Source organism: Candoia aspera, chromosome 4, assembly GCF_035149785.1.
Source record: "Candoia aspera isolate rCanAsp1 chromosome 4, rCanAsp1.hap2, whole genome shotgun sequence".
Classification (NCBI taxonomy): Eukaryota; Metazoa; Chordata; class Lepidosauria; order Squamata; family Boidae; genus Candoia; species Candoia aspera.
Genome location: NC_086156.1, coordinates 43,905,841 through 43,977,929, shown reverse-complemented (window position 1 = coordinate 43,977,929; position 72,089 = coordinate 43,905,841). Strand labels below are relative to the sequence as shown.

At 38.2% G+C, this 72,089-nt stretch overlaps 1 protein-coding gene and 1 pseudogene across 1 annotated transcript; both read left to right on the top strand.

Annotated features, from left to right (window-relative positions):
• The first annotated feature begins 29,331 nt into the window (after window positions 1–29,331).
• Window positions 29,332–29,483, top strand: LOC134498124 (U4 spliceosomal RNA; annotated as a pseudogene).
• Window positions 29,484–48,022: 18,539 nt separating this feature from the next.
• Window positions 48,023–70,444, top strand: SNRK (SNF related kinase). Its single transcript, XM_063303945.1, has 7 exons — window positions 48,023–48,341; window positions 52,908–53,053; window positions 54,633–55,321; window positions 60,913–61,054; window positions 62,232–62,444; window positions 65,441–65,575; window positions 67,835–70,444. The coding sequence occupies exons 3-7, from the start codon at window positions 54,733–54,735 to the stop codon at window positions 69,048–69,050; spliced, it is 2,295 nt and encodes a 764-aa protein (XP_063160015.1). The 5' UTR covers window positions 48,023–48,341; window positions 52,908–53,053; window positions 54,633–54,732; the 3' UTR covers window positions 69,051–70,444.
• Window positions 70,445–72,089: the final 1,645 nt, after the last annotated feature.

Sequence of the window (72,089 nt, the reverse complement as noted above, 5' to 3'; positions counted from 1 at the left end):
ATCATGATGTTCTCTGCATTTCACAATCAACCAAAATAAAGACCACTATAGGTGATTTTCAAACTACTCTGTGAGAATTGGTGGGGGGGAGGAAAGTTTGCCCCATCAGCCAGATATGATCTGTGAAACATGGAGACCCCAAACTCCAACCTGTCTGGGTAAATAAGTTATACAAAGAAGGATGTTATACAAAGAAGGATGGAAGATAACTCGGGGCCCCGAGTGTGGTAATGGTCCTGTTTCTTGGTTGTATTAACATCTTACATTGTTTACTTGGCAGCCATGTATATTTATTTTGTATTATAACCGTTTTAATTGTTTAATTGTTTTATGGTTTTTATCGTTGTAAGCTGCCCAGAGTCACTTGCTGAGATGTGTGGCTATAGAAATTGAATGAATAAACAAACAAATAAATAAAACAGTTGCCCTTCTGGTATTGCAAGCAAAACGGTAGTTCAGGCAAGAAGAAATAAGGGAAATCACTTTATCCCTCCTCTTTCATAGATTGCTCTTCTCCACATTGGAGTTGGCTTTTACTGAATGGAAAAAAGAGCTCCTTTATCAACTCAGATGTAGGAAGGAATTGGCAATGGTTTTCCTTCCCCAAAGTCTTGATCCTTTACGTTATCTAACCTGCTGGAGTACAGGAAGAAAACAATCTACTGTAGCTTTGGGATATAATATCTTACCCTGCTAAAGCTAAACACTTTTATAGCTGCAAATCTAAATAGGCTTGCTTAATCTGTGGAAAATACTTCTGAGCAAATGTACATAACGTTAGGCTGAACATCCCTTTGAAAATTTTATATGCCAGTTAATCTTCACATTAAAATGGATTCCGGGGTGGTTCCCAGCCATGGCAAGTTAAGCAGGCGCTTAATATCTTACCCACTGAAAGCAATGATATTTAAAGAGCCTTCCATAATTTCCGCACTATTATTGGGGATACTGATTTTTCTGAAGAAAGCAGAACTGTGCATGCAATGGAAATAAAGGAATCTTTTTTTTAATGGTGTATGTATGTGTGTTTATTAAAGTGTGTTTCACATTGGGTCCATAATCTTTTCCTTACTTTTGGGCAACAAAACATATATTTTTCTAATGAGCCCACTTAATACAGTAGGACCTAAAATCAGTAGTATAACTCTAAGAGAGATCCAGAAAATGTATCTAGAATTCTTTCTTCTGTGATTCTGTTTCCTGGGAAATGATTTTTTCCCCCTTTGTTGGGTTTCAAGGGTACTTCAGAGGAACAACAAGCTGGTTTACACCTTACTCATTTCTTTTACTCTGCTTTTGTTGCATAATAAATTCTTCAGGGCAAGGTCTGCCACCAATCCAATTAACTAAATTAACTTACATTTAATTGATAAAATCACTTTCCTTCTTATTAACAATCCTGATTTGCAAACTTGCATGGGCCTTATATATTTATACAAGAAATATAGGAAATTATCTTATGCCAAGTCAGATCATTGATGCACCTAGCTCATCTTCCACCCTAGTGGGAGGCAGCCTAAGGTCCTCCAGTATTTTGGATTATAATTCCCATAATCCTTTCTCACTGACTATGCTAGCCAGGTCCAGTGGGAATTGAAGTCCAAAACATTTAGAGAGCCCCAGGTGGCCTATCTCTTGTCCATACTGATTGGCAATGGCTCTCCAGGATTTCTCAGCATTGCCTGGAGATGCTGGAAAACTGCATGCAAAACATCTGTATTTCCACTGAGTTATAGATCTTCCCAAAGGGAAAGGGAACAAAGCAGGTCATTTCATGTAATCAAAATGTGTGTGGCAGTTTTGTGCTCAAGCCAAAATCGAAAGCCTCTATGTCAGGCCTGTTTGAATTTTTCCAATTCTGTTTTCATCTTCTAGTAAAGTCATCACAGCAGGCATGTCAAATCTTGCAACAGATGAATGCAAGAAACTGCACGTCCTTACCAGCATGTTATTGTCATTACACAATGCATTGTTATTGGCACATTCCTTGAATGTATGCAAGTCTGTTTGTTTTGGGCAGTTGTTTCCAGAGCTTTATATTATTATAATAAAGACTTTAGGAGGGAGTATAGCAAAATGGATATACGTTGATTCAAACCATGATTAAAATCTTTATCTTTGAAGATGGTCTTGCACAGCTGTGTTATTTAGTAACCTGTTCCTAAGAGCAGTTCTGAGTCATGATTCCTCCAATCCCTGCCACAACTGCCACAAAACAGATCATTATATAATTATGTAACAGCAGCTACACAAATGGAGGCCATCTGGCAAATCTGGTAAACTAATGTACAGCTTTCTTAGGTTTCTCTGGGCTCTGCAATAAAAATATCTAGCAATATCACAAAAATTGCAGAATTTTTTAAGAACCTACTAACTATTTTGCCAGCATATTTTTCCAAAGTAGTCAAAACCAGCCTATGAGAAGTCCATAAGCAAAACTTATAGCAACTTCCGATTAATGTTCTCCAGTGTCCAATATTCAGAGATGCACTATCTTTGATCTTGGAGATATCAAATAACCACAACGACTAGTAATTGTTAAAGGTGTACTGCCCATGGTTTTGTCTAATTTCCTTTTAAAACCTTTCAGACTTGGTGGGCATCACTTTATCATGAGGAAGCAAATTCCACTCATTCAATATGTGCTGTATGAAAAAGTATTTCCATCTGGGTTTCCTGAATACCCCACCATTTACCTTAATTTGATAATTCTAAGTTGCAGTATAATGGGGGTTCCATTCTCTCTAGACCAAAGGCATTCTCCATCTTTGGGGGGCAAAGAGTGAGCATGGGTGGAACAAGCTGTGGGGAATCCAAAGTTGATGAAGACATCCATTTTTCATTCTTATACACACATTTTTTTTGACACGCTCTTTTCTCTCTATCAAGCAGAAGGGAGAAAGAGCTGTTACCAGAACTTGGAAATTTATTCTTGCATAATTGCATTTAATATATTTCAGTATTAGGCAGACGGCTACATGAAATTAGCATGAGAAATGCTGAGAATTCTTTGTTTGTTTGTTTTACAGACCTTACAGCTGTTCCAGTTAGAACTGATGCTGAGTGGCTTACCATTCCCCCTTTGTAGCTCAATTCATAACAAAATAAAATACAATCAACACATCAAAACCGTAAAATCACAATACAAGATGGTGGGGATAGCTGCAATCCAACTCCCAATTAAAACAATTTACATTACTGAAGGGACAAACATTTCATTCAACCTCTTAGGGCTTGTTTGGACAGTCTTTATACACTTTCGCAGTGCCACCAGGGAAGGGGCCATTTGAAAATCCGCGGGTGAGGGTGCTGTTCCAAAGGAGGGGACAGTGATAGAGAAGTTTGCTTCTGTAACCTCTGCAGATGGCACTGCCTGTAGAGGGCATAGGGAATGGACTTGAAGGAAAGGAGGAAGAGCAACTATTAAGGCAACAGCCAGATAAGAGGGGCTGGAGCCCGGGCCAAGAAAATAACTTGAGAGAACATCTCAGAGAAGCCCCTCCCTAGCTCACAGGAAGATAAAGGGAGGAGGGAAGAAGCACATTCAGACTTCTAAGATTCTGTTACTAAAGCTATTACAATAAAATTAGCCCTGACCTATATGGCATTGGTTTTTTAGTCTGGTTTACCTTGTTGGGCTGACATCAATCATGCAATGAGTGTGCTTTTCAAAGTGGAGTTTGCAACTCCATCCTATGAAGTAAGATAGGTTTCCAGGCCACTTTTGTTGGATATTTCTGAAGTAGACTTGCCCTTATTTGTATGATACTCATATCCTTCAGCCTGAACATATGAGAATCTAGATTTATGGCTTGCATTTAGGATAAGAATGAATCCCTTTCCAGAACTTCCCTTAATAATCTCCTGAACATAGCCACATTTTGACACAGGGGAACACCATGCTCCAGAGTAGGCAGAAACAGCAAATCAGCTCCAGTGCCCAAGTACATTTTTAAACAGTGAGGAACCAGGAATGGTCACTTGTTTTCAAAAACAAATAAATAAATAAATTTTAAAAATGAACAATAGACTAAACAATTAAACCAATCTGAAATCTAAGACTCTGAGGACACTTTTGTCAATTTGGTTTTCTTTCTTCCTTTATTACATTTATGTCTTGCCACACTAGACTCTTGGCAGTCCTTCCTGGGACCGCATCATGTTCAAGTCTTTATTTTTGGTCAGTAGCTTAATAACAAAGGCAAACTTTTACCAGACAGCGATATTTCTAGGGGCTGGCATTTTCAGAACGATATCTTAGTCCTTTGCAGTAGAAACCTTAGGGTACTTTTAAGATGAAGTAAGTTTTTTGCATCTGGTGGATCCCAGATGCAAGGGGGAAGAGGGAAATAAATTGGCTAATTCAAACTTACTGTCAGCACTAGACCATTTGAGCATTCACACAATGACAGTCAGGAGCCCAGGATCCTTTAACTGTTTATGAAGCGAAATGACTAGGACAGAGATAAAGCTGCGAATGGAGAATTCCCACTAAAACACACCTTTAAAACCACATTTCCTTGATTGCCTTCCTTTCCCACGAAAGTATGTCGCCTCCCTTTCCCATCCAGGTGGTGTTACTGGTGTATCTCTACTGACTGGCCTTGATGTGAACCATCATAAATCTGTAGCCATAATAATGCAATTCACACATCAACTCAACACCCCCTCCCGTCCGGCGACAGAGAGTCTACCCCAATGATAAGGAAGTGATGGAAGATGCTCCGATAAGGGGTTCTGTGAACCCTTTGATCGGAGGAATCTGATACTTACCATGGATGATCTGATCATATGTTCTCTAAGTATTTCTTACATCTAGTGTTAAGCTAAGCCATCAGAGATATCACCCTAGTACAGTTGCTGGCTGGGGAATTCTGGGAGTTGAAGTCCACACATCTTAAAGTTGCTGAGGTTGAGAAACATTGCCCTGGTAGATGTATTCATGTAAATGTTGGTCTGGTTTTATCTGGCATAGTCTTTGTTCAATATATTTTTTTAAATGTATGCTATCCTTTTAAACAGAGTCATTCCAGGTTATATTGTTCATATGTTCAAATCTATAAAAATGTTTAAACATCCAGTTATCAACAAAACACTAAAATGAAAAAGCAATGTATAAATAAGAAACACAAAAAACATACTGTAAAACAATAACTACATAAAAGCAACCTCCCAACCCCAAATCAAAAACCCAGTGTCAAAAGATGTGGGAACACCTTTGAAATCTTAATGTGAGGTACAAAGTTTTAAACATCCATATTAAATAGTTCAATAAAAAAACCATTTTTATAGACAAAGGCAATCTATTGGGAATTACTTTGTGGATACAATAAAAAAGAAAAAAATGGAGACCATATGTAAACAAAACAATCTTTAGTTAGAGGATTCTTCAAGGTGCTTCACTGCTGGGTTACATTTTAAGTGAATGCTAATTCCCACCCTTTTAAATACAATTTTCCAGGATTTTACAATGAAAACAACAAAATTAATCACGTTGCAGCATTTTAAATGTCCCAGGAGAACTGGACAATTAGATATTAATTCTGAAAGACTGATGTTTAATCTGTTCAATTTCCTCAAAACTTGTAGCCCCAATAAGTTGTCTAAATGTGTGTGGTCATCAGAGGTAAGTGGCAATTTGTTTACGGTTCCTCCAATTCAAACTAGACAGATATTGATTTCTATAATCAGTGGGGATGTAATATCATTTTTGGTTTATTTTTATAGGAAGTTGCACCTCTCACTTATGCTGACTATAATCCAATAATGGTAAGATTACACAGAGGAATCTTTAGACTGAAAAGGTCAAGACTTAATAATTTATCATTGCTACAAGAGGATATGAAACTGAAATGTCAATTCAAATTTAAAAACATCTTCCAAACGAATCTAACTCCTGAGATTTCTTTATTTTCAGTTTGGGATTCAAGTGAAGCATTTATGAGAAGACTGTTTATTTCTTTAGCATCAAATGAAAATCACACAAAAAGAAACATACGTATTGATGAATGAAATGTAACAGCTAGAATTAAGCCACAAACAGAATCCACTTTTGGATTTAGAACAAAAGATGAAAACTATCCATAAACAACCAAACTTAATGGAAGCAAAGGACATCTATAAGAAGTTGAAATTTGCTAATCAAAAGTATTTTGAAAAAGGCAATAAAACAAAAGAAGAAATATAAAAACTGAAATTGAATAAATCTCCTGGACCAGACAGATTCTCTGCAATATATTATAACACATTTTCAGGAAATTTTGATAACTCAGGTAATGAATGAGAGTCAACAATGCCAAGCATTTCCTTAAGGTTTAATTTCTTTGATTCATAAAGAGGGGAACAACCCAACTCATCCAGAGTCATATAGACTTCTTGTTATTTAATATAGATTATAAACTCTTTTCTGCAATACTTGCAAAAAAGCTAAATGGCCTTCTAACTGAATTGATACATTCTGATCAGACTGGATTTGTTCTGAAGAGATATGAAAAAATTTAATGAGCATCTAATTCATCATACCAGAGAACTGTATTTACAGATATACTAACCTTTATGCTCCCTACACCCATCTAATGCTCCTACCCCTCCTTTTAGATTTTTTTCCTTTTCTTTTAGACTTCTGTGGTTTATATATTCAGCTTTTTATATTAGACTTTAATGTGTTTTCTATGCTTTTAACTGACTGTACCCCATCCTCCTTATGCTGGTCTTTGACCATAATAAAGATTTGTTTGTTGTCTGAAGAGATATGTGAGGGATAATGTTTTGAATGGTATTGATTATATAATCTAGAAAAGAGAGAAATCAGCCATGATTTTCTTAGATGTGGAGAAAGCCTTTGATAAATTGCAATGGCCTTTCATATTTACAACTCTGTAAAAGAATGAACTGTGCTATGAATTTGCTAACATGAATACAAAGTATCTACAACAAATGAATAGCTTACATAATTGTAAAAGAACTTTTATCACAAAAATGTACTATAATGAAGGGAAAAGGACAAGGTTGTCAACTCCCTCCTTTATTGCTATTGGCATTAGAACCACTGGTGAAAATATATGACTAAATTAATAGAATTTTAGGAATCAAACATTCAAATCAACAGTATAAATTAAAATTATTGTATATGTAGATGATATTTACGTACAGATATTTGCCCAGAAGAATCTTTAGAATGGATAAAGAATGGAATATATACAAGAATTTATTGTAAACTGGCCAGAGTCCCTCCTTAGAGGGGAGATGGGCAGTGATAAAAATTTGACAAATAAATAAACAAACAAATAAATAAAATTTAGTTTATTATCAGGATATTGGATTAATAAAAACAAGACCCAAATAAACTGAAAATGAATGAAATATATACAGCAAATTAGTTTATTATCAGGATTTTGGATTAATAAAAACAAGACCCAAATGATGACATAAAACTTACCATGAAATCAAACAAATGAATCAAAGAACAAATAAATCCAGAGTTGCCACTTAAGGGCATAAATGACCAGACTCAATTTTTCATATTTTGGGCACATTATAAGAAAAGCCAGCTCCCTTGAGAAGTCCATAATGCTGGGAAAAGTGGAAGGAAAGAGAAGAAGAGGACAACCAGCAGCAAGGTAGATTTCAGAAATGATGGGTGCGCTATTGGAAGACCTGAACGGACAGGTTGGAGACCAATCTTTCTGGAGAAAATCTGTCTATGGTTGCTAAGAGTTGACACAGACTTGATGGTACATAACTGAAATAAAAGACCCAGGTAAAGTTCAAGATTTTACAAGACTCAAAAGAAAGAGGTAGACTAGCAACACCAAATTTTAAGTTATGTTACCAAGCTAGTTGTTTAACTTGGATAACAGATTATAACACAGCTGGATTGCTCCTACGGAAGAAGCAGGACTTCCAGAGGATTGCATAAATACCTTTGGTCTGGTATAAATAGAAAAAAAAAATCTATAAGGGATCATTCAATAATAAGAAGTATCTTAAAAGTATGGAACAAACACAGAAAAAGAATTGGTCTAGATCCATCACCTCTTGCCTCAATTTTAAATATTTATTTTCATGAAGGAGACTATACAAAGAAATTTGATCAGTGGAGGAATTATTTGTATAGACCACAAAACTTAATTATTAAGATGACAAGGTTCTTCAAGGTTCTTTTTTCTGAATGGCCAGAATAACCTTACAGTCCAAAAGGAATTCCAAAATGGAAAACCTGGAGATCTGACTGAATTTGAAAAATGTAACTACACAAAATTAATATAATTTATTGGGGTTTGTCTATAAATCGTTGGCAAAGTAAGATTTAGTAAGTGATCAAGTCAAAGACTGTATGGTTAAATGGATAAAGAATTTAAATTGAACAATCAGTATGCAGCCATGGGAATGTCAATGGAAGAAAAATATTAAATTTATGGTCAATATTACACTCAGAGATAATTGGTATAAAATATTCCACCAATAGTATATTGCAATTTTAGATTGCTAAAATTGATTGTCTAAAAATTGTTGGAAATGCAATAATCAAGTTGGATCATTTTTCATATAAGGTGGCAATATTATAAAGGCCAACAATTCTGGAAAATGATTTATAATGGCATGAAACAAATTTTAAAGGCAGATTTTTCCTTCTAGGCTGTCATTTTTAATTAAATATTACTAAACCTTATATCCCCACAAAGTATACTGAATTGGCTTTGTACATGGTAACAGCTTTTTTTTTTCTTTATGCTTATCATTGGAAATGATGAACAATTCCTACTGTACAAGTATGGCAAACCAAGTTAAGGGAGTATGCTTCAATGTCATAATTAACTTCATACCTGCAAAACAGGTCTGATATAGAATTTAACACAATGTCAAAGCCATTGCATTAAATTTGTATGGCATCCAAAGTTTGAGCTTTCCTTTATGTAAGGTAGTAATTTTATTACGATTTGCTAAATTTGTTAAACTTCATAGATCAGGCAATAATTATGAAAATTTCTTCACCTCAGCTCGTAATTTATAATTTGAATATATAAATTGTAGTTGTTAATTATTGCATAACCCAGTTGAAATACTGACTTATGTTAGCATTGACATAATATTTCAAATTGATAAAAGTTACTCCAACATGCAGATTTATGTAATATTTTTGTTTTTTTAAAGCTAATTTTACAATGTTTGTAAATCTCCTTTTATCTAAATTCAGTTCTTTCCATTCTTTTCTTGTTTTTTCTTTGATCGTATTTACAAAATTAATAAATTAATAAATTTTAAAAAAGAAAGACAAGACACTGCAGGTATATTCATATGTCACCTTTAATCTGTTCCTGTTGCTGATGCTGGCTGGACTCTAAATCAGTTTAATAGAATATTGTCCAGATTGGGATGCTTCAGGAACAGCTTCCAGGTATTCTGTGTACGCTGGATACACACACAGACACACAGTTAATATGCATATGTACAAAATATGCATATATGCAGGCAGAACAACCAGCTTTAAAATAAAATTTCTTTTTTTGCATTTTCCCAATTTTGGCTCAATAATCTCTGTTGCAGCAATTGTTACAGGGGTCCTACAGTAACACAGTGGTTGTAACTGTCTTTTGGCTCACACAGGGTCTGCTGGTCTGAAAACTGTGTTTTTTAATTATTATTTTTCTTTCCCCAAGCTACCCAGCTTGTTGTGCTTTTTTAAACAAGTTCATTCTTCTTCCTATCATTTGAGGTAGAAGGGTTTCACCTCAGCTCCCAAGCAGCCAAAATATGTAAGTACTGCTAGGCTAAGAGAGAGAGAGAAAAAAAAGAAAGCTACAGCATTTCAATGATGCCTCAGTGAATTGATTAAAAAAAAAACTCAGTGGAAAAAGTGAGTAGCTCCAGGAAATAAAAATAGTAATTAAAGAAAGTTTCTGCTGGGTTTTAAACCAGTGGTCCTCTGTATGTCAGGGAAATGTTATGACTGCTACGCTATTGAGAGACCCCTGCAACAGCAGCTACAGCTGGGATTATTGACTGAAATCTGAATAAATGCAAACCAGGGTTTTTCTTAATGGCTCTGGAAAGCAGTAACCATCAACACAAGTTACAGGATGCTCCTGCCACAGCATGCAGCAGGCAATTAAAGTGCAGAGATTTGCCTAGAAGAAAGTTAAGGAGCAGCAGATATATTGGAACACAATGCTTGAACTATCACAAGGTGGAAAAAAAACTACTTTGAATTTGGAGCCAGTAAACATGGGTGGAGCATTCACAGAGAGCTAGGCTGAGTAGGGAATGATGGTATCTGATCCTGCCAGGAACATCTGCGGGGGAGGGGCATCTCAAAGCCAAGGTGGCAGGCATGACTGTATGACTGAAGCCCCACCCCTTTGTGCATGTGACATCAATGCAAAAGTATAGGGGCTTTGATCCTGCAGTCACACCCAGCATCTTGGCCTTTGGCCTCCACCCTGAAGCCATTAGTGGACAGCTAGGACCACTGAATGGAGCAGAGCTTAACACAGCAAAAGATGCACACAGAAAAAGAATATTATCTTAAATAGCATTAAGGAGCATGTTAGAGAAATATAGGTTATTAATCTTACACACTTAGCCCACCCAAGCATAAAGAATCACACACTTAGACAAAGTAGGTTCAAAAGTAAGTAAAAAGAGTCTTACTGATTTATTTGGTCCAGTTACATCCATTTCAGAAGAAAAGTTGAGTATTCTGGTTCTTCTTTCTTTTCCCTAAACTTGATTTACTCTTGGCCCTCATTGCTGCTAAGAGCTGCATACAGAAAGGGGCAAAGTCCTTCCCTAGGCCCACCACATGGCCCAAGATGAGACAGCAGCATGCTGCATGCTGCTTCTCCGATGGAGGAAGGAGGAAGAGGAAGTGAGGAATGTGGGAGGGGCAACAAATAGCTTCCTCCAGAAGCACATGGAGAATTTGCATCCTAAAAGAACTTATCCACATGCTAATGAGGCATGCTGATTTGCTGATACCTTCAACACACCCAAGGACACTTCTGCTTCACATGCTCCCAAAGATTATTGGTGGCCTGCAGTCACAATGGGGCAACTTTGCAGTGCAGATAAGCACTATGCTAAGCATGTTAAAACTCCAGTGACTGTTATCTTTGGATGTTTTTAAAGCATTGGATGGATGCAATGCAAATTTCTTTAAAGTATTTTACTGGAAATGGGTTTTGGACATAATTTTGTTATAATCAACTACTTGTACTCACTGGCATAAAGAATAATTAGCATTAATGGAATGGATATAAATAATATTTTCCAATAAAGAGGGATACTTAGAAAGTTTTAGTACAGAATATTTGGAGAAGTAAGAATACTCCAGGTCTTAATATAAAAGCAAAAGATCATGCAATAAACCTGTTTGCTGATAATACACTTATTTTTCTACAAAACTTTAACAGAGATACCTCAATAATTTGGAATGAACAAATTTTGGACAGCAGCCGGACTAGAAGTCACTTTTGATAAAACTGTCTGCTGTGTTAATCAACATGGATAAAGAGTTGCAAAAATGTCCCCAAGAGTCTACTAGACTTTACAACACCCAGATAGATTTAGATATTTTGGTGCAATTTTATTACAAAGGATTGTCACCTATTAAAGAAGTAATTATCACCCTCTCTATTGAAAGTTTTGTGTCATGGCAACACCTTTCTTTATCACTGCTTGGCAGAACAGCTGCAATTAGAATGATTATTCTTCCTGAAAAAGTATTTCTTTTTCAAGCATTTCCAATTTCCTAAACTATAATGTTTTTTAAAAAGAACAAATACAATGATTAAAAATACAATATATAAACAATAAAAACATAATAGCAAATGGATTAATGAAAAAGCTTCACTAATGCAACTGTGAAGCAGTTGATAAATCTAAAATTAATATATTATTATGTTGAAAGGCCCAAGGGAATAAGATGTCTTTGCCTGGCATCGAAGACAAAGAAGATGGCAGGCTGTATCTTTGTTCAGAGACACAACCTTGTAAAACAGAGGGGAAGACTGCGTTCATCACATTGTAGCTGAGCCATACTTTGTGCTAAATCATTTATGTTAACCATGGCTTGTTAAACACACAAAGTGACTGGTTCACACATAATGCTATGGCATAAAATAAAACCACATTGGCTGTGTTATGCTTCAGTATCTCACGCAGATCCACAACATCAGCTCACATGAGTAAACTAGGTGAGCATATTGTGTGAAATTGGCTGATTTCATACATCCTCTTCAGCCCAAACTTGACAAAACACATTACAGTATCATTTAGTGTGAATGTGTGAACCCAGCCAGTATACTATAGAACAATGAAATGTGTTATTAACTTTGATTATAACAATGGCTATGCTGTGTCACATAAATGCTTATGGCAGAAGTTAACATGCCATTGTTTTTCACACCTTCACCAGCTAAACAGATATTATAATAGGAACCACCCCTCACCTACAATTTTATTATACAGACCTGCAGAATATCTACTCCTCCCCATCATCTATGAAATACATAGGCTCAGAGATAAAATTAACAGGTTGTATCCTAATCTTGGGCCATTTCTTTCTGCCTTCATTCCCAGGCATATAGAGGGTTAGAACCTAAAAGGTAGAACCTCCAGTGACTGAAAAAATGGTAAAACAGTGCATCCCTAGAGGGTTTTGTTTTGTTTTGAAGCTCATAAAAAGCAAGAAGCTGAGGGAAAGAAAAAGTAATTAAAAATTGTGTTGGGTTTTGAACTAGTGATCTTCTATTTGCAAAAAAAAATTACAGCCATTGTGCTATTCATGTAAAAATTACATTCACTGTGCTACCTTTAAAACATAGTCAAATAGACTCGGTTGAAGAAGTGTTCCTTCCTCTGCAAAGCATCCAGTGAATTATTGGGGTCAGCCAACAAACTGAAATGCACTATCCCAGACAAAAGCACTCAAGGTGACATAGCATGGAAACATGGAGCAGAAAAACACACCTTGAGACTGCTCTGATAGTGAGTGGAGTATAAATAGAGAGTAGCATCATCTGTTTCTGCCTTCCAGATACAGTTGTCTACCTGTTCTGGTAACTGTTCATGGCAACTGGACATGCTAGATAAGCTCTAAACCTGGATCAACCCACTGATTGTCTAAAATGGGTAGTAATTTTCTTTTTAATTTTGACTGTTTGAAAAACTGGAAACTTTTCTTAGGGTTGTATGTTTATAATGACGTTACTGTCTGTGACTCACAGAAAGGGATATATTATTTTTGTAATGTATAAATACCATAGCTAAGTTGGTCATGATGTATGTTCTTAATACATATTCATTTATGCCATTGTCTTTTCCAATAGGAAATTATCCACATGTCTGAGACAGAGGATGATGTTAGGGATTTGGCCACCTTAATCACTGAGTGGCCCAACTGATGAATGGCTAGAATCTTAATGGCTGTAGATGTTTTCATGATAGCTAGGAATCTCTGTATCCCTTAGAAGATAACAACCAACGAAGTCTGGAAAGATAGTATTTCCCAGAAGTCAAGGAAGCAGCAGAGAAAAAGTTTGAACCAGTTTTGTATATAATTTGAGATACTTTTGAGCTGTGTTGGCTTATAGTAAAGGCTCTTGCCAAGATCTTATAAGTAGCTCAACAACCGACTTGCTAGGTATATGTTTGTAATTAAAGGAAAATATCCTCAATCTGCAACATTTTCATGCTTCAAAGTAATAAAACCTTGAAGCACTACCCCATGGCTTTTCACTGCACTGGGAAGCAAAATATACATACAATTTGAATAACCAAGCCATTGTGTATATGAAATAATACATGGGTATTTGGTAGAACTCATTATTATAAGATAAAATTGTGTTTAGGCAAAACCCAGCATATTTGGAAAGTGAGGAAGAACAGTGCATATTTTATTATTCAAAATTATAGGGGTGTATGGGTTAGGGTTTTCTTAGGCAGGATATTTAAGATTTAGAACCTGAGGGATTTTTCTTAGGCATGGCTTTCAAGCTCTAGCCCAAAATAAGGATGACAAGGATGACAAGATGCTCTTCTCCTCCATTTCCTAATTTTCTCCTTTTACTTTTTTCCTCCTAAGCACTTCTGGATGCTGAGAATTCAGCTACCTGCTTCCTTTGGGGAAACCCATTTTATGAAGGGAAAAGATAATATCAGAAGAAAACATAATTTGTCACATAATGAGTGAAAGAAGGGGTTAGGGAGCAAAATCAAACAGCAGGATTTTCCCCCATTGTTGTTAGGCACCCAGTGTAAGAATGTTTGAACCATGCTGCATTTAATGAGGATCAAGGAAGGATTTGGCATCTTGCAAGACAAAGCCCACAAATAAGCAAGATGGTTTAGCTGGCAATGTTGCCAGCACTTGTCTAGCAGGGAGGATAATGGCAACAATTAACTTGGCAAGACAGAACAGCATTAAATTGGTAGCAAAACGGAGTTGTCTCCTGGCCAAATGCAGGGTGAGGAGTGACCTCATGCTGTGATCTACAACATCTGCCATAGAATTAGGCAATTATACTGTTTTTTCTTGGGAGGTAGATCCTTCCCTGAGGAGGGGTGTTAAAGAGCTCACTTATTTTAAATCCTGTATTTCTTCTGCCACTCTGGCAGACTGAAACAAACCTTTATTTGGTGACAGCAACCCTATTATTTAAGCAGTTACAGATTTGTTAAAGATACCCCTTATGTTCAGATGTTCAAGAACTCTCACGGAAAGTCAAGAGAAGAGATCTAAAACCTCTCCATTTTAAAGAAAATAGGCCATCTTGCAGTAACTTAAAGTAAGGATATTCTGATCAATGAATGTTCTTAGTTCACTTCATTTTGCAGGTATGCAGGAATAGGTCAGTTTCTTCAAGTATCAATATCATTTTGGAAATTAAAAAAAGATAAGAAAATCTCCACTATTTTCATATGTAACTTTCCCCAATATATGCACTTTGTGAATAACTTGCCCACATAAACACAGTTTGCACACAAACTTTCTATGTATTTTCTGTATGGAATGTTTGACCCAATCACTGCATTACAAAATCTAGAGAAGTGTAGGATCCAAAATATAGCTGGGTATTCTGACCTGCATAATAGTTTGGGATGCGCAGATTAGTATATATTGCTTAAAAATGTGGAGCAAATGGAATTCTCCAATATCTTTACCTTCAAAATTATAACATGTAGAAGCAGAAATTGTCATGTTACAACAGTGATATTCAGCTGACCGTACCCAACTCTTTATTTTCTCTATTGCATTGGTTTCCAAACTGTGTGCCATGAACCCTTAGGTGACCATGGAATTAACACAAGGGGTCCATGATCCACACCAAATGGATCACCAGCTATTCCACTGGCAGAGTTGCTGACAAAAAGATACTTCACTGCCTGGGATGAAGTGACAGGGAGAGAATACTGAACTGGCCTAGGATGGAACAATACCAGCCTGTTTGGGCTAGTTTCTCCTTCCATCCTGTCAGCATTACTGTTTCTCTCCATTCCAGTGCATGGAATGAGCACATGATCTCTTCCATTGCTACCATGTTCCCTTCATTGTGCCTAATCCCTGTATGCTGCCCATTAATGGTCTTGACCCATAACCAGCCTCTTACCCCACAAACTGCTCTGTATAGCCCCCTGCTTTGCCTTCCTTGCCCCCTGAGCTACTCAACAACCTTAGCAGAACCCCATGAGCATCTCACCTGCCATACCTCCTTTTATTTTTCTTCTCCCATTAATTTTGACATATTTCAGCCTCAATCTTAAAGGTCAGACCAATGGCTTCACCCAGCCTGTGTTAGGAATAAAGCTGGCAAGACAAATCCAACAGCTGAGAAGACCGTTATGTCAGCACATCCCAGATGTCTCTATAGCCTTGAATCCATGTAGTTTGTAGTACTATGTAATAGTATTTGAATGGAAAGACTGTGTAGCAATTAAGCATAAACATCAGTACTGCTGATTTTGTATGTTCCAGAGATAAACTACTCATGTGATAAATTCTTCACAGTAGTTATAAATATTATACTAGGGAACTGAATGATACACTTATTTTATAGAACATACAGTAGAGACATGCACTGGTCATAGATAACTTGAAGTCCTGCTGGTACTTTGGACCAACTCTCATCAGTCACGCCAATGACAATCAACATTAGAGTTGTACTCCAAAGCATCTGGAGGGCAACAGGTTGCCAGCTCCTGCTGTCTAAGGCATATTATGTAAGACATCTTGAGTGTTTATGCACAATGTTGATGTGATAGAACTCTTCACTTGAAGAGCTGATTTTAAGCAATATTGTCTGTGGTAAGTATAGACAATCTACACTTAACTGATAAATATATTGGTGCTTCCGAATCTGTAATCAGGAGAAGTCTGTGATTACTTTCTCTCATGATTCTAATAGTGAATACTTGAGTGAAGATATGGATAGGGCCCACCCATTTAGTTAAGCATGTTTGTCTAGTTTGGGCTTGGTGTGATATGTGAACCCAACTATTATGATTTGTAAACTAGGGTTTATAGTTTACCATTAGGTGGGAAGCCAGCCAATTGTGATTTAACAAGTCATGTTTAAGCAAACCATTAATTAGTATGATGCGTGACCCCACTCACTATCATTATAATTGCTTTGTGCAAAATGAAAAGACTTTGCATGAACAGTCTGTTATTTCCAGATTTAGAAATGCAGATTCTAAAACTGAAATCAATTCTAATCTCCCCTTGTTTGGCAATAGAGAATAAGAGGCAGCAGAAGAGACTTTCCATCAGCATTACCTGGTAATGCTTTCTACTAGCAATAGCATCCTTGTGTCCATATAGGCAGAAAACTATTACTAGAGATAGCAAGTAGAACCCTGCAATGGGATGTTCCAATCATTTTCTTGAGTGGGGTGGGGTGGGGTGGGGTGGGATGGGGAAAGGATAATCAGAGTCAGTTTTATATAAATTGAACCTAAAGCAACTGCTTTAGGAATTATTTTTAAACAAGCAATGCATGGAAGAAGACAATAGAATAGGAAGGACAAGAGACCTCTTCCAGAAAATTAGAAACATGGGAGGTAAATTCCAGGCAAAAATGGGTATGATCAAAAACAAAGATGGCAAGGACCTATCAGAAGAAGAAGAGATCAAGAAAAGGTGGCAAGAATATACAGAAGACCTGTATAGGAAGCATAACAATATTGGGGACAGCTTTGACGGTGTGGTCAGTGAGCTAGAGCCAGACATCCTGAAGAGTGAGGTTGAGTGGGCCTTAAGAAGCATTGCTAATAACAAGGCAGCAGGAGATGACAGCATCCCAGCTGAACTGTTCAAAATCTTGCAAGATGATGCTGTCAAGGTAATGCATGCTATATGCCAGCAAATTTGGAAAACACAAGAATGGCCATCAGACTGGAGAAAATCAACATATATCCCCATACCAAAAAAGGGAAACACTAAAGAATGTTCAAACTATCGAACAGTGGCACTCATCTCACATGGCAGTAAGGTAATGCTCAAGATCCTGCAAGGTAGACTTCAGCAATTCATGGAGCGAGAATTGCCAGATGTACAAGCTGGGTTTAGAAAAGGCAGAGGAACTAGGGACCAAATTGCCAATATCCGCTGGATCATGGAAAAAGCCAGGGAGTTTCAGAAAAACATCTATTTCTGTTTTATTGACTATTCTAAAGCCTTTGACTGTGTGGACCATAACAAATGGTGGGAAGTTCTTAGCGGTATGGGGATACCAAGTCATCTTGTCTGCCTCCTGAAGAATCTGTATAATGACCAAGTAGCAACAGTAAGAACAGACCACGGAACAACGGACTGGTTTAAGATTGGGAAAGGAGTACGGCAGGGCTGTATACTCTCACCCTACCTATTCAACTTGTATGCAGAACACATCATGCAACATGCTGGGCTTGAGGAATCCAAGGCTGGAGTTAAAATCGCTGGAAGAAACATTAACAATCTCAGATATGCAGATGATACCACTTTGATGGCTGAAAGCGAAGAGGAACTGAGGAGCCTTATGATCAAGGTGAAAGAAGAAAGTGCAAAAGCTGGCTTGCAGCTAAACCTGAAAAAAACCAAGATTATGGCAACCAGCTTGATTGAGAACTGGCAAATAGAGGGAGAAAACGTAGAGGCAGTGAAAGACTTTGTATTTCTAGGTGCAAAGATTACTGCAGATGCTGACTGCAGTCAGGAAATCAGAAGATGCTTAATCCTTGGGAGAAGAGTAATGACAAATCTCGATAAAATAGTTAAGAGCAGAGACATCACACTGACAACAAAGGTCCGCATAGTTAAGGCAATGGTGTTCCCCGTAGTGACATATGGCTGCGAGAGCTGGACCATAAGGAAGGCTGAGAGAAGGAAGATAGATGCTTTGGAACTGTGGTGTTGGAGGAAAATTCTGAGAGTGCCTTGGACTGCAAGAAGATCAAACCAGTCCATCCTCCAGGAAATCAAGCCAGACTGCTCACTTGAGGGAATGATATTAAAGGCAAAACTGAAATACTTTGGCCACATAATGAGAAGACAGGACACCCTGGAGAAGATGCTGATGCTGGGGAGAGTGGAAGGCAAAAGGAAGAGGGGCCGACCAAGGGCAAGATGGATGGATGATATTCTAGAGGTGACGGACTCGTCCCTGGGGGAGCTGGGGGTGTTGACGACCAACAGGAAGCTCTGGCGTGGGCTGGTCCATGAAGTCACGAAGAGTCGGAAGCGACTAAATGCATAAGCAACAACAAAAGCCACTGCATCGTCCAGAGGACATGGCACGGGCATAAGAAAATTCCAGTTCTGATCCAAGGGAAGAACTCTTCTAAAAACTATGCTCTGATAGCATGCAGGTAGAGATGCTATCTCCCCCACCTTCCTCTCCAGTCATATATAGTGACAAGGTTGTGAACTGTAGCTGCAGATCCACCTTGTCACTTCCCCTTGACTCCATTTAAGCATATCCTGCCTATTTGCATACAAGAAATTTCTTCCACCACATGAAATAGTCTAAAGAGCATCTTCTATTCAGGACAGGATCCATGCTCCACAAAAGGTTCAGAAAATAGAGCCTATATAATGGTTAGAGCTTTAGATTAGGAAGAGTCAGGTTTCCGTCTCCACTCAGTTACAAATCTCACTGGTCTTGGAACAGTCAGTCTAAGCTATTTCACATGGTTGTAGAAAAGACAAGAAAGGATTAGAACCCTGACTATTGCCTAAAGTTTCTGATGGAAAGACTGCATGTCAGAGCAACGATATGCATTTTAGAGGGGAAAAAATAGGCATATTGGAAAAAAGAGAACTTCTCACAGATCCAAACCCACATCTGCACAGCCCTCCTTCACTTCACTGAGACAGGTGTGATAGCAGACTTTTTGGGATCTTAGAATGTCAGCCAATCTCTCCAGTGTCTCAGACTTATATTTCTGCTTAGGGCTCTGACGAATCGATATTATCACCCCTGGAAACTAAAATTACAGCCTCTCAATCTAGTTGCATGAGCATGTGATGAAAAAATGAGGCATATTCATGACAAGAAGACTCCAGGCTCAGTTTCTTCATGTACAGAGCGATAACTCATACTTTTCCTTATCTGAGAAGAACAAGAGCATGGAGCATAAAACCATATGCTGTATGCTGACAAGGATGACTTGGAATCTTTTGTCAGATAAAAATAAAGTATGGATTTCCAAGAAACTGTTATCAGAGCAAAGCCCCGCTTATTACTAGATGACTGTTTTTTTGCCAATGACCCAACTTGCCATTTTTGCTTATCTATCTACATATTCCACATATCAGGCTTCTTTTCTTTGGTTACCAAGTTTTTATTTATGTTTAGAATGGCATATGGCAGCAAGTGGCAGATCAGACACTACACTGCAACACAGAAACATCTACATGTTTTCCTTTCTAGGATCTCTCTTTTCCAATGAGAGAGAGAAAAGGTCTTTGAAATCTTGAATCACACCAACTGTAATCCACATCCTCCTCATTTCCAATAGCTTCCTTGTGGCATAGAAAATGATACATATATATTTATTTTATTGTGTATTATAGTGTTTTACAGTTTTATATTTTTATTTATATTTTATATTATACAATATTTATATATTGTAAACCGCCCAGAGTCCCTTTTGGGAGATGGGTGGTGATAAATTTGGTTAATAAATAAATAATAAATAAATACAACCTGCCTCGTAAAATTGTTGTTATGGGGGAAACAGGAAGAGGGAATGGTCGAGCTCCTGAAGGAAAGGCAAGAGATAGAGATAGAGAGACAGATAAAGAGACAGAAATAGACATAGTGTCATGTTCACCGTTCCAATGTTCCTGGTACATCGTAACGTTTCGCATGTCATTTACCTGATACGTGTTTGATCTGGGAAGGGAGGAGGATTCCATCTCGGGGAGTCGTTATCTGTTGGCTGCTGGTTTGGAATGTGTTTGGGTTATCTCATGTGTTCAAGGTTACTTTCCCAGGATCAGTAGAAAACGGTTACCAGCACCTGGGGGGGGGGGGAAGAGTTTGCTACGGCCGGGCGAGGGGAGGGATTACGTTTTGAGCCGAGGGTTTTTAGTTTGTATTTGGCGCGCTTTTACTCATTCTCAGCTTTCTCTGTATTTGCATACTATTCTTACAATAAATCAGATATCATTAAGTACCTGCTTGTGAGTCTGACTCTGTTAGGATAGGCAATCATTACATAAAGCTGAGAATCTAAAAACTTTTTCCATTAGCCCCTTTCCAGATTTATTTTGTGAGGGGAAGTGCTAACGATGAGCAAACCAAATCCACAAGCTATGGAAAGCGAGGAGCTGAGGGGGAACCCGATTCTACAGTGGTAAGAACGGAGAGAGTCCCCCCTAGAGAGACTTCAGAAGTTCGGGAGGGGTCGAGCTTCAGCCTAGGGGACGAGCAGGCTGGAGCCAAGAGAGCCCCTGAACCGACCGGCGAGTCACCAGGCAAGTTGATCACCTGGGATGAGACACAGGGACCCCTACCCGGGACGTCAAGAATGTCTTGGAAGCAGCGGTACCTGTTGTCCCCAACTGTGGTGAGGCAAGAGAGACAGGAGGGATCCCAAACCCCTGATCGTATAAAACTGCTGGAGGCTAAATTGGAGTCCTTAGAATTTATGTTCCAAAATATGTCCATGGACTGGGGTCCGCGAGAGAGGAGGAGAGAGGAGTCCAGTCATAGGTATTCGACTCCTTCTTTGCCCCCACCTTCCCCAGAGGAAAGGAGTAGGACCCGACACCGAGAGGAAGTAAGAGCGCCGAGGGTGAGAATTTCAAGGTCCCCTCCTCGAGAGCGGAGATCCTTGGGGGCTACGAGGAAGCCCGATCGTCCAGCTGTGATGAAGGGGCCGCCCAGAGCGGGGTTAAAGAACTTTACCGTTAAGTTTGATGGAGATCCAACCAAGCTGTCATTCTTCCTTACCAATGCAAGAAGTTATATGGACGACTGGGAACAGTGCTTCCGTTCAGAAAGGGCCAAGATTAATGCCATTGCCACTAAGCTCAAGGGGCGGGCGGCTGATTGGTACGTGCAGTTGTGTCAATCGGAGGCCCCTGAGTTAGAGGAGTTTGAGGAATTCCTGTGGGCGTTAAAACTACACTTTGAAGACCCGTTAGCTAAGGAAAGAGCAAAACGGGCATTGAAGGAGCCATGCCAGGGGCCACGATCGGTGGCAGACTACGCTCTGGAAGGCTTTGGCTGGGAAAGTTGAGGATTGGTCCCAATCCACCTTAATAGAACTTTTTAAGGACGGTCTGAATACGGAGGTCCTAAGGTGGTCACTTGAGCGAGATGATCCGGACTCCTTATATGAGTGGATACAGCTGGCAGGGAAGGCTGAGCATGCCCAAGAAACTTTTGCTCACCGAAGGGTGATGAAATATGCTAAGCTCAGCAAGGGTTCCCGCACTGCTGCACCCACTGGAAAGTCCAGGCAACGTGCGTGGGAAGAGGAGAGAGAGCGCCGCTACGCGAAGGGACAATGCCTCCAATGTGGGAAGGAAGGTCACCGAGCCGCGGCGTGCCCGAAAGGAAAGACCGAGGAACGTCCGGGAAAGTCGTTGGGGAAATCTCCCTCTTTACCCAGGAAGATGAAGGCGGCTTTGGTTGAGACAGAGGCAGAGGAAGTCCCTTATTTCGGGGACGAGGGGGCGCCCAATCTGCTCCAGGCGGCGGGAAATGCCAGCCACCTGCTTTAAGGGGCGCCGCTGGGCAGGTGGTAGAGGAAGGGCGCGACCACATTTCGGTGAGTGGCAACTATCCCACACTGACAGTGAAAGTGAAGCTAGGCTCCCGCACAAGAACTGTTGAACTGTGGGCTTTGATCTATTCAGGGTGTTCACGTTGCTTGATGCACCCTGACGTGGTGGCTGCTTTGGAGTTACCCAGGTTTCCATTAAAACGTCCCATGATTTTTACCCAGCTGGATGGTTCTACGGTGGGGGGGAAGCCAGTCACCCATTCCACGGGCATGGTGGCATTGCAAATGGGCAGCCACCGTGAGGGGCTGCCGTTTGTAGTGGCGCCTGTGGGGGGTCCTTTGGTCATTCTGGGGATTCCTTGGTTGGTCCAGCAAAACCCATATATAAATTGGGTGCACAGGACTTTGACTTTTGGGGATGGTTTCTATCAAGCCCCTGGAGACGACGACGCTCCGGAGGCTGCAGTGGGGAGGGCGGCGGCAGCAACCCCGCATTTCGCTGCCACCCCACTGGAAGGCTTGCCGGAGCAATACCAGAGTTTTGCAGATGTGTTTAGTGAGAAGGAGGCGGACCAACTCCCACCTCATCGAAAAACTGACTGTGCCATAGAGTTGGTCCCAGATGCACAACTACCCAAGCCCAAAATCTATGCCATGACACAAAAGGAACTGGCGGCGCTGCGGGAGTTTGTGGACAAAAACTTGGCCAGGGGTTTTATTGAACCAGCGAATTCTCCAGTGGACGCCCCCATTTTGTTCTGAGCAAAGAAGGATGGGACATTGAGACTTTGTACAGATTACCGCGGATTAAATGCGGTATCAATATTGAACAAATATCCTCTGCCAATAATAAAGGACATGTTAGCACATCTGGCCAAGGGGAAAATCTTCTCTAAGCTGGATTTGAGGGAAGCATATTTCTGTATCCGTATACGGGAGGGGGATGAGTGGAAGACTGCTTTCAATTGTCTTCTGGGTTCTTTCCAGTACAAGGTTTTGCCGTTTGGTTTGGCGGGGGCACCTGGGATATTTATGCAATTGATCAATGAAGTGTTACATGAACATTTGTTCAAAGGGGTACTGGTCTATTTGGATGCTGTTTTGATTTATACTGAAACGATGGAGGAACATGAGCGTTTGGTGAAACAGGTGCTTAGCAAACTGAGAAAGGCTGAGCTTTATGCTAAAATATCTAAGTGTGAATTTCATAAGACTCAGCTTGACTATTTGGGGTACAGAATTTCCGACAAGGGTATTGAAATGGACCCTGCAAAACTTCAAGCTATTTTGGAGTGGGAGCGCCCATGTACTCGCAGGCAGCTCCAGAGTTTTCTTGGCTTTTCCAACTATTATCGCCAGTTCATCCAGGGGTTTGCAGAAATTGCATTGCCTCTCACTGATTTATTACGAACAAAGGGGCTGGGGGACACACGGAAGGTGAAGAACCCGGGAGCGTCGCTCAATTGGACACCTGAGTGCCAGTTGGCTTTCAACAAACTTAAAAGCCTGTTCACTGCTTAACCTATTCTGCAACACCCTGATCCCACTAAGCCCTTTGTGGTTCAAGTGGATGCTTCCGATTTCTCCATTGGAGCACTTTTGTTGCAGGCGGATGCTGCAGGCTGCCTGAAGCCCTGTGCGTATTTGTCCCGCAAATTTTCTGAGATGGAAAGGCGATGGCATGTTTGGGAAAAAGAGGCTTTTGCAGTCAAGGCTGCTTTGGACACATGACGCCACCTCTTAGAGGGGGCCAAATGTCCTTTGGAGGTTTGGACTGACCATAAAAATTTGGAAGCGCTTAGTACGCCCTGTAAGCTCAGTCCTAAGCAAATCCGTTGGGCTCAGTTTTTCAGCCGCTTTGATTTTAAGTTGAAGTTCATTCCGGGAAAGAACAACTTCCTGGCTGATGCGCTTTCCCGCCTGCCCCAGGATTCGGTTCAGGTACCTGATGTTGTGGGTACACTGTGGACAGAACCCCAGTTGGGTATGCAAGCTGTCACACGCAGTCAGACTCGTGCGCAGCTGCCCTCAGCTTCAGTTTCACCGGCTGGGGGAAGGCTGTCGATTCCTTCGCAATTGCAACAACAGTTTCTCTCCGAACTGAAATCTGACACTTGGTTGCAAGCGAATAGAGACAATGTTACATTTGACAGAGGCTTCGCATGGAAGCAGAACCGCCTCTATGTCCCTGACAGTTTGCGAAGGGAGATTTTGAGTAGATCTCATGATGATAAAGTGGCTGGTCATTTTGGCTTTGTGAAAACCTTACACCTGGTGCACCGGCAATTCTGGTGGCCAACATTGAGACGTGATGTCAAAGACTATGTTGCTTCTTGTCCTGTCTGTGCCATGTCAAAACAGAAGGGGGGCAAACCGCAAGGCTTGCTGCAGCCAGTGGCCAGTCCCTCCCGTCCTTGGGAGGAGATCTCCATGGATTTTATTGTCAATTTGCCTCCTAGTCAGAGAAAGACTGTGATTTGGGTGGTGAAGGACTACTTTTCTAAACAAGCCCATTTCATTCCCTGTGCCTCCATTCCGTCTGCTCAGCAATTAGCCCGCCTCTTCCTAGTCCACATCTACAGGATTCACAGGAGCCCCTCCCGCTTGGTCACAGATTGCGGGACACAGTTTACTTCCCAGTTTTGGAGGGCATTTTTAAAGCTGGTGGGCACCAAACAGGCGTTGTCCACTGCGTCGCATCCGGAGACTGACGGATCTACAGAGGCTCTTAATTCGACCCTTGAACAATTTTTGCGAACATTTGTTAACTATCAGCAGGACAATTGGGTTGATCTCCTGCCTTTCACTGAAGTGGCTTACAACAACGCTGTCCACCAGAGCACAGGACACACCCCGTTCCGTACTGTTTTTGGCCGGGATTTTGTGCCCATTCCTGATTTGCCTCAGCCCACTACACCGCCCTGTTCTGCTTCGGATTGGGCTGCACACCTGGCTGATTCCTGGCCAGTAATTCAACAAGCGTTGGCAGATGCCCAGTCTGCCTATAAACTGCATGCTGATAAGAGACGAGCCCTTCAACCTGCCTTTAAAGTCGGTGATAAGGTCTACCTTTCCACCAAGTTCATTAAGTCTCCTCAACCCTCGAAGAAATTAGCTCCTAAATTTGTTGGTCCTTTTCCCATTGTGGGAGTCGTAAACCCTGTCACGTTTAAATTGGATTTGCCACACAATCTTAGACATTTACATCCTGTTTTTCATTGCAGCTTGCTCAAGCCTGTCAACCACTCCGATCGCTGGCATCTCCAACCTACACCTCCTGTGCCGATTATGATGGACGGACAACAACATTTTGAGGTGAAGGAGGTCCTGGATTCTCGTCGGCTTCATGGCACTTTGCAGTACCTAATTCGATGGAAGCATTTCCCCCACCCTGAGTGGGTGGCTGCCCGCGATGTTAAATCTCCTGTTTTAGTTAGACGCTTTCATGTTGCTTATCCGATGAAACCTGCTCCTTAATATTTTGGGGGGGGCGGTATGTCATGTTCACCGTTCCAATGTTCCTGGTACATCATAACGTTTTGCATGTCATTTACCTGATACGTGTTTGATCTGGGAAGGGAGGAGGATTCCATCTCGGGGAGTTTGTTATCTGTTGGCTGCTGGTTTGGAATGTGTTTGGGTTATCTCATTGTGTTCAAGGTTACTTTCCCAGGATCAGTAGAAAACGGTTACCAGCACCTGGGGGGGGGGGGGGGAAGAGTTTGCTACGGCTGGGCGAGGGGAGGGATTACGTTTTGAGCCGAGGGTTTTTAGTTTGTATTTGGCATGCTTTTACTCATTCTCAGCTTTCTCTGTATTTGCATACTATTCTTACAATAAATCAGATATCATTAAGTACCTGCTTGTGAGTCTGACTCTGTTAGCATAGGCAATCATTACACATAGCGATATACAGCCATCTCTTTTATAGCAGAATCATTCCTCCTCCCTCAACTATCCTTTGATATTTCTTTAACATCTTATATACCCCACATAGGAGACTATTTACTTTGGCCTGAATTGAGGCGCTACCAATTAGGACAAATGGTAGATATATAAACTGCCCGTACAAAAGCTGAACTTGTTTCTGTTCAAACTTGGAGTAGAATCTCTCTCACATGTGCTATTAAAATGTCCATTGTACACTCAAGGGCGATCAAGTGTAATACTTCGAAATGTTAACAACTCTGATTGCCATTTAGAGTTAACACTCTTTTCTTGCCACTCAGAAAAACAAGGCTGCTCTAGGACCTCCATCTCTTTTTTCATTTGTAAACCCAACTACATGAGAGAGGATGAAACAAAGGACAAAGAATGTGGGTGGGTGGGGGTAAACTTCATCTTACTCATTGGAGGATAGAAACTGAAACAGCCAGAGAGACAGAATACTTAGAGTGGCCCCCTCTCGTTTATGGATATTAGGGGGGGAAAAGTTAACCTTTAATTAAGGAGCATGTTTGTAATGGGGGAAATTAGTTGACTAGGAAGAAGCAGTTTATTTCACCCCCCCACCTCAAAACAGGGCTGTGTGGTGCTAAAATTACTCTCCCCAAGTTAATTGCCTAGGTCAATTAACTGGGATATGCAATTCTCACAATGCATGACAACCCCTATGAGCCAGTTAAGCTTGTTTGGAGAACAGCCTCTGCCTATGTCTATGCCTTCCCTTGTTTTTCCCTGGGGGCTATGTGGGATTCTTTGTTGTGTTGGTTGTCCTTCCTTCCAATGTGTTTTGCTCCAAACACTGCTCACAAGGAGCATGCCTGGATTCAAACTGCTGGCAGAAGGTATGCCTAGAGATTGGGAATTTCAGGTTCGGTGCATGCTGAGTCTCTGGAGTTGATGCACTGGGAACATGGTGACATCAGTTCGCATGTCCTGTATCTATTGTGCTATGGAGTATACACTTCATTGGTGCAAGTGCATTGGATTCCACCTACTCTGTGCACGTGGAGCAGCACTAGCACTTTCCCTAATGGGTGGAATTGGCTGAATTTTCAAGGACATCTGCTTTCCTCTCTCCTATCCTTGGATGAGAACACATAAAATACAGTTGTATCTCTCCCTAACAGCTGCATACTCCCCCATCTCAGCACAATTGGTATAGAATTGCTTAGCCTAATGCGATAAAATTGCTTTCTGTACCACTATAAAATACTAAGAATAGACCAATATTTCCATTTCCATTTCTCTCATTCTCATTATTCTAGTCTAGAGTTTGCCTAACTGCATTTCCACATCAGTTTCATATTTTTTAAAAATACATTTTTTTACATATGGGTTTGTGTGTTTTTTTTTTTGCATGTTTCAGCTACTTAATGCTTTGGGGGGGGGCAAAAGTATCTTGGGGGCACTTTTTTCAAGCACATTTTTACAACATGCTGCCTTTGTACCTTATTTTTACTAATATAAGCATTTTGTGTATACCTCCACCTAATATACAGATTTTTGTACTCCGTTTTTGCTTTCAGAATTGCACCACAACATTTGAATAAGAGGAGGATCTTGACAAGCTGGAACACAGGGCAGAAACCAAAAAGATGAATTTCAAAGGATCAAATGCAGTGTCCTACATTTCATTAGGAAAAATCAAAGGCCTAAGTACAGGATTGGGGGAAATAACTTTCTGGGCACCAATACAGGTAGAAAGGATCTGGGTGTTTTGATTGATTGCAAGCTGAAAATGAGCCAACAGTGTGATACAGCTGCAAAAAAAGCAAATGCAATCCTAGGATGCATCAACAGAAAAATAGTGTCAAGTTCAAGAAAAGTCATTGTTCATTCTGCATTGATGAGACTGCACCTAGAATATTCCATCCAGTTCTGGGCACATTTCAGGAAGAATACTGACAAACTGGAGTGTGTTCAGGGAAGGGCACCCAAGATTATAAGGGCTGGAAGGAAAAACATATGAGGAACAAGTGTTGAAAGCATTTGGTATGTTTATCCCAGAAAAGAGAAAACTATGGAGAGAAATGATAGTTCTCTTCTAATATGTGAAAGAGTGTCATATAGAAGATGGGGGAGAATTGTTCTGAGCTGTTCCTTAAAACAGGACATGAAACAATGGGTTTAAATTTCAAGGACATAGATTTTGGATGGATATCAGGGAAAAGGTGTTCAATAATGGAACAGACTATCTCAGGAGGTGGTGAATCTTTTACTGGAGTTATTTAAAGAGGCTGGATAGCCCTCTAATAATGGATTACTGCACTGGGCAAGGGACTGGATGAGATGGTAACTTCCATTCCTTATATTTTATGATTCTATGAAAACATGAACAATTTTTTACTTGCCCTTATTCTTGTACAAACAAACAAAACTATCCTGGGTTTTGTGTCCATTTACCAATCCATGCTCCATATCCATGATACTCTAACAATATCTTTTTTGTGCTTTTGATAACAAGCTGCGGGAGGACACAAGCATTCCAACTTGCCAATGAAGAAAAAAATATGCTTCCCCTCAACACAAAATAAAAATAAAAGTGAATGAATCATTATCTTACAGACTGCAGTTAATGGCATTTTGTTGAAATTATGAAGATACATATAGCTTAAAAAAAACTAGAGCCAAATTATTATAGAAAGATTATAGGCCATGAGGTAGATGAATAGAATGAGGAAGGAGTATTAGCTATGTTCCCCACCTTGAGTTATTTATAAAAATAATAAAGATGAGTTAGAAAATAAATTAGTGAGATTCTAAATGGCTATTGCAGAACGAAAAATTTTATTTATTTTTTATTCCACCTTTATTATTTTCATAAATAACTCAAGGTGGTGAACATACCTAATATTCCTTCCTCCTCCTATTTTCCCCACAACAGCAACCCTGTGAGGTGAGTTGGGCTGAGAGAGAGTGACTGGCACAAGGTCACCCAGCCGGCTTTCATGCCTAAGGCGGGACCAGATCTCTCAGTCTCCTGGTTTCTAGCCCAGCACCTTAACCACTAGACCAAACTGGCTCTCTAATAAATATGGATCAGAAGAACAGAAAGAAAAGCAGGGGGATCTGGTGTACTTGAATTAACAAGAATCTCTTTTTCAAATTCTTAAATCTGTCATTCTTTTATTTGCAGATATCCAGCCAATATCCAACAATATTTCACACTCAGCTAACTTTGCTCAGTGGCAGCATTGTAGCCAATGAGATTTATCCAAGGCATGATTCTTGCTAATTGAAAACTTTTTCCCAATTCCCCACCTTGATGACTTAAAACACACTCAGCTATGAGGAAAAGCACATTCTGGAATTCTGATCACATCAGAGAACACCCAAGAGAACAAATAACCATCCAAAGTTCTTAATTTCTTTTACTAATTATATTTACACACTTTTAGGAATGCATTGTTTTGCCTAGTAGATGAAGAGAGGAGGAAAATTTTAAAATTTCTGGATAAACCTTTTAGGATCCGATAGGCAATCTTCTAAATCAGTACTATGCCTATTACTATAAACCAGTTGGACTGATATCCAGGCTTCAGGGGGGCTACCTAGGTGCAGAACCAGCCTGCATGAACCTCACGTTAGCTGCCTCAAAAGGCCAATGCCAAGGCATCCCAAGGAAGAGTATACAGGCTTGTCTCACTCCATTGTTGACCTGGAGCCAGCCTGTTTCACCATGTTTCATCCTGTCCTGCGTAAAGGTTTTGCATAAGGACAATGAGACATTCTGGGATTCCCATTTTTCTAAGAACATTCTACAGCTTGACATGGCTGGCACAATTAAAAGCCTTTCTATAGGCCTTTCAATGAAGCACATATTGACTTCTTTGGGGTATTCTTTGGATTTCTCAATTACTCAGTATGCATTAGCGATAATGTCTCTTGTTCCTCAGCCTTTTCTAAAACCAGCTTGAACATCTGACATTTCTGTTTCCATGTACAGCTTTAATTCATGTTAGATGATCCTAAGCATTATTTTGCTAGTATGTGAAATTAAAGATACCGTGCGATAGTTTGCACATTGTTAAGTCTCCTTTCTTTGATATTGGTATGTAGACTAACCTCTCCCACTCTGTTGGCCATTGTGTTGTTCTCTAGATTTGCTGACATAGTTTGGTTAGAACTTTTACTGATTCTTCTTCTATTGCTTGCCATATTTCTATAGCCTTCCAAGTTGATAAAGGCTTCTAGTATTAGAGATTCTTGTAAATAAAGTATATCTTTTAAGCTAACATGGATTTTGACATTCTTATTGCATAGAATTTCAGTATACTCAATTCTTTGTTTGATCTTCTGTTTCAGTTACTGTGTCCATTGGCATCCTTTAGTATACAAATTTGTGGCAGGAACCTCCTTATGAGTTTGGAGATCTTTTGGAAAACTTTCCTTGTTTTACCATCTCCATCTTTGGTGTCTTTACAAATATTGTTTAATACTGATCCTTGTCTTTTCTAACACCTCTCTGAAATTATTTGTTAATTTCCTGTCTGAGATATTTATCTTTCTTGGCTTTGGCTTCTCTTCTCTTCTTGGCAATTTCCACCATCTGTTCTGACATTCAGTTTGGTTTCTTCTGTTTCTTGGTCTTTGGCAGTCTTATTTTACTTTTGTCCTTAACAACTTCTTTGATTTCATTCCACTGTTCCTCTGGTTCCATATCTATGAGGTTCAGGACTCCAAAGTGATTCCTGATGCTCTCCTTGAAAATGGCAGGTATATGCTCAAGATCATATTATGGAAATTAGTTGGTATTGTTCTTCCACTTTATCTTGTCTTGGAACCCACACATGAACAGTTCCTGATCTGTTCCACAGTCAGCCTCTGGCCACATATTTCCTATTATAACTGAACTCTTCAATCTCCTTCTACCAATAATACAAATTGTTTTCTGTGTCTTCCATCTGGTGATGTCCATTTATATTGGCATCATTCTGGTTATATGAAGAATATGTTAGCCATGAAGAAATAACTCGATTGGCAGAAACTGATAAATCATTCTTATTTTTAATTCCTAGGCCATACAGTCCAACTACATTCTCCTCCTTACTATTTCTAACCTTGACATTCCAGTCTCCAACTACAAGACTGAACTTGTCCATAAACCTTGTTAAACTCCTTTTCTGCATCAGCAGTTGGACCATACATTTGAATAAACATCATATTAAAGTGTTTTCTGTGAAGTTTAACTGATATTATTTGGTCACTGACTGCATTGTATCCAAGTATTGCCTTTGCTATAACCTTCCTAAATATGAAAGCAACAATGCTGTTCTTTCTTTTTCATGTCCAAATTAGTATAGTATGATCTTCTAACTGAAAGTGATCAATATGAGTCCATGTTCAATTTGTTGCCTATGATGTCAATGTGCAATTCATTCATTTCCTCTTTCACTGTGTTGAGCTTTCCCACATTCATGCTTCTTATGTTCCATGTTATCACTATAATTCTGTCACTGCACATTTGCATTTACTTTTCCTGCATGCCAACATCAGTAACTAGATGTCCTGAAGTCTTTAATCGAAACATCTCATAAATGCCATTATACTCTGAAAGTTCCTTAGCTCTTCTTCCGCAGCATGGTGAGTGCCCGTAACTTCTTAATAATTCACATATGAGGCAAATTCCAAGCATAAATAAAATGCAAAGTACATAACAAACACTGTACAAACACAAAGGAAAATCAAATTAGTATCTACAAGCTCTCTGCAAGATCATCATACTCAAATTTGGTTTACATATGAAACACACTAAGATAACAGTGTTACTGACTGAGCTACTTAAGATTCCAGACATTCATTTTCAAAATGTTCTGTGCTCATGTTTTCATAAAACTTTCTAGAATAATTTATAAGTTTTCTACCACATTGCTTGAAATAGTATATTTTTAAGCAGTTTTCTTTCAGAAAAAACCATATAAAAATGGCATCTCTGCCTGTCTTTCAGGCTGATTCAGGGCCAGTGATGACAGATCTGTTCATACCTGTAGGTCTTATATGGAAATAAAACTTGCCAAAGTAAAAATCAGCACTTGCCTTCTTTCCTAATGTCCTTTATTTGTTTTACCAGTTTATATTTAAGGGGTTTTTTTGTTTTCGCTTTTTGTGTTCAAGTTATATTAACTATTCCAAATGGGCATCTATAAATTTGTTATCATGTATAAAGTGCAATGCAAATCTGTAACACTTTTCTTCCTTTTTCTGGTGATGTATTTCCTCATTCTTTTTCATCTAATAATGTGTAGCTGACAGGTGTATAAAAGTTTAAAGAGATTATTTCAGTTGCTTTCTAGTTGGGTGATCTGGAAAGACTTATGCAGAAGTAAGTGACAGGCAAAGCTTTGGTGATAGACAGAAAGAAAATGTCTATCCCCAAAAGGAGGACAACAGAAAGCTTGATATAATCCATTAATTAGGAATGCTGCATTACAAACATTTCCACAAGAAAAGCAAATTGAACTTGAACCTGATGATTATTTTGAACACAAAGATGAAATGCCCCCCAAGGTGCTTTGAAAATAATGATGATGTAGTGCCCTGTACTAACTTGAATACTGATAGATAGCTAAGGTATTCCCTTGAACTGTAAGTATCATTGATGCTGGCCAATATGCTTCAACTCCAAGTGAATTTGTGGAATGTGTGGAAATATAGAGTGCAAGAAACCTGACAAAGCTGAAGAGTTTTAAGACCACATTACAGTAAGATGGGTCTGTCAACACCAGTTATAGGCATAAACATGTGTAATTTGGACACACAGGATTTCTGCAGTGTAATTATCTGCTGTTTGCTTCCTTCGTGGCTTCCCATTTAGAAGCAAACTCTGAGTTGATACAGAAATGTCTTTCCAATGGCAAGAGGTGGGGGTGGCAAGTTGTTCCTGATTTGTCCCTGGGAACACATGAACAGAATTTCTTTGTGTGCCATTCTTGTGGACTGTATTCAAACCCACTTGAAAAAATAAAAATGCAGGAAGAAATATTCATTTCTTCATTCCCTTATAATTAAATAAATCCATAATTATACAGATTCACACAGTTGTACAACATACAAAACTAGAAATGTCAATATAGCAATAAAACCCCAAACATCACCCCAAGGGCAGTTCACACATTCAGTTGCCAATTGCCAAGTCATGGCAGCTAAAATGAAGAATGTGCATGTGTAAACAGGTCTGTACAAGGAGTTGTAGCTACATGAATGAGGCAGCTGCACCGATAACTCAAGCATAAGGAACAACTCAGTTTAACAGCTTGATTAGTAGAAGAGATTATTCTACCTGGTAGTACGTAAAACACATAAATAAGTCCTATACAGTTTTATTACATGTACAAACTTGTTTCTTTAAGACATATGATAAAAAATAAGCCAATGACAGAGTTATATTCATGCAAGCTATAAACAGTAAATATGCACAACAAATAATATAAAACAAATGCTGCAATACCCAGGTCCTTCTCTGAAAAGTTTCATGCTTTAAGGGCTAAGTTACAGTTTACAGAGGTGTTGAAAGATTTTTTTTCCCTTTTATATTAAGGAAATGCCTTCAGTTTCTTCCACTGCCTAGGTTTCATATCTATTTTCAAGGAATTATTCTTATCAAAATTATTCAGGTATTAACATAGTTAATTACTTTCTTTATGGAATATTCATTATTTGGTTTATTTAAATGCTTGAATTTGGGCTGCTTTTAAAATTATAGCTTAGTGGAGAAATGATAAAAAAAATATGAATCTGAACCAGAAAAATTATGTTTTGTGCATACCAGGAAATAAGAAAATTGAAGAGAGCAAGACACTATACTCATAGTCATACGTAATAAACACAGAATAACAGCAAACTCTTAAAAAAAAACAAAAAATACAAATGCTACAACATGTTTGCATGTTATTAGTGTTGATTGCAAGAGATGATCTTGACTTTTTGACCCTGCCAGTGAGGGGCAGATATTCAGTAGTCTCTTTATCACAGGGGATTCTTTTAAAGAGAAGTCTTACTACGGGGTGCTAAATCAACCACCTCCAATTTGATTCCCTCCAGACGTGTTTGACTCTAATTCTCATCATATTCAGTAAGTATGCCCTAGAAGTTTCAGACCATGTAGAAAGAGCTATTTGCATCCTACCATTTTAAAGCTGAGTGTGTGTACTCAGAGACAGATGAGGTATTAGATGTTTACTTTTAGTATGTGTTACACCTACTCTGGTCACTGATAGATTATCCCTAACGGAATGTGGTTTCCCCAACAAAGCAAAACATCAAAAGAAGGAACACCCTCTCTTGTTAAAGTATCACAAACAAAAAACTTTAAGTAGGATCTTAAAAAGAAAATTAGAATAGTTCTCAAGCCTATATATGAAGTGGTTCTGAAGCCCAAGTAGGAAAGGCTAGCTGTTTATCCAAGGAACCATCAATTTGTACATGCTTAGAAGACACGTATTCTTACTTTGCATGTTCTGGAATTAGGCTGATATTAAAAAAGAAAGAGGAAAAAATATGTTAAAGCTCAGTGGGTCTGGCATAGGTTAAGATCTATAAAAGTTATTAATCCGGATTTTCTTCTCTGCCACATCGGAATGAGAGACAGAGTAAGAGCTGCCTGCATCATATTTGTCCCACTCAAAATAGACATGCATTAGATATTTAGTAGAGAATTAACAAAATACATAATGCACTCCTATTGCCAATCTTTATGTTTTACTCCAAGAGGTACTCCCTTAATTTCTGAATCTCACTCTTCCAGCTACATTAAGGTGTGACTCAAAATGAACACATTTGCATTTGTGATCGGGTGGAGTCCTTTCTCAGGCATATATAGCCCATATAAGCATGAAGGAATGTGTCTATTATTTCTCAAGTGGTATACGTAGCACTAAATGATGAGACAGTGGAGGATTCTTTTTGAGTACTGGTATACTATGATTGAGGCTTAAGCATTATTTTTAAAATGTGGTTTTACAAATATTGTATGTACTGCTATAAAGGAATGACATTTCCTACTCAGACTTGTAGCAAAAGCCCTGAAAGTGGGTTCATGCTTATATTAAGTACTAAAGAGATTAATCCTCCTGTCCCCCAAAAGTTCAGCTACTCTCCTAAAATGATTTCCAACCAGCTTAAATAAATGGAATTGCTCTGATGTAACAAAGAACAAAGTGTGTCCCTCAAAATAACTCTTCCTGCATAAGTACCGCTGGCTCTTGGCAACAAATATTGCAAACAGCACAGCTGAGGAAAAAGGCATTGTGATAAAATATTTTTGAAATAAGCAGCCTGCTTCATCCAAGAGAAATCAGAACTAGAAACAAAGGGCCCAGTTTCCTCCTTGTGTAGTGCCAAATTCACAACAAAACAACAGAGAGGAGAAAATAAGATTTGCAGACTTTTTCCCCCTCCAGCTTTAAAGTTAGCTAAGCGTTTTCTTTGGATCAAAGGCAGGAGTTGCTTCATGCCTTTATCCTGTGCATTTAAACCCTCAAAAGAAATATTTTCCTTTGATTTTGGGTTGAGCATCAACATGAGATAGCGCTTATAGGATTCTGCCTGACCTCTCAAATGTTGATATCACTTCTGAGATTTCAGTGATGTACAGACTTCAGAAGAGCAAAGATTATTTCCAGTTTTTACCATTCTGTAAGAGATTATTGCCCAGCATCACTATAACAATATTTCACCTTGGGTTTTTCTAGATATAGTACTGTACAGGTAGTCCTCAGGTAACAACGGTAATTGGGACAGGAACTTCTGTAGCTAAGCGATGCAATCATAAAGCATGACATCATGTGACCACATCGCTTAGTGATAGCAATGCCGACAGTCCTTGTTGCCGTCGTGAATCGTAAGCAAGCACCTCCTTGCAACTTCCTGCCAGCTTCCAACAAGCAAAGTCAATGCGGGTAAATGGCTGCTGCGGCCCGCCGCACCCAGCTTACCTTCTGCATTTTCTTCCTCCCGCTGCTGACAAGGCATGCCTGGCCTAGCCCTTTGCAAAGCCGCAGCTGCCCCAGCCCAACCAAGCACTGCAGTGTGAAGCTGCAGCTGCCTAGGCCCTGAGGCGAAAAGCCCTGGCTGTCCCAGCCTAGAGGCGTGAAGCTGCTGCCCATGCAAGGCCTTCCTGAGGTCTCATGTGGAAACCTTGCGAGGCTTCAGGAAGGCTGCACGCAACCTTGGGAAGAAGGCCCTGTGTGGCCAGCAGCTGCCTCATGAAGGGCCAAGCTAGGCGCACCTTGTCAGCAGTGGGAGCAAGACGGCAAAGGTCACCTAGGGGTGGTGGAGTGCAGGGTGGCAGGGGCCACGGAGTTCAGGACAGCGAGGGTGGCTGCAGCTAGGGTGGCAGGGGCTTTGCACTGTGGTGCTGGGCTGGGGCGACTGCAACTTTGTACTTTGGTGCTGGGGTGTTCATGGCTTCGTGCAGCACAACTGGGAGCAGCAGAGTGCAGGGCAGCAGGGGCTGCAGAGTGCAGGGGGCCAAAACGGCAGAGATCGGGGTGAGATAGGTGGGTGGGGTTTGTTGAAGCACACCCTGTTGTTGTAAATGAGGGTGGGCTGCCAAGTGCCCAAATTTTGATCATGTGGCCACAGGGGTGCGCCAACGGCCATAACTTCAAGAACCAGGCATAAATACCTTTTGTTCAGCACTGTCGCAACTTTGAATGGTCACTGAAAGAATGGTCATTAAGCAAGGACTACCTGTATTTATCGCTACCCAATACATTCTTTACATATGTAAAGCACTCTTGCCTCCAGGAGCAATTTTATTCATCTAATGGAACAATCAAAACCATATGCACATCTCTATTAAAATAGACCAACTCATGTATCTTGAAGTTGTTCACATGCAATAAAATAAAAAAAAGCACATAAGGGGGCAAGGACTATGTCAAATAAGACATGTAATATTAGAAATCAAGGGAGTGGAGAGGATTCTAAGTAGTATGTCACTACATGTGATCTGGAACTTTGCCTGCCCTGAATCTTTTGGGCAGCAAGGATGTATATCAGTGGCTGGATCTGAAAGGCTGGATCCTGAAGGATCTCAAAGTTTCTTCAAGAGACGGACAGTGCACCACCACCTTTTTCAAGACAGGTGGCATCAGGACCCTCTCAAAGTTTCTTTGAGAGGAAAAAGTTGGTGGTGCACTGTTCATTTCTTGAAGAAATCCTCTTTCCTATATCTTGCTATAAAACTATTAGTCTCCAATCTCCTCTTTCTGAGGAAGGCTGTAGAGAAGATGGTGGTAGATCAACTACAGAGGATCTCTGATGAAATGGATGATTTTTGCGATCTGGATTCAGATCTTAATGTGGGATGAAAACAACATTTGGTACTCTGGTAGACGATCTACTTCAGGTTCTATAGGGTAGGAGTGCACCCTTCTAGTTTTGGTATTTTGGTATCTTACAGCACGGCCTATGGGGGCTAGGAGCTGGAGGCAGCATTCGGCAGTAGTCTGCTTATATATTAATGAGCAGTTCAAGTCAGAAGTGACTGGGGAGAAGTAGTCAAGCTGTTGAGTTCTCCAGCATGGGATACTGCAGGTCTCAGCTCTTTCTTCAATACTTTCTTACATCCATATAAAGCCACTGATGGAGTTCAGCCACTGGTTTAGAGTGAGGTATCATCAATTAAGGTACCAGGCTAGAAACCAGGAGACTGTGAGTTCTAGTCCCACCTTAAGCATGAAAGCCAGCTGGGTGGCTTTGGGCCAGTCACTCTCTCTCAGCCCAACTCACCACACAGGGCTGTAGTTATGGGGAAAATAGGAGGAGGAAGGAGTATTAGGCATGTTCCCCACCTTGAGTTATTTATAAAAATAATAAAAGTGGGATCATTTTTTTAAAAAAAATGTAACTTTACATCACTACCCCAGGATGGGCTGGAGATGCTGTGGAAGTCCTAACCTGGTAGTCAGTGAGGTCTGGATGGGTAAAAACCAGCATATGGTTAATCACACCAAGATGGAATTACTGTTTGTTCAGAGACATCCCTTCCTGACTAGAAGGACACATCATCTGTTATGGTCACTTCTCTGTTGTGGACCGATGTTATGGAACATCTGGCTCTCAGAGATGTACCTGGCACACTCCCTATTAGCCCTCCACAAGCTGGTTAAGACTGTCTTGTTTGAGCAGCCATTTGGGAATTGATTTTGATTGCTGACTGTATGAATGCTCATCTGTACTGTATTTGGTTATTTTGTTTTGACTTCTTTAGTTTTGAATTCTATATAAATCTCTAAATATCAGTTCTGAGCTAAGAACAGAAATACTTGTAATAAACAATTAGAGAGCCAGAAGTAGAATTTTATAACTCTACTTAAACTGTGCCCTTTGCCATATGTTTTAATCTGGCTTTGTTGTTTGTTCCAAAAACTGAGTAAGACAGAGGCTTAAAACAAATCCCAAACAGCTTTCCAAATTCATTGTTTTTTGTAATTGTTTCAGGATGTAAACAGTGCATTCCAGACCTTTGGTGGTAGTTTGAAGCACAAACATTAGTTTCCTTTTGACTGTTCAGATAAATGTGAATTTTATGAATCTAAATATATCACATCGTTTGAATTCTAGCTTGTTAAACTTTGGGTGGGTCCACAAGTACTTCAAAACAGAATTTTAGAAATCATTTTCCATGTCAAAGTTTTGTCTTACATGACAATGTGCAATAAACAAGAAAATACACTTGAATGTACAAAAAGCCTTTTCAGCATTACTGCTCGTACATTTAGCACTAAGGGAAAGTATTACCAGACTGAATTTTTAGAAATGGAAAGCTAACATTCGAACTCTCTCACTAAGAGAAAAAAACTGTATTTTAATTATCCCACAGACAGAATCATGTTAGAGGAAGAAAGATAGGGAGATCATGGAACTCATACTGGAGTCTCTGCATAGGAATTCTTTAACCACTTAGCCCCAGCAGCAATAAATCATATGTCATGGGGCATTTGTCTCAAGGGCAGTTATAAATGCGCAAACTTCAAGGATTCCAGCAGGATGTTATATCAGTGCTAGGCAGATTCCAGCCAACAGAGAAGTGGCTTATAAGACCTTTGTACCTGCTTTCTCTTCCCAAAACTCTACTTGTACATCATTTCATTTTGTTCTGCTTGAGGAAATTAGTGTTTCTTTTTGCAGAGGAAGGAAAATATTAGAATGAGGCTGGGGAAAGAAAAGGCCTCTTTTCCCCTGAAATATCTCCCAGTGGTGCCCTGATGGAACAATTTAGACCATTTTGCAAGGGAACTGGTATGAATATAGCATACAACTCCATATAAGGAAAAGAGCTACTCAGAAAAAGCATTTTATAATTTAAAAGCCTGAAAGGGCCAATCAACAGCTCCTCTTTGCAATTAACATAATTAACTCCTTCCATTTTGCTCAATGACTGACCTTGATAACTGTTATTCATTCTTAATCCCCAACTATTCCATATACTATACCTTGTTGGCAGCAACTGTCTTTGTTGTGGGTGTATCCTGAAATGGTGTACTAACTAATGAATATGGGAACTTGGGAGACACAGTGAGAGAGTAATACACTGAAGGTAAATGGCAGAGCAGATAGTCTCTATATGTGAGTAACTAATATTCCTAAGTTGTTGATGTCCCTTGCCAATGAAACAATTCTACCAGTGCAATGGTCCACAAGTGTATCTTAGATGTTACTATCTGCCATGGCAGTACCGTATCTTGAATCTACTAACATGGTGATCTTCTGCCAATCACTACAGATCCTCAGCCTGTAAATCTGAGTCAACTTATCCTTTATGTACCTCCTGTGTCATTTGCATGCTCCAGCATTCACAAAAAATATTCTGATTTTTCTTCTTTTAACTATATTAAATAGTGGGGAGCTAGTCCATTTCTCCAGAAAAGTAAAGAGAAACAAGAATGCAGAGAGCCATGACCATAACTGAACTAATGTGCTTATAATGGAAACTCGCACATATAGTTCTATCTGTTGGACTGTTAGAGGCAAAGCAGACTAATTAGTAATTGGATTGTTTAGTCTGAGTGATAAACTGCCAACAAGGATAATCTTCCTATTACATTATTAGATATGGAAGAGAATTTGGGCAGATCCATATTGTGTTACCTGTGCACAATGCCACCCAAATATGATATTTTCTATAAAAATTAGATACTGTAGCTCCGAGCTCTTTCACCCCTCCTTTTTATTTAGCACTTGCAATATTGCTTTATTGTAAATGAAGAAGAAATGTAAATAATTCAAGGTTTGAAACACTGGAACATTTAAATAAGACTATAAAAAGCAGACTAGATATTCAGTGCAACTCCTATGTACAAAGGCTTTTATTAACAAGATTTCACCATGTCTGGCTTTGAAATACTGCTATTTTAAATTGCTTTTCCCAGATAATATCATTAATTATTATTATTATTTGTATAGCAGCATCAAAAGCATAATATGTACAAATCAAAATAAAAAAACATAGAGATGGAAGGGAGAAAATGTGTTAAATTCAGTGAAAAATGCCAACTTCTCTAGAATTATCAAGGTCAAAAGTATCCGTTTCAAAGCATTATATTTTTTCTTCCAGTTCACATCAAGTAATGTGCTTCCAAGCTAGTAACTTTGTAAACTAAATGCCTTGATGGTGAGGACAATAGGATTCCTCTATCATCCCATATAATCTTTTCCATTCTTATTTGAAAATAAGCAGGACATTACAGGCTAACATTTAAATATTAAAAATATGATTAATTACAAATTAAGAATTAAACCACTCCATATTTCTGTTCCAGTATGCTTTGCAAATGTCTTTAATTATTCTGTGTAAAAATTTCACAAATTTTTACTCAAGGTTATTTGATTTCTAATAGCATTTTCTAATAATATAGAGTAATAGTTTGCTAAAGATACAGTACTCCAAAATTCAGACCTGCTAACTTTTATCCAAGATATTGCTTATGTCTAAATCAGTGGAATTATGCTACTTGTTGACGTATGAATTATAGCGATCTGTCACAGGAATTCATGCTTCATCTTGTCACAACTGCTTAGCACACATTCTACTTAATTAAAATTTCTTCTCGATCCAGAGAAGAAAATAAGGCTGTGAAACACACAGAGAGACATATATGGTAGATACTGTTAATTAACACATATAGTATGTTCATGTATGTCTACAAATAGACATAATAGAGAAGAAGCATTAATTATTATCTAGCACTAGACTAACTTGAACACTCATAGAAATGGATGTCACCTCTCTTTCTGGGAGCTCAGAGAGAACTAAGCCAGATATCAGTCAGTCATATGATTTGGAGTGTTTATATATACTTGCATACTTCAATTCAGATCTGCCCAACACAGGAAAGCAGAATAAATTTCCCATTCTAATAATCCCATTCTCACAGAAACATTTACAAAAGCAAAAGTATTATTCCAGAAGGCAGGAAACAGGATGTTTTAAAAAAAATCACAAATTTCCCCTTCCAACTGGCTTTGCTCCATTTTTTTCTTTTATAGCAGGAAAAGGAAAGATAAAATCATCCCCTCCTTTTCTCCCTGTGAGCCAAATACATGTATATGGTAGAACAGGGGAAGTGAGTGGATGTGAGTGGAGGAAACAGAGGGGCCCTCTGGTCTCACCCATTTCTGGCCATTGCCCAACTTACGCAATTCTATACATATTACCATAATGAAATGCAGTTCTCAAAAGTAACATGGTTGTCCCACTCTGACCTTAATTTCTGGTTTCTCAGCTGCATTTAGAACTGAAACTTCTGGCTGCTGCCTTAAACCTCAGCTAGTATATAGCAGACTGTAGCCTTCTAAGTGACATGTTCATTGTGTTCTTCAAACCTTACGAGAATGGATGGATTGACACAACATGCCAAACTAAAATGTCGTTGACTACTTTGTGGCTAATGTGCTGTGTGAAACCAGAAAACTGGCTTAATTATACCATGGTTAAGTAAATGACTGGTTAATGTGTTATTCAAACATAGCTAATGTATCCCTGGTTCCCCAGGTCCTGAACTATATTTTGTAAGAATGTCATTGATAACAGTAGTTGCTTATTCTGTATGCTTGTATTTATTCTGTTTGCAATCTGTTACTCTTTGTAGTACTTAATTTGAATGTCCTGGCAGTAAGATTCTGGTGTAATAAAACACTGATTGATATCTCCTTTATGTATTTGAATAATATGTTAATTTTACTATGCAGGTGCTAAAAGGAAACAATATTTGGGGATTCTCAACCAGATTGAAGGTTATAGGTTCAGCCAATAGATGCTTCCTACTCATTTTTCAGATATAATCTCTTGCCAGCAGCAGCAAAGCTGCCCAAAACAATAAAAACTGGAAATATTTCACTAGCATGAACATTGTTGTGTAAGATAACTAGCATTTTGAGTAAGTCCAGAGGGTAAGAGGAGGCAGATCCATTAGCAGAAGCAAATTAGATGTTGTCTTCCAAGTAATTACATGTCTATGAGTTGCAAATTTTTGAGTCCTTATTTCTATGTCCATCTACTTTTTTTTTTTAACATTTCAAGTTTTGGAGATATAGAAGAAACCTGATTCATTTCTACATCATTGTTTCTAAAACTGATTATAGTTTTATCCTGGCTTACTCTTCAGGACAATAGAAGTGCTTCTTTCCTTCTTCATATTATTCTTACAGCAAGTGATCTAGGAATGAGTTTCATGGCCATATGGGGAGTCTGAGTCCAGGTTTCCTATGAATCCATCCAGTACATCATTTTATCTTTATATGTCATGATTTCTTTACAGGAGGAAATGATGGAACTGTAATATTATGTATGCTAAATAAAAGACAGTGAAACCAAAGTACCCACTGAACATTTTCTTTTAATGTTTTATGAAGCAGTAGAGGTAGTACGTTACACCAAGTACCTATCATTACTATCAGTCAACCCTTGATTTCATATTTCTACATCTTTTCTACATCTTTCTCCTGAAGTAAACAGTTTGGGACTTAGTACAGGGCCATTTCACAATATATTATTACTCTGGAATGGTTCTTCTTTGCTTATTTCCACTTTATCTTATATCAACATGATGTCAGTATCTCATTGTTCTGTTGTCTTTTCTGTTTCCTCAATTTCCTTTGGGAAATTTAAAAACAAACAAACAAACTTTGGTGGGGGGAAGAAGTATTGTACAGAAGTACCATCACTTTCTTAAGATTCCTATTTCTGGAACATATGGTAAATTTTTACCCAGTTGAGCTAAATCACTTGTTTTCTTATTGGTGTATATTTATTATTAGTTTTCCAATTGCTATACATACCAATTTAATATTATTGGTCTTGAATACAACAGCCCAGGTGCTGGCTGGGATATGCTGCTCTGAATCCTGAATTGCCTTCCAATTGCAATTCTAAGCTGGTTTAATCTATAATGCCATATATGGTTTGGCACTGTTGTAGTTGCAGGATCACCTTCTTCAATTGGGTTCAGCTTGCCAGATTTGTATATCATGGAAGAAATGGCTGGTGGTTCCCATTTTCAGGATGCAAAAGAGGTGGAAGCTTACATACCCTGTTTTTTCAGTTGGGGCCCCTGTGTTATGGAAGAGCCTCTTCCTGGAAATTCAGTTGGCCCCCATCCTGCTGGATAGTTAACAAAAACTAAAGTATTTCAAAAAGCCTTTGGACTTTGAAGTGACACCACTGGTTTACTGGTCTGTATATGTTGAGCTGTTTTGTTTTTATTTTTAGTTACTGATTTAATGGTACAATGGACATTTTACTGTATTATTGTTTTTACCTTGCATTGTGAACCAACTAGAGTCTTTCGTATTGCAGTGGGTATAAATTTAACAAATAACTATTTGGATAAGCACACAGAAAGCATAGAAATTATTACTTTGTCAGAAAAGCTTAACCAAAAACCATTATAGAATATATTATAACTCTGCCAGGCTTAAAAGTATTTTAAGGACTTAAAAGTTTTAAAAGGGATGGACCAGCAACCAACCTCCTGCCATGTTTTATATACATATACATATGTTGTTGTTTATTCGTTTAGTTGCTTCCGACTCTTTGTGACTTCATGGACCAGCCCACGCCAGAGCTTCCTGTCGGTCGTCAACACCCCCAGCTCCCCCAGGGACGGGTCCGTCACCTCTAGAATATCATCCATCCACCTTGCCCTTCGTCAGCCCCTCTTCCTTTTGCCCTCCACTCTCCCTAGCATCAGCATCTTCTCCAGGGTGTCCTGTCTTCTCATTATGTGGCCAAAGTATTTCAGTTTTGCCATTAATATCATTCCCTCAAGTGACCAGTCTGGCTTTATTTCCTGGAGGATGGACTGGTTTGATCTTCTTGCAGTCCAAGGCACTCTCAGAATTTTCCTCCAACACCACAGTTCAAAAGCATCGATCTTCCTTCTCTCAGCCTTCCTTATGGTCCAGCTCTCGCAGCCATATGTTACTACGGGGAACACCATTGCTTTAACTATGCGGACCTTTGTTGTCAGTGTGATGTCTCTGCTCTTAACTATTTTATCGAGATTTGTCATTGCTCTTCTCCCAAGGATTAAGCGTCTTCTGATTTCCTGACTGCAGTCAGCATCTGCAGTAATCTTCGCGCCTAGAAATGCAAAGTCTTTCACTGCTTCTACATTTTCTCCCTCTATTTGCCAGTTATCAATCAAGCGGGTTGCCATAATCTTGGTTTTTTTGAGGTTTAGCTGCAAGCCAGCTTTTGCACTTTCTTCTTTCACCTTGATCATAAGGCTCCTCAGTTCCTCTTCGCTTTCAGCCATCAAAGTGGTATCATCTGCATATCTGAGATTGTTAATGTTTCTTCCAGTGATTTTAACTCCAGCCTTGGATTCCTCAAGCCCAGCATGTCGCGTGCTGTGTTCTGCGTACAAGTTGAATAGGTAGGGTGAGAGTATACAGCCCTGCCATACTCCTTTCCCAATCTTAAACCAGTCCGTTGTTCCATGGTCTGTTCTTACTGTTGCTACTTGGTCGTTATACAGATTCTTCAGGAGGCAGACAAGATGACTTGGTATCCCCATACCGCTAAGAACTTCCCACCATTTGTTATGGTCCACACAGTCAAAGGCTTTAGAATAGTCAATGAAACAGAAATAGATGTTTTTCTGAAACCCCCTGGCTTTTTCCATTATCCATCGGATATTGGCAATTTGGTCCCGAGTTCCTCTGCCTTTTCTAAACCCAGCTTGCACATCTGGCAATTCTCGCTCCATGAATTGCTGAAGTCTACCTTGCAGGTTCTTGAGCATTACCTTACTGTCATGTGAAATGAGTGCCACTGTTCGATAGTGGAACATTCTTTAGTGTTTTCCTTTTTTGGTATGGGGATATAAGTTGATTTTTTCCAATCTGATGGCCATTCTTGTGTTTTCCAAATTTGCTGGCGTATAGCATGCATTACCTTGACAGCATCATCTTGCAAGATTTTGAACAGTTCAGCTGGGATGCCGTCGTCTCCTGCTGCCTTGTTATTAGCAATGCTTCTTAAGGCCCACTCAACCTCACTCTTCAGGATGTCTGGCTCTAGCTCACTGACCACACCGTCAAAGCTATCCCTGATATTATTATCCTTCCTATACAGGTCGTCTGTATATTCTTGCCACCTTTTCTTGATCTCTTCTTCTTCTGTTGGGTCCTTGCCATCTTTGTTTTTGATCATACCCATTTTGGACTGGAATTTACCTCCGATGTTTCTAATTTTCTGGAAGAGGTCTCTTGTCCTTCCTATTCTATTGTCTTCTTCCACATCCGTGCATTGCTTGTTTAAAAATAATTCCTGATCTCTTCTGGCTAACCTCTGGAATTTTGCATTTAATTGGGCATATCTCCCCCTGTCACTGTTGCCTTTTGCTTTCCTTCTTTCTTGGGCTACTTCTAGTGTCTCAGCAGACAGCCATTTTGCCTTCTTGGTTTTCTCTTTCTTTGGGATGTATTTTGTTGCCGCCTCCGGAACAATGTTGCGAACTTCTGTCCAGAGTTCTTCTGGGATCCTATCTACTAAGTCCAGTCCCTTAAATCTATTCTTCACCTCCACTGCATATTCCTTAGGAATATTAGTGAGCTCATATCTAGCTGACCTGTGGGCCTTCCCTAATCTCTTTAGTCTGATCCTAAATTGTGCAAGAAGAAGTTCGTGATCGGAACTACAGTCAGCTCCAGGTCTTGTTTTTACCAACTGTATAGATGTCCGCCACCTTTGGCTGCAAAGGATGTAGTCAATCTGATTTCGGTGTTGTCCATCTGGTGAAGTCCATGTATAAAGCCGTCTCTTAGGTTGTTGGAAGAGAGTGTTTGTTATGCAGAGTGAGTTGTCTTGGCAAAATTCTATCAGCCTATGTCCTGCTTCGTTTTGTTCTCCCAGGCCATGCTTACCTGTAATTCCAGGTGTCATTTGACTGCCCACCTTAGCATTCCAGTCTCCCGTGATGAAAATAACATCTCTTTTAGGCGTGTTGTCCAGTAGGTGCTGCAGATCCTCATAGAACTGCTCTACTTCAGCTTCTTCAGCATCTGTGGTTGGGGCGTATATTTGGATCACTGTGATGTTAGATGGCTTGCCCTGAATTCGAATTGAGATCATTCTTTTTTTGGATTGTATCCAAGCACTGCTTTAGCCACTTGACTACTAATTATGAAGGCTACTCCATTTCTTCTGTGGTCCTCTTGTCCACAGTAGTAGATCTGGTGGTCATTTGATGTGAAGTGGCCCATTCCAGTCCATTTCAGTTCACTGACGCCCAAAATGTCTATCTTTAATCTTGACATCTCCCCAATAACCACATCCAATTTGCCCTGGCTCATAGATCTTACATTCCAGGTTCCAATGGTGTGTTGATGCTTAGAACATCGGATTCGCCGTTCACCACCAGCACCGTCGGCCGCTTGCCGTCCTTTCCGCTTTGAGCAAGCTGCGTCATCACGTCTGGGGCTAGTTGAACTCATCCTCTGTTCCTCCTCGGTAGCATTTTGACCATCTTCCGACCTGGGGGTCTCATCTTCTGATGGTATACCGACATATCTCTGGTTGTACTGATCCATTGAGTTTTCACGGCAAGAATACTGGGGTGGGTTGCCATTACCTTCCCCAGGGATCGCATTTAGTCTGACCTCTCTGTCATGACCTTCCCGTCTAGGGTGGCCCTTCACGGTTTAGCTCATGGCATCATTGAGGTGCTCAAGCTCCAGCACCACAAGGTAACGATCCTTTGCTGAATATATATATATATATATATATATATATATATATATATACACACACACACACATGTACATGTACATGTACATATACATATATAAAAGCTCTAGCATTCCATATTTAATTAATCCGTACTAAACTGCCACTGTTCACAGTATATTCCCTCACTAATGAAAATTGGAATTTAACGTTTCATCTATAATCATGTAGTTAACTTCCCCAGTAAGTCTCTCTTTAACTTCCCCAGTGAGTACACAACACAGAGCGGTCCCTGGGCTTAAACTTCGTTTATGATCTTGAGATTACCCCTTCAACCTCGCTGGTGAGACACAAAGACATTACATACCTAACAATTAAGACCTCAACGAGGGGGGAATCCTTTTCGCTATTAACCAACTAAGCCAGGCTAGATGCTATCTTATGAACCATTTTCCAACAGTCAGGAGTCATTTCTGGGTCCACACCAACCATACCAGCCCCTCCGGTTATGACTAGCAACTTACCTCACGCGACGGAGGTGCGGAAAGACAAGCCGCAGGAATCGGATGCCACCATTGGCCACTCGCCGACGGCGCCTCCCTCCTGAGACGCACGCGCATTTCCTTTTCTCTGCCGAGGCCCCTCCTTATCCTGCGTTTCCTTTCCCTCCTCCCGCTGCCGTCCTCGGACTACGAGTGAGCCGCTGTTGTTGTCAGTACGTTTCGTCGCCCGCCGTGAGGGACGGGAAACGTGAGCGTAGTCCGTTGGGCGCGCGGTCCTCGGAACCCAAAGGAAAGCGGCGCGAGACACGAAACGCAGAGCCGTCAGCTGGTCTGCTTTAGTGCCGGGTTGGTGCCTCTTCGCTGAAGAGGCCGGTCTGCAGACCTCTGCCGGTGTGGTTGTAGAGGGCGAACGCTGAAGAGGAACCGCCGCTTTCCATGCAGGGAGCGGCGGGCGGGAAGTCGAGGCCGCGCAGAAGGAAAGGCTGCCGCCGTCACCAGTACCGAGAGTAAGTTGCTAAGGGCGGGGTGCGAGACTGAGACCCAGTCTGGCCTTCTCTGGGGCCACTAAGCTGCCTTTCTGAGGCCTACGGGGGCAGGTGCCGGTAAGGAAGGGAGCAGCTATTGAGGGCGGAGAACGTGAGCTCTCCAGGCTCTCGCCGTCATCCCTGAAGGCCGAACACCGCGGCGCCGCGAAGGAGCTGTGTCCGTGGGGTTCTTGTGTGTTTCTCTCTGAGACACACACACACCCCTCTCGCGTTCCCCCTTTGCGGTAGACGGGCAAGGCGAGGAAAGTGTGCGAGAGAGACGGAGTAAGGGTTGTTATTTGCGTGTGATTTTAGAGTCCCCGAGGGCATGCAGTGATGAGATGGAGTTCGTTTATTGTTTGTGGAAGAAAATGAATTATGTGGGTTCAGCATTGCAAAAAGCAGGGTTAAGGTACATGAATGAGAGGAAGGTGAAATTGAGTTTACCTCTTCTTGTCCCTTTGCCATTGCTATCGTTTTGCGTTCCATTCTCTTCCCCAATCCCCCTGCAGTCCGAGGAAGAGCGTTCCTGACTCCCCCCCCCCCCCCATGCATTTGTCAGGCTTAGGTGGCAGATAAGAAATTTATACACTCGAGCTGCAGATCCGTTTGGGTGATGACAGTGCATCTTATTTCTGCAAGCTGGATACAGAGCCAACAGGTTTGTCCAGAGTGAGCTTAGCAGTCTTTTTCTGGTGGTGCACAGAGCTCTCTTCTGTGGAAGTGATTACATGGCGTTGTCATGCCAAAAGCACATTATGGCTTGATGATCTCTTTGGCAAACAGCCATTTTTCTAAGCTGCATCAATTTATGCTTTATTTGCCAGTCCTTGACATAGGCATCAGACCTGTGGAACATTTTTTAAAATTTCTTTATTCCCATTCTTCCACTTAGTATTAATTGAAGCAGATAGATGAAAAGTCATAGAATAGCTTTTTTATTGCTTAGAGTGAACATACCTCTCATTGGTTTAAAAGAAAATTATAATGTTAACTGGAATGTAATCATTTAACATGATTTAGGATCAAATTCTTTTCAGTGCAAAGTGCAATGAATTGTGGATATATTAAAGTCTCATTCTTTGAACATATGCTTGAAATACCTCTTGAAATAAAAACCTCTTACAGCTTAGATTTTGAAGCTTATTTTCTCTTTTAGAGGTTAAAATGCATTTAACACAAAGGTAGTTGGATTAACTGTGGCTCTCCTATAGTTGGCTAATATAGATATGAATCCTTTCCAAAGGATATGAGACAACTGTTTAAAGCCTGCCCTCTAGTGCAACTGCACTTATTTAAGATTATTTTTATGTGTCCTTTATGGGAAATCACAGAAGTCAACATTTAATGTAGGGAAGTGGGACAAAAGGAGGGTTTAACAGAGTATATCTGATTTCTGAAACAGTTAAATCTCTTGGAAAATAATGTTCTTTTAGGAAGGTATAGTTTAGTCTCGGAACAAAAAATAATTACAGCTGAAACAAATTTTGGCTTTTTTGTTATTGCCAGCAGTAGTGATTAAGTTGCATGGCCTTTCACACTGATAACTTCTCATGAGAAATACACAGTTTGGCTTAGCGTATTTAGATAGTGTAATTAGGACTGTATAAGAGATCTAACTGGACATAGGAGCATTTTGTACAATGCCTAATTTCCTGGAGTATGTAATGAATATCTATCTATCTAGAGAAATTCAAGCTGATTAACTGCTGTAATGAAATCTATACAGCTGAAAAGGTTCTATTTATTTGCCGTGTACTATCTATTATAATACTAATGTTTTGAATTTTTTAAAAATAGAAAATTTAGGCTCAGAATTAAGTTGATATATGGTCATTGTCAAGAATATTTACTGAAACAACTAGATGACCAGATGGTATAAAAGTACTTTTTTGCTTATTGAATAGGATAAATAGATATTTTATTATTATTCAGTGATAAAGATTACAATTTATTTCTCTTTTACATAGTCTGTTAATCAGAGAACACTTTATGACAAGTTGGTATTAACTTCATTTAACTCATCAACTTGCACCTCTAGTCCTCTGATGCACTGGCAACATTTTTTGGATGCCATTTCTGTTGCATGCTCCTTAATACAGTTGATGTCACTTTCATATATTTTTTGTTCTCTTTTACATAAACACCAGACAGACAGATAAATAAATGGATAGAGCATTTATTTTGATCATTCTTGCTTGAAAAATTCTTTGCACAATATTGTTTCTCATTGTATTGTCCCTGCTGTTCTAGAATAGAATTTATTTAGGTTTATTAGATTATTGCAGGAGTGAAGCATTTTCTAAGATCTGCTTTGTCTCCTCTGAGTACTGCCATAACGTACTACTTTGTTTTCTCTACTTGATGTACTCGGTATTTCACTGAAGTGGCCTCCTGTTCCCCTCCTTCAAACCATTCTCCTACATATACAAGAGAATAATATCCTTAACCTGCATTTTAACATGATTGCTTTGGTGTGCTGTGCAGTTTATAGAAGTATTTTAATCAACTGGAAATAAAGCAATTTTGAAAATTCATTTAATATAGAATAATACACTTTCAATGTAGATGAAAACCATTTTCAACTGAGTCAAGAGCCACAGAGAAGTATAATAGTTTTTATTATAGTAGAGATAATACAGTATTTCTAGAAAACGTCACAGAATACTGTACGCCTTGTATGCCGCCCAGAGTCACTTTTTTTTGAGATGGGTGGCTATACAAATATAATGAATGAATGATTGAATAAAAATATTGTCTAAAAAAGTAATCTATTACAAAAGAGAGCATTGTTTTTACAGCTGTAGGTTCTTATATTTTTAAAACAATTATTAATAGGAGAAAGTGATTAAAATTGTAGCACTGATAAGGTTAATTTCTTCATCAGTCATTTCCCACTAATTAATCTCCTGGCCCATGGGGGAAGTGCTCATTCTTCATGGGAAGTAGCTTTGGTGAAATATGTGTGCAGGAAAGCCAGGTCAGGAAGGGCTTCAGCCCTAGTCAGTGTCATAATCATGACCCAAGTGTATATCCTCCTAACCTCAGCTTCTCTCTCTTTGTCTCTCTCTGTGTATACATACACCCAAACATTCATATTGTTGGCATCATGGGTTTCTGGTAAAACATCTGGACTGGAATGTGCTGTGGATGTCAGGCATGCAGTTCTTGCTATATGCTGTTATTCAATTTGTTGATTGCTTCTTTTAGCTGATTTAATATTGCATTGAGAGGCATATTTAAACCTTTGACTGCTTAGAAGATTAAAAAAAATAAAAATAATGGAATAGTTGTATAAATAGTTTGAACAATGTGATTAAAAAGGATAAATGTCTTTGTAAAGGGATTGTGAAATGTTATACCTGTAATATAGATTTGTAAGTAACTCTATAGATAGAGCACATTTTTATTAACCTACTGGCCCAACAACTCTGGAAAACAGTTCCCTGTCTGCCAGTTTGTGAGTGCTTTCCCCAGCTTTTTTGGGGAAAAAAGGGAATACAAGGTATTGCAAGCATACTATATTTCAAGTAGTCTCTTGTGAAATTGTTCTTTTTGTTGATTTCTATGATTTTGGAATGTTCGGCAAATAAAAACTAATATTGAATCAAATAATTGACCATACCCTAAGAAATTGCAGAGCCTTACCATTTAGAATTGTTCCTGGAAGATGTTACTACAAAGAATTACTGAAGGTCTTAATCTCCAAAATTTGTACAGGCTGATTGTTACTACTAGGATAAATACTTGCATTTCTCTGTGGCAGAGAGGTTCTCTAGTTATAATATGTTCTTTTTTACTGTTGAATCTGAATAAAGACAAAATCAGCAATAGTAAAAATTGGGGATAGGAAAGAAATCAGTCCCATTCAGAGCTGTTTTCAAAAATATCTGCACCCCTTGGCTTCTGGGAAAAGATTTCCTAAAAAGGCAGATTTGAACAGATACCAGAGATAAAGCCAGATACACTTCCCTGGGAGTGCATTCCCATAATGTCTTATGTTTCAGCTGAAAGTACCTTGTCCAATGTACTGTGTTCACCATTGTGGAGCATTGTATACTGAAGGCAAATGTACAGGATAATGCAATTATTGAGCTATTCGGTTCCCAGATCTTTTAGAATAATAAGGAACTGTTTGTTATATAATTAGAATATAACCATTGGAACTAAAATATAAAATGTATGGTGATTACTAGAACTGTGCAGTGCTTCTGTGTTTAGCAGCTTTCTGTCTATCTAAGGGAAAGGTCCTGTTGGGGTACAGAAAAGGATGTAGTGTTAAAGGCCTCCATTTTGTCCCTGATGTATTCAGTTCAGATTTTAAATATGTTCTAAGGCTATACAGTTAGTAATATTTATTTATAATCTAAGTTTTTTTCTAATAAAATAATACTCTTTTCTTGACACTTCCTATGTTGTTCCAAATGAATTTCAGGGTGATGTCTATGCACATATTCATATGGTTATTTTCTATGTGATTTATATAACACCTTTATTTCACAGTTATGGTGGCTATTCAGTAAGTTAATCTAGATATCTTTTACTTAGGAAATAACAGTGGAAGAATGTGAAACTGGTCTTGGAACTGGATATGGAAATATCAGCAGATGAATCTTCTAAAAATATGAAGAAATGTTGGAACTTGATGATCAAAGCATAACTAAGATGTTACCTTTGAGAAGGGCATTGCCAAGGTTGGTAGAGCCCAACTTATTCAATATAGATTTATTTTTTTTTATTTCACTGTGAAATTTGTCTTAGTTGTCACAGTGACATCATAATTTTGTACACAGTTCTAATATTGGATCCTCAACTGATGGTGTACCTTTAAAAGTATTTATTTTCTTTTCCTTACAAATGTACATAAACGACAAAAGATTATGACTTTTTGCAGTTGTCTTCTAGGAAGGACAGGATTAAAGAAAGAAGAGAAGAAAAAGATGGTCCAGGTTAAGCTGTTCAGATGAATTTTCTTTATCTGGGATGCTTAATTTTATATACAAGATAGCTGATGCTACAGTTTTGATAAGTCTTTGTTTTACTTAATCATGGTTAGTAATATGATGCTGTACATCCTCCTTGCAGAGGCCTTGCCTGTACAGTTTAACTGCATTGTCACTTATAGTCCATCTTCAATTTAGCTTTTTAAAATAATTTGGTTTATACATAATTGACTAATTATGATATGCATTTAAATCAAAGTAGCAACAACTGTCTCATGAATCAGGCTTCCTGCTAACTTGTGTAAATCTCATAGTTTTTATATTATGAATTCAGCCCTTAATGGCTGTGAAGAAAAACATGTTTTTTAATTCTAGGATTTAGAAGTATGCACAAGTTGTTTGTAACAAAATAATGTCTTGACCAATCTCTTCCATGGTTTGTATATTTATCAGCCAAATGTATCAGGCTACCCAACTCATAATGACTTGGTCTACTTTTTGCATCACTAAGTGTGCATATAGTAATTTCTGCTAAATAGTTTGATCAGGAAGAAACCAGAAGGTTGTTAAATAGTTTATTTTGAGAGTTCCCTTTGTTTTTGAAAGCCGTTTTTAAAAATCATGGAGGAGGGGCTAAAATATTTAGAAAAGCAACAAATTGTATGGCATATTAAATAACAAATTAGTTGTAGCGTAAGGTTTTGTGGCCTGTCTATAGGTGTGTACATATGCAAATGGTTGGTGGCTGGAGAAAATTGCATGTGGTAAAGTGATCATATGGAAATGAGAAGCAGAAAGTATGATTGTTATTCTCATGAATGTTCAGTGGTTCATTTCCATTATGCCTCTTTGTTACTGTCCCTATGTAGATGTAACAGTTTTTTAGTATAAAATAAATAGATAAGTATAAAATTATCTAGTTTCACTAGAAAGTATATCAGATATACAAATATTCATCTTGAAATTTCTCTGATATTGATAACTAATATTTGGCAATATTTTCAGCAGTTTCATCAGATTTCTTAGTACTTGTTTTTAGTTCAGAAAAGAGCAATTATCTAGTAATTTTTTTCTGGAATTCAATTTCTTCCCTGTTATTTTATTTATGAACTGCATAATTAGATTAATGATTCAGCTACTTGGAGTGTTGGACAAAGCTTGTTTGTGTATCTGGTATCTCTAGAGTGACAAATCTAAATTAATTATTCAACTTTCTTTCAAGAAAATCCTTTTATACTGGGTTCTTTCCTAACCGAAGTCCAACTTTTAGAAAAGCAGTAATGTTTTTCTAAACGTAGGTTCTATAATAATTTTATTTCTGATCTTTTAGGTGCATTTGGCAGCGAAGATGAGTTGTGCATCAATTTCAAAAACCCTTATATGAGAAGACGCAAGTTTCAGAAAGTGTTGGCATTACTACTTGGAGCAGTATGGCAGGTTTTAAACGAGGATATGATGGAAAAATTGCTGGATTGTATGATTTGGATAAAACCCTAGGCAGAGGGCATTTTGCCGTGGTAAAGCTTGCCCGACATGTATTTACAGGTGAAAAAGTGGCAGTAAAAGTAATTGACAAGACCAAGCTAGATACTCTAGCCACAGGACATCTTTTCCAAGAAGTCAGATGCATGAAACTAGTGCAACACCCCAATATTGTTCGCCTGTATGAAGTTATTGACACCCAGACCAAACTTTATCTGATCTTAGAACTTGGTGATGGAGGAGATATGTTTGATTACATCATGAAACATGAAGAAGGTCTTAATGAAGATCTGGCAAAGAAGTATTTTGCTCAGATTGTTCATGCTATATCCTACTGCCATAAACTGCATGTCGTTCACAGAGACTTAAAACCAGAAAACGTTGTCTTCTTTGAAAAACAAGGACTTGTTAAATTGACTGATTTTGGATTTAGCAACAAATTTCAGCCTGGAAAAAAACTCACAACAAGCTGTGGATCTCTTGCGTATTCTGCTCCTGAAATTCTACTTGGAGATGAATATGATGCACCTGCAGTAGGTAAGTTAATGGACTATAAGAAGCACAACCTTAATTGCTCTGTTTTTGTGTTCAAATGGGCTATTTTTGAAAAATCATTGAACAGTCTTTCAGAATTTTATGCCATCCAAGAACTGCAGTTTCCAGAATTCACAGCTAATGGGCAAGGCAGAATTCTGAAAGTTGCAATTCTGAGATATCTTGAGGACACCATGTTATGAAAGGGTGGATTTAAATATTAGAAGCATACATTTTAAAAAGTCTTGGTATCTTTTCATTGTACTAGTCTAGTGTTAGAGGTAAGCAACCTGGTATCTCCTCAATATTATGGATAGCAAATTTGCTTAAGCTTCAGATTTCAGACAACTGCAAAGTATAGTCTATTTCTGTTATTTTAAGGATGACTCCTAAGGTAAACTAGTCATTGTTAAAAACTGAGACAGAACATTCTGTGATTGGATTGACTTGAATATGCTGTGTTGGATAGTGTTAGATAGATACTACAATGGGTGCTAGGTTATATCCACTTCATATATAGTATAGTTCAACATGTCCTTGCATTAGAATTCCAGAATTATTTGAACTGCATTGACAGTAGATGGAAACAGCATTTCTCTAATGGCATCTTAACTATTACGTGCAAATAACCACGTCTGCACTCACAGTTGTCCAAATGCTTGCATTATATCTTTAATTTAGGAGCACAATATAAAATGTTACTGGTTCCTCTTATAGTTGTGTGCAGTGCATAGTTGCATTTATGTGGAAATAGACTCCTGTTTTCAGCAAAAGTTCCTCTCCTGATGTTTCAATCATGTATGCTTTTGTTGTGGTCCTTACAACTTGGTGATTGACTGTTGCAGGGTTTTTCAAACTGTATTCCCAGTATGACCTTGATGGGATTCCATGAGAAACTAAGGGCCAAAAAAGGGTGTCTACAGCAATTTTTCTAAGGTTAAGCGGAAAGGGAATGGCTTGTTCTCTCATGAAAAAACATCATGGCTGCCATTTTGTAGATCAGGGGTTCCAGGATTTTCTTTTAACTAACAGATTCTGCTCTCTGAAAAAGTTTAAAAATCCTGGGCTATTGCATCTTATTATATCTATATGTATAGCCTAGCTCTATCCCATTTCCATTTGATGATCAGAAATATTTTCACTCACATGCTATTGAGATAATTCATCTCAAAATAGTTGGTTTCCAGCTCTTGTCTGTTTTCCCCAGGGTTTAGTTTAAGAGTTGCAATGCAACTTTTTCATTATTAACACTTGAATCCCATCCACTGTGAATTGTAACTGCTTCATGAAATTATAATTTTGTTCAGGGATTCCAGATAGGATCTGTATTTTCATATAAGAAAACACATAACCAGCTAGGACTATACTCCAAGTTTATATCAAAGGCCTATGAAATTTCAGCTCATGATTGCTCAAATCTATATTGTACAAATCTGATACACTGAAAATAAAAAAGGCCAAGTATAATAATAATTTCCTTCAGTGAACAGCCTAAAATGGTTTCTTGTTCCAGTTGCACTGTGATGACAGGTGTTTTCTCTCCAAATGTATAAATCTATTGTGTGTTTTGTTTCCTCTCAACCACATATTTTGATGTTGCCTTGGATTTCTTGTATTTCTGTCTTTGTGGTTTTTCTAATGTTACTCATTTCCTTTATTGTGCATGTAGTGTTATTGGTGGAACAACATTAGACTTAATTCTTATAAGCGAAGTATTGTTTAGCAACAGTTAAACAGGAAATCCTTCACTAAAGTAGTAATTCCCACACACAGAAAAGGAAATGGGCAGGAAAGAGTGAGAACATAGAATATATAATCAAAGTAGATGAGGAAGGAGTAGATGCTGGGAAAATGTCACATGAAAGTAGTAACTATGAGATTGATTTACAGTTGACTGTCTTTCCTGCTTTCATGAGGACATTGTGTGAGATAAGTATTTCAGTTGGATATATGACATCAAATTTCTGCTATTGTAATAAGTAGATTGCTAACTTGGGTCTAAAGGGTCACATAAAAAAGCTCAAGTTGTCCTAAAAAGGTAATTCTGACATTTAGCCTGAGACTAATATCATCAAAAGTTAAGATTCTGAGTAAAACAAAAATTTGTTTGACACTCCTTATGGTAGCAGTAAAGATGGAGGGGAAGAAATTGATCTGCTCTTGAGATATTTTATGATATCCACACTGTTTCCTACAACTACCTTAATACATCAATTCAAGTCAGTCTGTTCATTTTACAAACTGCAAGGCATAACAATACAGGAGTTAAGTAAAATGGTAACCAAGCATAATTAAAATATGTTAGAATACATAAAAATCAAGTAAAATGTATAAAGCATTGTTTGATTAAAAAAAAAATTAAGAACATGTAATAAAATCATTTATCTGTTTAGCAGTTACTTCTGTGAAGCTTGCCAGCCTCCATAATCAAGTCTTCTTGTCCAAATCCATTAAATATTCAGTTTTGTGTGAATCAGGCCAAAATAGTTCCTCCTTCAAGAAGGGCTCCAAAAATTTTCCATGGGCAGAAGTGGAAATAGGGCAGTGCAAAAAACAATGTGAAAAATCTTCTATAGTTTTGTTAGAGCATGGGCAGATAACACTTAATCTTTTAATTAGCTGCCCAACTTTTTTGTAATGCATTGTTAGGAAGTCCCATTCAAGTGGAAAGTAGGCATTTTTAATTTGAGTGGTAAATTACTAAATGAATTATATACAGCTGGCAAGATTGTGATGTCCATATCTGATAATGATAAATGCTATTTGTTTCAAATATTTGATGTGAATCTCCTTTTTGCTAAATATATGTCATGTCTGGAGATGGCATCTGTTAAAGTCAAAATGCTGACTTTTTCTGGAAGATCATTAGGAAGTGATGATCTGATGATAAATCATTTGGATGAGTTTGGCCTGCACTACTAGTTTCAAGCCACATGATGGAGAGTATTACTAGTGTCCTATATAAATAATCTTCTTATTCTGCAGATAATTTTTCTGTAATATTTTTGAAAAAATTCATGTGGATTATAGGAGAGTCCCATGAAGGTGTTATTCACAGATCTTTCCTGCAACACCACCCCCTGCCAACTGGAGTTCCCATTATATTATAGTAATGCTAGGTCCTTTATGCTGAAAAAAAAATATTTATAGTTGGTCCAACAGATATCTAATAAAAGAGTGTCACGTGTAATTGATTTGTAAGATTATTAAAAAGATTCTGCTTATGGCCACTGATATGAATAAAGATGTATAATTTTTATCATCTGTATTTCTGTGGTTTTAGAGATTAGTGGCTGAGAAAGTATGCCTCCATTGTCATGATGCAACTGTTTTAAAAATAGAATTTTTTGCTGATGAACAGTCTCTCTAAACCATAACATTTGTTTCAACAAAGAGCAATTTATTAATTCCTTAAGGATTCAGAGTGAAATGCATTGTTGATAGTTTTGTTTGGTGTTCTTTTGAAAATAAAGCGATTATATTTTTAATAACCTGAACAACCAAATCCACAATGAACTTTGGGGCTCTCTGCTTACTAGATTTGTAACAAGCATCAAAGGGGCAGTCAGTGACGAAGCTTGGTTTCCATAGCAGTGACTTGATGTTATGTAAGGGAGTAAGGAAGTTGCATGTATTCTGCTTGGTTGTCATGGCTCTGAGAATCCTGCTGGAACAACTTTCACAATTGGGGTGTTTCAGAAGCATTTGAAAATTGGAAATGCCAACCAGCAGTTATGAATCTTCATACATTGCAAATCCAAAGTACATACTATGTTGTCCTTAAGAATTAAAACCTTCCTTAAAATGAAGAATTATGTTTTCAGATCACTGATGATCTCTGTACTCTCAGTCAGATCCTTTGTTTAAAGGTATTTAACAGAATTCTGAATCTATTTTTGGTAAACACATTTATTTCTGATACTGCTCCAGACTTCTCATGAAGATATGTCGCAAGATTGCTTGCTAATTGGAGCATCCAATATAAAAATCTAAAAATAACTAAATTCATGTAACAATGAACATTTTTAAAATGAACATTAAGCTCTGAAATGGAGGAATCTTGAGAAAGTTTCTGGGTTAAAAAAAGCCTAATTTTTAGTTTGCTGCCTAGCAACAAATATATAAATTAATTTTTCTTCTCTACAATTTTTGCTTGTTTTGATTAATAATGTGAAATTGTATTTCCAAATGGTCATAATCTATTTATTGTTTCAATTAAAACCCTTTAGCAGAGGTCTATCATTTCTCTTTTCAATCAACATCTGAAAAAATTGTAGGATTAGCAAATTGCAGAATATAATGCAGTGGCCTTTAGATTTTCAGAAGCATAGAGACTTTATTTCATCAGAACTGAAAAAGGACATAGTAGATAGATAACACCATCTAATTAACAGGAAAGGCTTTCACATTAGGTATCTTTTGAGGAGTTTAGTCCTGTGATGGAAGGAATTTGTTTGATTTTTGCTCTGTGTTTTTAGTGAATATAATGGACCTGCCTGTTAATAAGTTAGACTGCTGGTCCATCTGACACAGACTCATCTATTCAGGAGGAAGATTCTGTCAAGTTGTGTTTTATGACAGGAAGGCATTTTTAAAAATTTGACATATTATTTCTATTCAAATGCACTATAGAATGGCCTACAAAATATAAAATACCCAATTTAAAATAATAAAAGGAAAAGAGAAGGGAAAAGGAAAACAAAAATACCCAAGAAGCATTTATCCAGCATTCATACCAAAAGCCTTGAGAGAGGCCTCCAGTACTGTAAAATGTAACAGTAGGCACCTACAGATTTCAGAAAAGAACATTCCTGAGTGTAGTCCCCCACAGGAAAAGCTCCCACACAAGCAGCTTTAGGCTCTGTAGTTCTAGGCCTATGCAGTAAGACTGCCCCAATTGTCAGTGCTTGACTAGGTACCATAGCAAAGGTGCAGGTAGTCTTCATTTAGCAACTACCTCATTAAACGACCTTCACAGATACGATGGTAATCAACAGTAGTAAACAGCAAAAAAATCATTTTCTGATCAATTTGTACAATTACGCCCAAATTTCTGCACCTGACAACAACACACATGGAGTGAGAGTAACTCTGGCATTGCTGCATGATAGAACTTTATCTAAATGAGGGGACAACAACCAACAATCTTTGCAGCGTCTCTCTCTCTTGTCACATGGTTCGCTTAGGGGCCATGTTGCTGGAACCAATTGCAGTTGCTAAATGAGGATTACCTGTAGTCTATCAGGCACCCTTGTTCCTTGATGTTTAGAGCCTTATACTTCATAAGCAAAACTGGGCTTGGTAGCTGCTTGGCAGTCAAAGCAGTTGCTTATCTGTTTGACTGATAGGGCCACCAAATCTGAAAGACTCGAGATGGCTTATATTGAAAACTCTGTAAAAACAAAGTAAGAGTGCAAAACATAGAAAAATTAAATGACACTTCAAAGAAGTACATAAACAACAATTCCAGCCATTGTTAGATGTTATTTGTGAGCATGTAAATTCTGACTAATTAAAATGTTGGTTTGAATTAATTGTTATAATAAGTAAAATGTTTACCATTTTGAAGTTTAAAATTCATTATTTTCTCCCAGATATATGGAGCCTGGGAGTTATTCTTTACATGTTGGTATGTGGACAACCACCTTTTCAAGAAGCGAATGATAGTGAAACTTTGACCATGATAATGGATTGTAAATACACAGTACCATCTCGGGTGTCCAAAGAATGTAAAGAGTAAGTAAATTATTCTATAGAATGCCTTGAAATTAAAAGCATTATGCCAGTAATTTAATAAATAGGTAGTAAGGTATAGTAGTGAAGACTGGGAGAACCCAGTTCATATTTTCATTTCACCACAATGGAAAAAACACAAAAAAACTTGTGTTTCAACCTAATCTATTTCCTCGGGATTTCCATGAGGATGAAATGGGAGAATTGTCTATACTATGTTGAATTCCTTGGAGGAGAGGCAGGATATAAATGAAATAAATGTTAAAGAATGAAATAATTTATCCTCATTCTTCAAACTATTCACATATTTAGTTTTTGAACATCATTTTTGCCTATTTAATAATTATGCATACATCTTTTATTGGTTTTATTTCTTTTCCCTTTTTTTGCATCCACTATTCTATCATTGGTTCTGGTTCTAGGAGACATTGCAGATCAAGATCCAATCATAGAGTAAAATGTTATTTTTTTAAGGTTTAGTATTATAACTATTCTGATTTTGTTACAAGAAACTGGTTTTTAATGATATAGTATGGTAAGTCATATTGCATTTCCATGCCTGTTTCTTAGAGTGCTTTGAAAAATTAATGAAAATGTGAATTTTTCAACAACTGTATGTTATAAAAATAAATCTGATCAGAACCTATATGTTGTAGATCTTCCATTTACATAATCCGTCACTTTGTGCTGAGATCTTCAGTTTTCATGCTGCTTTTATACACACATGTAAAACTTCCAAAAGGCATTGAAGGACAAAGCAAAACATAGTATTAAACAAAAAGTGCTTAGGTCTTTCTAGCTTAGTTTGCAGTGATGGATTTCCTGGTGGTCTTCCATTGAAACACTTACCAGGTCTGATCCTTTTTACCTGTCAAGATAAAAGCTAAGGTTAGATAGGTGCTACCATCTGCTGTGGCTTACATCCTCTATCTCAAATGAATTTATTTACATGCTGATGCACTGGGATGGTATCCCATATAGACCTGTGCAGTAATTCAGAAAAAATAAATGTGGAGATCTAGTATCTTAGTAAGACAATGTTAAATAGCCAGAATTCTACAAATGAAATAAAGTCAGTTGAATTTTGGATGAGAGCCAGTTGTATAATAGGAGAAAAACAGCTTTGTGGAGTATACCCTTATATAATTATGCTAATATATGCTTACATTTTTCTTGCTAGTTTAATTACACGAATGTTGCAAAGAGACCCCAAACGAAGGGCATCTTTGGAAGAAATTGAAAATCACCCTTGGCTACAAGGAGTCGATCCATCACCTGCAACAAAATACAATATTCCTTTGGTTTCATATAAAAATCTTTCAGAAGAAGAGCACAATAGCATCATACAGCGCATGGTTCTTGGAGACATTGCAGATCGAGATACTATTGTAGAGTAAGTAACATTTTATACAGTTTTATAATTCAGTGTTGTAACTGTTCTTACTCTGTTACAAGAGTATGATTTGTCTGTATAGAACATCCTTCCTCAATCTGGTGCCCTTCATAGGCATTTAGATTTCAACCCCAGAATTGACAGCTATCATGGTGAACAGCCAAGCTATGTGGTAATTGTAAGTATTGTAGTCCAGAAGATGTAATTGGGAAAGCACATACAAAATGTAAGAACTTTTATAGAATCATAATCAGGATATGTAAATAAAGTTCTTTCTGCGTCCTTAATATCTGATTTTCAGAGAAATCAGATATTAAAATACAAGTCTACCGGAAATCAATGCATACTAACCAGGTGCTCCATTACCAGAGCAACAACCCAACCTCCCACAAGAGGAGCTGTGTAAGAACATTATTCAGATGAACACAAATGCACTGCAGCAACCCAGAACACCAGAAAAAGGAAAAAGATCATCTGTACAGCATCTTCCAGCAAAATGGATACCCATGCAACTTTATCAAAAAGTGCCTTGACCACTCAACCCACTACTGCACAACCAACACAAGTTATGAAAAGGATAACAGTGCCATACATCAGAAACATCTCAGAAACTACCAACTACCAGACTGTTACAACCACATGGCATCACTGTAGCACACCAACCAACCAAAACCCTTCAAAACATCTTAAGTAGCCTAAAAGACCCAGTAGCCCAAGAAGAAAAAACAGGAGTTATCTACAACATACAGTGTAAGGGCTGTAACAGCCACTGTGTAGGACAGACAGGCAGAAGACTAGCAGAGCACATCCATGAACACCAACTAGCAGTCAGAAGACACTATGAAAACTCCTTAATCTCACAACACATGGACAAACTCAACTGTACTTTCAACTGGGAAACTGTGAGCGACCTAGTCCAAGCCAAATCCAAAAAAATGCTAGGGAATTCCTGGAAGCTTGGCACTCAGACAAGTCAGCCATCAACAGGCACGTAGAGGTAAACAACATTTACATACCATTCAAAGGAGACAATAGAAAAGCTAAAAGACCAGAACATCTCACCAGCAATCAACACCCAGATATGCAAAGATTAACACCAGCTGAACAATCAAACAGTATACAATACCCTAACCAAGGAACTATTAACTCAGTCAATCAACCAAGCAGCAAACAACAGCCGAATCAAGGAACTACCAAGGACAGAACAACACCCCCACCAACACAAGCAGGGCAAACCACGGTATATAAACAGAGAGCAAACCCCATTCCCTTTTCGCACTGAAGATGTTGCCTAGTCTGTCAGTGAAACATCTGTAAGAAAACAAGGCTCAGAGAGCACCAAGGACTCCACATTTCAGAGAAATTCCTTCAGTCAAGTATTTATTTGGCACTTTTCTACTTTAATTTGAAGAGTTGTTTACAACAAATTAATATATTGTTTTATTTATTTATAACTTTTTATTTTTTAATCTTTAAAAACAATTCCATGGTGGGATAGCTAAAACTTAAGCAAAAATTATTGACAACTGGTTGGAAATAAATGTAGTGAAAAGTGTAACTAAAATAACCAGTTCTATAATCTATTCTATTAAGTTCTATGCATTTTTTTAAATTGCTTCTGGGCTGTATGGGGCAATGGCTTTACCAAGTTTCCCTTCTAATTTTAAGCAGATAGATGGCAAAAGCAGAGGAAAGATGCTGTAGCTGAAATTGCTACAAGACATGTAAAATATCCTGATATGTGGCTCACCTTGTTTGCTCCTACTCTGTGCATGTCTGTGTGGAAAGAGAAAGAGTGTAAAACTGGATAATTAAAATTTATTATATGTGTGTTGATTGGTTCTGAAGGCAGGAACTTCTACCCTTTAGCTTCCTAATTCTTTCTTTTATGTAAATAATTCCTATATTTACATTGTATACCTGGTTATAATCCGTTTAAAAGCTTTTTGACTGTTAAGAATGTTTAGATCTCAAATAATGAAAGTACTGGACTCAGTTGGCTCACTTTCTATGTAAAATCCATTAAGTTAATAAATGCACATTTATTTTATTAAAAAATCTGTCAGGTGAAGCGATTGAGCAAGTGAAACAAAACATCAAGTAGTTTGATTTGGGTCTCATGTAATGTCAGTACTAAGCACTTTTAAGCACTTGGAGCAGTAAATAGCTTGAATTGTTTGATGTTTAGAAATAAAAATATCAGGTATCAACAGTCAGTGATTTGCTGCTCAAGTGGCTTAGAAGAATTAGAGAGAATGCTCTGAAGTGAGGTAGTTCGCTTCAAGTTAGTTGAAGCATCGTAAGGAAAAATATTACTCATTTGGTTTAATTGGTTTTTGATTTTATTTGATGGCAGAGGACACAGAAACTCTTTAGTATTTGGATATTTAAAGATAATATATAGTGTGTTCATTAACTGATGTTTTTCTTCCACTTGCTTTCCCAGTGTTGCTGAGTAGTGATAAACTGCCCACACTCTGGGGGAGGGTGGGAGAAAGGGCCATCCATGGTGAATGGGGTGCTACTTCTCCAAAGTAGGAGGACTCCCTGAGGTTGCTTCTCTTAGCAATTACAGACCATCCTAGGGAGTCACTGGAAGCAGACCAGTCTTCAGTCATCCAAGCTACAAATAGATTTGTGACAGTACTATGGCCACATGTATCAGAAATTCTATAGCTGCATGGTAAAACAATAGTAAAGTATAGTTATATTGTATCTTGCAGTTGAAGATAGTATTGACTCACATTTAGTAAGTTATTGTGATCAAGAATTTTTTTCTCAACTGTTAGATTTTTCTTTCATATATTGTTCTGTGATTACTGAACTTGCTGTATTAATTCCCCAGTTTTTAGTAAGCCAGTGGCATTTGTCAAGATGTCAAAAGTACAAATTCCTTTACTGAAGTACTCTTCTACTTTTTTGTTAAGGAACATGATATGTTGTGTTGGCAATATGTCTGTTTGAGGAAAGCATTAATATATATTTCATTTCTTCAGGGCTCTGGAAACTAACAAATACAATCACATCACTGCTACCTACTTTTTACTAGCAGAGCGGATTTTAAGAGAGAAACAAGAGAAAGAAATACAAACCAGATCGGCAAGCCCAAGCAATATAAAAGCGCAATTTAGGTAAGAATTAAGACTCTACAAATTGTACAAATAGTTTGTATCAATTCTTTAAGAGAGCTCATAGCCTTTTTATTTTAAATGAACATTTTAAAGACACTGTAAAACAGATGCAGTTATCTGTATAACAAGCTTATAGCTTCTGAAAAATGAGCAGTGAGTATTTGGAAGGGCATTAGCTATGGAAAATGGTGAATCTCTTTAGCAGTCTGTGTCCTCATTCAGTAATAATACATTCTTTCTCATCGTGAATATAGATCAAGTGTAGATTTCTAGATAAAGGGCTCCCCTTCAATGTCCCTTACAGAATGAATTGCAGGATGAGAGCTACCTTATAGGAATTTCAAGGCTAACAAATACTGGCGTTCATATTTTAATGATAGAGGCCTTAAATCTAAGATGGATGTGTAATAATATAGTGTCTTCTAATATTTTTTTAAACACAACTATGGTGTTAATTTTGAGATGCAGAAAGACAAAGTTAAAGATAAAAAGAGTAAAATCTTAAATCTTATTGCAGCCTTTTCTGAAGACTGCTTCTGTGAAAAAGCAGGAGATAGTTAGCAAAATAAATAAACTGTCTAAAAATATCAAACTAATTTAAATGTAGAAATGGAATAAACAACTGGAAGATATAATTAGGAGAGTCTCTTCAGGAAGACTATTTAAAACCACTATAATAGAGGCTAAAATAAATTGTATATTGTGATATAGAAAGAGCCCAAACAAGTTCAGGAAAATGCCACTACATTTAAAAAGCTCCATCAAACAGACTATATGAAGCAAGAGATCTTATTTTAGTAAATGAAAAAATATAACAAGCTAGATACTACTCCAATTATATGTTTAAATCCAATACTTGGTGCTAGCTATATTCTACATTTTCAAAGTAGCAAATGGGATGACTGGAGTTGGAATAAAGTGGGGAGAAGGATAACCTTCCCCATACTGTATTTGTCACTGTTCTCAAAATTGATGTTTGTTTCTAAGATTTTTTTTTAAAAAGTTAAAAGTGCTTAAGGAAAATTAAGAATGGCCAGATGCCCAGCCTAAGGATAGAATTAAAACTTAAAGTTATGTGTATTTTAAGAGCGCAAATTTGTGTGCTCTTGGAAATACGTTGACCTGAGCAGGCTTGAACTTCTGAAATACAGGCGTAAGATTGGGTTGAATGGACACATATTCCCTAAAAACCCAAATTTCAAATTAGCAGTAAGGCAATTAATGGAAACAGGCCTAAACTATCTACTTTTAGATATTTAAGTAGCCCTGAAGCAGTAAATCTGCCAGAGTTGTAACAGATATCAAACATGACAAGGGCAGAGGAGATTAAAATGTTAATAAAACAAATGTCGTTTTAAAACACCTAAAATTTGGGCTAGAAATCTACTAATCAAAAAAATTAACCGATATCTGGGGTCTCATTCTCAACCTAGCTCCAAATTGATGTGATTCCTCATTGATGAAAAATGTTCAAATGACACTGGGGGGTACCTGTTATTTCCATGATGACCAATACAATTATTTTTCTTTCACCTATTTGTTTTAATGTGGTTCTCACTACTTTTCCTTTGGGAAAGTGAACAGTTGGCTCTCTGAGTCTAATTTTCATTCTTTGGTTTGCCTGCCTCCAGGCTGGGATGTCAGTCACCTGTCCCACTTAACCATAGGAAGGCTCCAGCAGTTCTTTTGAGAGCCACAGGAATACACAAGGATGGGAATCAATGCTGGCTAGTATTATAAAAGTCTATGCTGAAGGGACTGCAGTATTTGTTGGACTTGCCTCTTCAGTTATTACTTCTTTGGCATTTTCAAAGCACTAAGGAGTTGGGTTACATATTAGTAAATTAGCATCACTTTAATTACTAAAAGAAAAAGACCATGAATGTCATTAAGAGAAAAAGTTGGATCCAAAGGTTGCTTTGGGACATAGTCGAATTTCCTTTTTCTTCATATGCTGATGCTATCTCATATGATGCCTTAAAATGTCTCTTCATTTTCAGAAGAGACTTAGTGATGGCCTGAAATGATTTAAGAAATTGAAGTTTAAAGTGCAGCCAGACAGAATTACTTGTTCAATTGTTTGAACCCAAGCTGAGTACAAATGTGACTAATTTTAAAATGCATGTTGATTATTTCTCACTTTTTTATATTACTGGTATATTACTGCATTAAAAATGAGAAACAATCAACATGGAGTAGAGATTTTACTTGGAAGTTTTTTTGCTTTTTAGTTCTTCCTCCTTTTTATGTTTATTCTAGGCAATCTTGGCCAACAAAGATTGATGTTCCTCAAGATTTAGATGATGACCTTACAGCTTCTCCTTTGTCCCATGGAGCTGTTCCTCAGTCTCCAGCTCGTACTGCTGAAAATGTTCTTAATGGACACAGAAGTAAGGCACTTAATGATTCAGCCAAGAAAGAGGATATTCCTGAATTAGCTGGACCAACACTTTCGGTTGTTCCCTCAGTAAATTTAAAACCTACAACTAGTAGTCGGAAGTGCTTGTTTAGAGTGGAAGAAGATGAAGAGGAGGATGAAGAAGATAAAAAAACTGTTTCCCTGTCAAATCAAGTTGTTCTGCGCCGTAAGCCTTCTGTTACAAATCGTCTTACTTCCCGGAAAAGTGCCCCAGTCCTTAATCAGATTTTTGAGGAAGGGGAATCTGATGATGAATTTGATATGGATGAGAATTTGCCTCCAAAACTTAGTCGGCTAAAAATGAATATTGCTTCACCCAGCACTGTGCATAAACGTTACCACAGAAGGAAAAGTCAGGGTCGTGGATCCAGTTGCAGTAGCTCAGAAACAAGTGATGATGACTCAGAAAGTAGGCGACGTCTAGATAAAGACAGTGGGTTTACTTACTCCTGGCATAGAAGAGATAGTAGTGAAGGTCCTCCTGGCAATCAGGGAGATGGAAGTGGACAAGGAAAACCAAGCAATGGAAATGGGGGGGTTGACAAAACAAATCCTGGTGATAATCATAAAGAGGGTGGAAGTCCTTCCAGTAGCTCTAGTGGAAGCACGAATAACAATTCAGGTTCCACTCGCAGATGTGCAGGATCTGCTAATTCGGTGCAGTTGTCATCAAGAAGTGCGGGTGATCTGGTTGAAAGCCTCAAGTTGATGAGCATCTGTTTAGGTTCTCAGATTCACAGTAGCACTAAGTACATAATTGATCCCCAAAACACCATTTCATTTTCCAGTGTTAAGGTGCAGGAGAAATCAACATGGAAAATGTGCATAAGTTCTGGGAGTGTAAATCCAGTTTCATCCTTGGGCAGCATAAAATTGTTTTCTGACCAAATGTCAGATGCGGCAAGTGAGTTAGAACGAATAAAGAACAAGAACTTGAAAAATAATGTGCTACAACTACCTCTATGTGAAAAAACAATATCTGTGAATATTCAGCGAAACCCGAAGGAGGGACTGTTATGTACATCAGGTCAGACAACTTGCTGTCATGTTGTTTGACAATAATCAAATTTAACCCATTCTACTTGACATCACCAATCTTCCTGTTCAGAGCTGTGAATACTTTATTTCACTGAACCTTTTGTTGTCTTTGTCTTAATATTTTAACATAGGCTTTAAGCAGTAATTTATTACATTTTAATTTAGTTTTTGCTTGTTATGACAATGCATGATACTGTGCATGCTGCTAGTCAGTAATTTCTTTTGTTCTAAACAAACCAGGATTTGTGTAACTTTTTACCTTTATAATTTTACTATAGAAAATCTGGATTACAGTAAGGCTTGTGTCCAAATCCAGTATAAATTAAGCACTTAGTAGTTTCACATTCTGCACTTAAATTAGAAATAGAGCTTTTGTTTCTTCGTAAGATGTCAAATCTTGTTCGGATCTTCTGTGTTACTTAAAATATGTGAGATGTGGCATAATTCTCTGTGTTTGCAACAGAACCAAAGCAATAATATTTTGATACTGAAATCTCTTCTGGAGTTTTCAGAATTTCAAGGCTTGTACAAAGCAAAAGTGCACTGAAAAGTTATCTTGAACTCTTGATTTTTAATCCCACATCTTTGTCTTAAATAATATGCATGAGTGGTGGCTGAAATGAAGATCTTGATTTGATATAGACAAGATTTTAAAAAGAAATCTCTAAGGCAGCTTTCCCCATTATTAAATGCAGACAATCTTTTTTTTAAAAAAATTTATCTAGCGAAGGAACACTGTAATTTGTTTAAGAGGGTTTTTTTTCCCCCATCCAAGGGAAACCATTCATTACTGGTATATATAATCAGTTGTAAAGTATTGTGCAAAATATTTAAAATGGACCAATTTGTGGTAGTTGAGATCTATTCCAATAAATTAATTCATATACAGTAACTGTTGATAAAGATATTGAAAAAACAAAGTTTGTTTCTTCCAAATCTACTTTCCACTGTGCCCTTTAATATTTTCAATTTTAATAGAAGCTTCACAAAGTGCTGATTACTTTACAGATGTGATAAAGTACTTTGAGCATGCAGATAAATGAGGCAAGATAGGTAATTGTCACTTTTGTATAGTGTTAAGTATATCAAAAGTGGCTCAAAATACCTAAATACATACAGTCATTTCAGCCAGACACTTTAAAGGAGAGTAGAAGCAGTTGCTGGAATTTGAATAAAAGAGCCTGTTCAGATTATCAGCGAGCCTAATTGGACTACTTTAATATGGTATATCCCAAGTCCACTCCATGGATCTCAAAATGCACCATGGAATATATTACTGGAAAACAAATTATTTTAATTGGACATTTAGGGATGTGACATTTAATTTGCTTTAATAATTCTCTCTCCAAATCAAGTCAATAACACAAGTTGGCATGGAGCAATTTTCTTTCATTCTTGACTGTATTTGCTTTTTTTTTCTTTAACCCTTGCTACTGAAATGCCAACAAATCAATGTGTTGGCACTTTTCCTCTTAAAAAAATACTTTTGACCAGATGAACTAACTTTTCTGAACATGTGTCTAGAATAAAATATATTTCATATTCCCAATTTGGGGAAAAACAAGGATGTTACTTTTTCATGCTCTGTGCACTGGGTCTTCAAAGCAATGCTGGTAAGAACTGATGGTGTTATGTAGCAGCAACCCAGACGGTTACTGTCTGAGAGAGTTTACATAGCTCAGTAGTATTGTGACGCTAGCAAGATGGTCAAGTTCAATGCATTTCATTTACATTATAGATTGTAGAGCACCAAAGAATTGTTTCATTAGATTATGATTTTATGCTTCCTTTTTTTTTTAGTATGGTAAATCTTTCTGAAGGTATAGTCTAAAGCATTTTTACTAGGAAGCCACTTGAGTTCATTATGGCTTATTTCCAAGTAAGTATGGATTCGTCTATAATTCTAAATCATGCAGTGTATGTTAATATCTAACCTAGTTCAGGGTTTATAACTTCCCATTTCTCAAGGCATAAATGAAATATTTCACTTTTGTTTTTCAAACTCTTGTTGCAATTTAGTTTAAAACTGCTTATGATGCTTTACCAGTATGAGATAAGTACTCTCTGTATGATTGTGTGTGTATACACATGCACAAAGCTGAAAGAACTGATGTATGGGTGAAGCCATAGAACATATTTGCTTGAAATTTTCTTGAGCAGGGATCTTATAAAGGGCCAGAAATATGGACAGTTCATAGATATCAATGAGTAGGGCATCTATATAAAAAGTAGGAGAACATTTATAAAGGGCATTGGCAATAAACTTTGTTGCAGCTTTTATTTTCAAGTTGCTGTAAATATTCTTACCACACATTATGTACAGCCTTGGAATGGCACCTTTTTGACCAACCCCAGGAGTTTTTGTTTCTTCGGTTTTTATATACAACTGTGTATATATGTATATGTATAAATATATATATATATGGTGCTCACTTTAGATCAGCGGTGTTGACCATTATGCTGCATAGCTGTTAAAATAGCCTTTAGTTGTGTATGGTTGGGTGAACTACTTGGGTGTACAGATGTTAGCTTGAATGTTGTCTTTTATTCATTTGTTCACAGGTGAATGACTGTGCATGTATTGTATGTTGTATTATGTTCTGTTAAAGGAGGGAGAGAATAACCACTACATTAAAATATATTGGACCAAACTATTATAGAAGAAGTAACAGTTTCCTGTACCCCTTAAATTCGTCTTTACAAGTTGCTTATAGTTACCGTAGCATATAAATATTGTGGAAAGCAACTAGTCTTGTATTTTTCTGTATGAATATATAATGTACCTCTAGCAATTTATCTGTATTTAAGATGTGACAATCTTGACACAGAATTAATTTTGCAAGTAGCAGTTAAATTAAGCAGAACTGAATGGAGGAAAGCTCAGCGTTTTAAGAGAGGGTACAGAAATATCAGTTGATCTTTGTCAATTGCTTCCAGCAATGTTGGCTTTCTTCACTATGTAAACTATTCATGGTGTGTGACAAAAATCCAGTTAATAAAAATGGTCTCTTGATTGGTGCAAAAAAGACTTCCATCTCACCTTTATATACTCACTAG

Bases quoted from the DNA above. Each gene is read 5' to 3' on its own strand.
- SNRK (XM_063303945.1), top strand. From the start codon at position 54,733: ATGGCAGGTTTTAAACGAGGATATGATGGAAAAATTGCTGGATTGTAT. The intron at 55,322-60,912 runs GTAAGTTAATGG...ATTTTCTCCCAG, and splicing joins ATATGATGCACCTGCAGTAG to ATATATGGAGCCTGGGAGTT. The intron at 65,576-67,834 runs GTAAGAATTAAG...TGTTTATTCTAG, and splicing joins AATATAAAAGCGCAATTTAG to GCAATCTTGGCCAACAAAGA.